Source organism: Colias philodice, chromosome 8 (genome assembly GCF_061535455.1).
Source record: "Colias philodice isolate Cphi_HAF_F1 chromosome 8, ilColPhil1 Martin Lab GWU primary, whole genome shotgun sequence".
NCBI lineage: Eukaryota > Metazoa > Arthropoda > Insecta > Lepidoptera > Pieridae > Colias > Colias philodice.
The window spans coordinates 3454548-3526636 of record NC_143093.1 but is presented as its reverse complement, the minus strand read 5'-3'; the positions used below and the strand labels follow the sequence as shown (position 1 = coordinate 3526636).

At 32.3% G+C, this 72089-nt stretch overlaps 2 long non-coding RNA genes across 2 annotated transcripts; both read left to right on the top strand.

The window, feature by feature from the left end:
• The first annotated feature begins 34076 nt into the window (after window positions 1-34076).
• Window positions 34077-71017, top strand: LOC149486413 (uncharacterized). The gene is made up of 3 exons (XR_016315956.1): window positions 34077-34248; window positions 46787-46927; window positions 70858-71017. It is a non-coding gene; the product is annotated as an uncharacterized LOC149486413 (long non-coding RNA).
• Window positions 59830-61334, top strand: LOC149486414 (uncharacterized). The gene is made up of 3 exons (XR_016315953.1): window positions 59830-60410; window positions 60537-60598; window positions 60673-61334. It is a non-coding gene; the product is annotated as an uncharacterized LOC149486414 (long non-coding RNA).
• Window positions 71018-72089: the final 1072 nt, after the last annotated feature.

Here is a 72089-nt window from a genome sequence, read left to right as displayed (position 1 = left end):
ACGTCTTTTAACTTTGCAAAGTTACAAATTGTTCCGTAAACAAAGCTTTGTTAGACCTACTTTTGTATTGTTACTTCACGATTCATTTAAATTGAGATAAGTTTACAAATGCAATTTTATGTCTATAAACCCATGATCTAAATAGTTACTATAGCTCATTTATGTCCTATTCCAGGTATAGGACTTCGGAGGTGGAACATTATGAAGCGAGTCAATTTATTTCTGATCACCACAACCACATGATCACCACCACCGCTAGAAGAAGAAGGTCATTCATCATACTGGAATTTGATAAACTTCATTGATTTATGACCGACATCTATATATATAAAAGAAAGTCTGTATGTTCCAACACTTATAACTCGAGTTCTACTGAACCAATTTTCATGGTTTTAGATTCGTTGGATTTGTCTCCGTCCAGAATAGAAGAATAAATCATAAAAACAACAAAAACTAGACGAATAAATATTTTCCCAAAATTTTGATTTTCGTACATGTCAATCATTAGTTGTCAATCCTGTCAAATACGGAAAATAATGTTTGACATTCATGCGTTCAAAAATGTATTATGTGTAAAATAATAAAAAAATTAAAAAGGGTGAATAAATATTGTTTGTATTTATTTTAAAATCAATTATTAAAAAGTTCAATAAAAGCAGATACATAAAAATTCCTCAAATGTTTGTGTTTACGCGTGTTTTCAGAAATTAATAAGGTATTTTTGGTGGGGAAACTAACCAAGCAGTTTAGTTCGATTAATTATTAAAAAAAATCTATAAAAATGTAAAAATTCTGACAATTATTTGTTGCGATTTCGTCGACTGCGTCAACAATATTGCTATCAAATTGCTATAAACAAGCTAAATTGCGTTTTGAAGATTACATCCATTTATGCTATGCAATTAGCACAGAAGAAGGTGCAGAAAATGTTGGTCTATTGATTATTTTACCGGCGACATACACAGGTAGCCCAAGTGAATATGCGCAAGATGCAATGACATAATAATATGTTCGTCATTATGGTCGGCCAGATTTATTCATTACATTTATATGTAATCCGAAATGGATGGAAATTATTCAACTGCTGCTTCCCGGTCAAATATCAAGTGATCGGCACGACATCACTACACGTGTTTTCAAGCAAAAAATCCGATCACTGATGAGTTACATTAATGGAACACATCTTTGGGATTATTCAATGATGGATGTATTCAATCGAATGACAACAATCTGGCTTGCAGCATGCACACATTTTAATTTGGTTAGTCGAAAGGATTCGGGCAGATAAAATATATGAGTGTATGGGTGTTTTGATCTAGACCGACATAACGTTGTTATCACGAATATGATTCATGGACCGTGTGACACCATCAACCACCAATCACCATGCATGGTTGACAGTGAGTGTACCAAAAGGTATCCACGAAAATTGATGGCAGAGACCATCACAGGCAACGATGGTTACCCACTGTATCAGCGTCGATCGCCCAATGATAATGGTAAAATTATTATCACAACTAAAGTGAAACGAAACGATGGCGTGGTCGATAACAGTTAAAGAATGAAAAGAATTAATCCATGCTGCACAAATTATTAAAATTCAGTCATTTTTCTCTGAGACGTGTTTGAAGTAATAAAATAAAATACTATTACATTTACATATCAATCCATATAAATATTTATTTTGTATCATTGTATTACGTTCATCAAAGCCTAAATTAGTTCAGCTAAAAGGTAACACAACATTCATTGACAGGGCGGTACAAAGTTCGCCGGGACAGCTAGTACTTATATAAATTAGTCGGAAATGTTTAGAAATATTAATATGTGTTAAGTAAATAAAATGTTATATTGACTCACAAATGTTTCTATTATCAGACATCAACAATGATAGGGTAAAATTTACTTGGCCTTTCACACCAATACGATTAAAAGGGAGGTGTAATTGAATAAGTATATGCAAATGATACTACGAGCGTGACGATGGTAATGAATAAATTGGCTTCATATCGTATGCGAAGTGCGAGCTACAAGTTAATTTTTAAATCGAATGTGAACATACAGTCTTGCACATCGATTAATATCATGCAGACCGAATCAGAAACTCTTTATTTGGGGTTTATATTACCTCAGCAATTACGAGGTATTTTATTTATGAATGGCGATTCATAAATTGATTGATTTAATAAAATTGTTGGATCCGCTATCAAAATAATGTCTCATCAATTTCATAAGAAATAAATGTTTTCAGATCATCACATAAAATTCAATTCATTAGGTACTTCATAAAAAGCAAATTCTACAACATAACAAGGGTTTTAAGTATGACAATTTACCCAAATATACGAGTGTAGCCAACAACAAAACGTCACAAAACTACAATGCAATACAGAATTCCCTGAACATTTCCACCGCAATTAGGAGACCGAGCCATGTGACGTATGTCCCTTATACTAACACTACTAAATTAACACCGCCCGGGCGAATGGACCGTTGTATTATAAAAACTGGAAACAATTTTGGCTCAAATAAAACTATGTGACGTTTTTTTGTTACCTGATAGTTTTCAGAACAAAAATACGCTTGGGATAACTGAAATATGGCTTTAAATTTATTTTCCATGTTACGTACGTATATTGTGCTAAATATTCAATAAGGCCATACTTCGCTAGGTATCTTATTTTTTAACTTCCTGTTGAGAATTTTTATGAAGTACATTATAATATTAGATGTTGTTTACTGTCAAGTTAAGTCCGCTGCTATAAATTGGCCATAGCATATGAAATCTAGCTTAAAATTATTTTTATAGACAAATAGGTATTATTTAATCGAAAACAAAATCTAATTTTTATCAGAAGATAATAGATTATCAAGTGTATAAAATGGTTAACGATAGGAAATATTCGAAATTGCAGAGCAAAGTTGAAACGCCGTCAATAATAAAATAATTGACCGTAGCCCTATTCAAGCATTTATAACTCCAACACTTTGTTTGAAATTCCTTAATTCAAGGAAATTGGGAAGATTCGAAATTTCTTATCAGGGAAGGGAATTATCCCCGTTTGTTAAACAGAATTGTATCGATACTTCTGAAGTATTCTACAAGATCTATTACATAACGTATCCAACGTTAGAGTAGATAGGTATACTATAAAACAAACGAGAGAGAAAACTAATTACAACGCTAAAAATATATTACGGAAACGATCATTTAGTTCCATCCATATTTAATTGACCTAAGAAGTTTTGACCTAAAATAAACAACAACGAGGGTTAACACCTTTTCAACTTTTAAACTTCTAGATAAATAAAACAATATACGCAGGCATACGCATTGCACAAAACATTATGACCACAACGAGGCGAACACAAGTGATGTATATCCCTAAACTCTCTTGATTTACAGGCCTCGTGTTAAATGTGCGAACTGAGCCACGAACGATCCAAAAATGGATACAATTTCTGAATGTAAAACGCAATTATCCGAGCCCAGATGTATTCCAGCACTTACCATAACGTTGAATCTTAACCTCTTGGAACGCCTTTGCTACGTGACTCGTTAAAAATGTGCCTGTAACTTGTCGAGTAATTTATAAAAATGTATATTCATTCTGGATTAAGTCTTTGCGTTTTATACATTTACATTTGCTCTCAGTCATCCATGTGAAATGAATTTAAAAGCAAATTAAAAATTAAAAGCTGTAACATGTTTTTAACGGTCAAGGCAAGAGTGGAGAGGGAAGTAATATATGTGACTACGCTGTCTTTAAATGTTAAGTACATAGTTTCACTTCGAATATTTTAAAGATAGTTGATGACTAAAAACGTTTTTATAATATTGCAATTTTTAAATTTGAGCCTAGGTAATAGCTCTATAGCTCGATAGCTTGATAGCTCTATATATTTTAACAAGAGCATCTATTTATGTCTAGGCATTTATTAATCTTTCTTCATTTACAGTTGTAAATCGAATAATTCTTAAATTAAATGAAGATTGACTTTGCAACTTTTACAACATTTTAATTAAAACATGTTTCAAATACATACAGAAATTACAACAATATAACATCGAACATTACATTTCGGATTTTCCACAACGCCTATACTTATAGTCCTATACTGCCTATTGATAATCCAAGTTTCCAACAACTATTTAGTTAATATTCCGCTCATTATAAATGAACAAAGGGGTTTGAAATATACCTCCAATTTATATACAATGGACTGTTTTCGTTGCAAACTAAAAACATGTCTGATTCGGACGTCTATTGTTGTATTGAACCAATTGTCTTGAATTTTGATCAGACTCCGGGAAGCGATTGAAACTCACTTTTCTGGAAAACGAAAGATTTGTTTGTTTATTGTGAACTGTTTTATCATCTGTATACTATTTTATTTTGTAAAAATATGTATTACATGTTTATAATAACTGTATGATTGTATTTTAAAATAAAATGTAGTTCCTAATTAGCTTTGGCATCACAGATTACAAATTAATAGCTTGTTATTTTTTGGCATAGTATTGTAATTACTATTACATAGTTTCTTATGGCAAATGTAGATAACTTTTTACTACTTAGTTCATACTATCGATTATATTTTTATAAGAACACCTGACCCTTTCATCATCATCTCAGGTTTACTACCTAATTATTTATAATGCTTCGTACTCCATAACTGTGGGTTGGTAAATGTCACATGTCCTTGAACTTTTGCTTCTTGAACATTACGTGGGTTTCCTTGTTATGTTTTCTTTCACAAATTTGAACAATCTATAGTTAAATTGGTAGACACTGAACATCTATTGCTCTATTCTTGATTATTGTGTAACTTAGAGATTTATTGTAGTGCTCCCTTTTATATTATTAATACGCAAGATTGAGCAGTGAGCAACTGACGATCGATTCTCTATTTTTGTATCTATATTATTTATTACCTTGTAACTATAGTACAGAAACAAAGCCTTACGCCTACGCTCCATAGTTTAGAGCAATCTATAGTCTATGTCTGATTAATTCTAGGTTCGGTAGACTTATCACAAGTCGGCAAACATCATGAATATCATTCAGTCTCGAACTGATTTTAGCACTTCGAATGTTGAGTACCCAACGACCCGAATTAATTAATCTAACCTACAGACGAACGTTTATTACCTTCGTATCTATATTTCGCGTATCGTGCGATTTGTAAGCAGACTAATTAATAATTATTATTAATGGGAATTGTGAAGAAAGAATAGCTGTAACTATAGGTAAGTAAAGCTTCGATATTGAGCTCAGTATGTTTAATAAAATATGTAGTTACTATTTTAACTCCTCCATAATCACCTAGATAATATCTTTCAATACATTTTTCCTCTGAGAATATGAAATGATGAAATGAAAAAAATAAACAAAAGAAACATAGTGTGTGAGCTTTGTTTGTGCTCTATATTTGTAAGTACTTAAGTACTTATAAATTTAAATACCTTTTAAAATTGCTACATCAATCTCCACAATACAATGGCATAGTTATAGTCGCCCATAAGCTATCCAAATCCAATAACTAATCGAAATTGGTATTAACACTTCACGTAAAACAATTCTCAATAAACTTAAGCCCAGCCTAGCAACCTTAACCAATACCAAATCAACACAAAAGGGTATACTAGACTAGTTCATTTGGAACAACTTCAACTATAGAACTATACTTGAACCGGAATATCCTTTGATTCCCAATGAGCAACCATTTCACGATATTCCAACAACTTCTTAACACCTGACTCAGGTCTTGTGGAAATGCAATCTTCACAGTTGAATGCTTTACAAACTAATCGTAAGCACAGAATGATCGATCATACACGTGTGATTAACAATCAAATGCACTGATTAAAGGCTAAACACATTGGTAAACGCAAGCTACTGCTACGCAAGTAGGTACTGCACATCAAAATAATTTTAGTGATTTATAGGTGTAATAAACATTCATCTATCACCACTATCGTTTCACGTTCATAAAAAATATCGTTTCACATTCATAAATAAATAAACTTAACATTACTTGTATATAACGAAATTAGCGCGATCAAACAAACAAACAAACTCTTTAGCTTTATAATATTATAGTCTTAATACATATAAATCTCGTGTCACAATGTTTGTCCTCAATAGACTCCTAAACCACTTAACCGATTATAATATAATTCGCACACCATGTGCAGATCGATCCAACTTGAGAGATAGGATAGTTTAAACATGTAGGTACCACGGGTGAAGCCGGGGCGGACCGCTAGTATTATAGTATAGATCTAAGGTATAGATAATATCGATCTCTTTTATCTGCTCACTGGAAGTTGTAAAACGACTTTGGATTTCAAATAAAACAAGATCACTCATCTTATGAATATTATAATTTACAACCCACTTCAATGTTATCTTTGAGAATACTTCCGAAGTACGACAGCAATTAGAGTTACTGCACCAAGTACTGAATAACTCTTATTTTTTGACGTAATAAATAAGGCTTTGTGAATTTTGTAAGGAATAACTCAAATAAGATACCAGCTTTCGACTTAACAATGTTTTGTTTCGGAAGCTTTGTCCATCTCTGTTATAAGCTTAAGAGGAAAATTGCTGAAAATATGACCATGTTTGATGAACAATTTATTATGTTATTTTGGACCTAGTTTTGTGTTTTCTTAACCAGAATAAGAAAAAAAGAATATGTATATTGTAACGTACAAATTGATCGGTAGATTTGTAGCTTGAAAAAAATATACCTAGGCAAAAAAAGATCGTAAAAATCGTAAAAAATTATAGTATATACTTTGTCTAATTAAAAATTAATAAATCCTCTTCAAAGCAAGCTCATTAGAAAGTAAAATTAATAATTACGAGTTTCACTTCCTCCAAAATTCATAAGTAAAAGAAAATAAGTAATTGATTCCATCTAATTAAAATCTTATAAAAACATGTCACACAGAGCATACTTTATTAGCCAATAAGAAAACAGAACTAGCACAAAGCTACAATCTACCTGATTTTATTTCTATCTTTGATGTCAAATATAATATGTAGTGACCCACTATAAACGGTTTATAGTCAATAAGCTGGCCATATCCGAGATTGTGGAGTTTATGCCACTCATATTATATTTGTATTTATTGGATTACTGCTGTCTTCAATTCTTTATGGGAGTGGTCGAGAAGATGAAGTGGATTAAATATTGCGAACATACACATTACAATAGATTTCACATAAGATCTTGGGCCAATATGATTCTTGTTTATTATGTTTATCTGCTTCATATTATACTTCATACATATTTATTTTTCATTTAAAACTTCCTCGTTTTGCTATAGTAATTAAATTGCATCATTTAACTCTTGATATCGATAACAAATAGGACTGTAAATGCTGCAATTAGTAAATTCCTAAGTCTAGAGGTTTCCACCAAAGTTTTGCTCGCCTGCGCTCATTATCCAGCGCTAGTTGTTCCCATACACACAAATTGGTTCGTTCTTATAGCAAAATCCTTCTCGAAAATTAATTTACTAAATCCGTATGTAATTATATATCTACTAAATACAAACATTATCAGCTCAGGCAGATGCAAAAGAGATTTTGCATTAATTATTTAGAAGCATAGACAACACATTCGCAATTATTTTGTACGTGTAGATAAATATTCCTGCAGTCCAGTCTCATTTTTAAATCATATAAGTTCCACTAAATAACAAAAAAATCCTAGGATTTCTTTAAAGATATTATAAATCAAATTGTGCCAGAACTTCCACTAACAGCATTCGAAAGTAAACAAATCTTAAGTACTGCACAACGATGACATTTAAAAATTATATAACTTCGTTAAACTAAGCGCTAAAAATAATATTATCCAGCGCGATTGCGAGCAAAGTTGACGAGGTTAGTATGAAATTGCAAGTTAAACTTTTAACGACCCGATCGATATACTGAGTCGCTTGAATTAAGTCTCCTATCTGCTATGGACCTTTAATTTATGGTGGAGGTACAGTCAGAAGCATAAATATATTACCATTTGCAGATTAGCAAAAATATCTGTCATAAGAACGGGTTCAATAATATCTGTCTACCCGTATACGGCAAAAATATCTGACATTAGTAGGCAGCATAATAAAGTAGCATCAAAATTATATGACGAAAATGTAGAGCAAATAATTGTGACAACCTCTCGAAGCATAAATATGTGACGTCACCTAGGAGGCAATAATATCTGACACAATTTTATATTTCTGTATTGTAAAATATAATTGATTCCTCACAAAAAGCATAAATATGTGACACTAGCTTTCCGCCCGCGGCTTCGCCTGCGTTTTCACAGAAATACCGCATAGTTCCCGTTCCCGTGGGAATTTTGGGATAAAACCTATCCTATGTGTTAACCCAAGTTACCCTTTATATGTCTGCTAAATTTCATTGTTCAGTAGTATTTGCGTGAAAGAGTAACAAACACACACATACACATCTTCACAAACTTTCGCATTTATAATACGAGATTAGTAGGATAGGAAGTAGGATTATAGTAGGACTAGTAGGATAGGATAGGATAGGATTTTAAAAAGGCCAAACGTTTTTTTATTGAATTAGTGTTTTGTATTTTGCTGGGGTAAGAATATAAACAAAAGACACATTATATTTTGTAAATATTTTTTATTTAAATGAAATTACGATAAAATGATAACTTGCCATAATTTTCGGTACTCAATAAAATAATAGCAATAATAAAGGTAAATGAAAATGAATAACGAAGCAATCGTGTCAAACGCCGCTAACGTCAAAATATATAACAAAACAATTTCTAAATAATACACGAAGGTTACACTGAACCTTCAAATAAAATAGATCTACCCAAGTGAGTATTCATATAAGTATATGAATACTTTAATTTTGTCATGATATGATATCCTTCTAATATTATAAATGCGACAGTTCGTATCATGTAAGGATGTTTGTAACTCTTTCACACAAATAAAAGACAAAACAATGGAATTTGGCACACACATAGAAGGTAACTTGGATTAACGCTTATGAGAGCTTTTATCCTGGAAATCCCACAGGAACGGAAACTATGCGTGTTTTTCTTTGAAAACGCGGGCGAAGCCGCGGGTGTTAAGCTAGTAGGCTATAATATCTAGACATACAATATGTAGTATACAACGACGGCACATATTAATTAATATGGTAATCATGTTTTAAAACAACGTAGTTAAAATAAAATTTATTTATTTTATATTAATTCAATATTAAATTGAAAATAAAATTGTGTCAGATATTATTCCTAGTTGATGTCACATATTTATGCTTTTTGTGTGGAATCAACGCAAAATACAGAAATATAAAATTGTGTCAGATATTATTGCCACCTAGTTGGTGTCACATATTTATGCTTTGTGTGAGGAATCGAAGCAAAATACAGAAATATGAAATTGTGTCAGATATTATTGCTTCCTAGTTGATGTCACATATTTATGCCTTTTGTGAGGAATCGATGCAAAATACAGAATTATGAAATTGTGTCAGATATTATTGCCACCTAGTTGATGTCACATATTTATGCCGTGAACGGGAACTATGCGGTATTTCTGTGAAAACGCAGGCGAAGCCGCGGGCGGAAAGCTAGTGTCACATATTTATGCTTTTTGTGAGGAATCAATTATATTTTACAATACAGAAATATAAAATTGTGTCAGATATTATTGCCTCCTAGGTGACGTCACATATTTATGCTTCAAGAGGTTGTCACAATTATTTGCTCTACATTTTCGTCATATAATTTTGATGCCACTTTATTATGCTGCCTAATAATGTCAGATATTTTTGCTGTATACGGGCAGACAGATATTATTGAATTTGTTCTAGTGACAGATATTTTTGCACATCGCCCCCTAGGCATATATTATTGCTCGTGACTGTACATTAAAGACATTATTTTCATCGTTAAAGTTTTGTAGAGATATGTAATGCGTCAAAAGGAGCAAAACCGTAATTAATCAAAGACTTCTTATTTGAGTAGCAATCTTATACTACACGTGTAACCTCTTTCACCAAAATCCACGATAGTATTATTATTATTTTCTAAAGCTTTTAAAAAAAATTAAAAAGTTGAGTTAATCCCAAGACTACAAAGGTACCAGGCAACCATAAGTCACGCAGAGGAGCGCAGTTGAAACCGCAAATCTCCGTCAGCCTTACCATCTTGCGGCTTAAGCAGATTGCCATGTGAGACATGGAAATTTATTCATTTTACATGGGTATTATGTTTCCCTTCCATCTTCGCGTATCGAGATATGGATTTTTCCTAACAAAATTTCAATTTAAATATGTATATCAATTTAAAATGGGATAACATAGTTTACATTCAAAATAAGAGATTGAGTAAGGTGCTTATAGGGATGGGTATTATGCGGTAATGTATAATTTCATTAGTTTCATTTCTACATGTAGATTTAACTCTATTAACAAATTATTAACAGATTATACCAAACTAATAACAAGAATTAAATAGCTACATTATTTTTGTATCGGCATTTGTTAAGAAGCAATCTTCCATCAATTACATATAATTATGTTTAAATAAATCAATCAACGCAAAATATATCCAAGCCGTTCGACTTATGACATAACTATACTTTAATATTTAATAGTTTCAGTTAACCCATTTAAAATTCATTGTTAGTCTGGAAAACTTTCCGATGAGTTCGGAATTCATGTGCATTTCCGTGCCAAAAGCCAAACTTTCTTGGTCAAAGGGCATTGCACTAAACTTTGATAATAAATATCCGTTCTCGAAGGTTAATTTACAAAGATCCAAGATTTCTTTTAAATATATGGGTGTATGTATTTTATAGTTTGTGCAGTAGACAGATATTTTAATTGAGTAATTTATAAGAATAGAGAAAATAACAGTCACGAGGCGGGATTGGCGACCCAGTCTCTCGGCTATGCGTGATCCCGCCTGAGCAATCGACTGTTTTCTTCTTTTTCGGTTTTAATATACTACATATTAGTATAAAACTAAATATTAGATATTTGAATTATATAATTAAAATAAATATCTATATATCCGTATATACAATAATATTTTTTTTATTTATTTAATCTTAGTTAAATTATTGAGCTATACAACGACGGGATACTAAAAACGGCTTACTTTTAATCCGCGAATTCATAATGGAGTTCAACTTTATTGATAAAAAGAAAATATCATAGAATACTTGGAGATAAATGAAGGAGCCACAAGATTCTCATAATAGAATAACTTGCTACCGCTCACCAACTTTATGATTTAAGAATAAAAGAAATTCAGAGGAAGTTAACAATGAACTAAATTAAACTAGTGTTCCGCGCTATAATTTACTTCCAAGAAATCGTTTAAATTATTGCAAATGTTAAAATACAAAGAAAAGTTACGTAACTATATTTAATTAATAGCATCGTTCTTTTTGTACTAAAACAGCATCTCAAGTTCCTAGTTAATAAAATTATCAAGAAAAGCTTACGTTGATTAAAAGGGTTAACAAAACGGTAAATAATAATAATCAATCTGCCATAATTTTCAATTTTTAATATTGAAAAGGCAGACGTCCATAGTCCTCATAGACCCAATATACCAGTCTATCTAACACCCCCTTCCATAACCCAGATTTATTCATTTCCATTTTTTTGCAATAGTCCTACATTGGCCGCGGACTGCTCAGAGCTGTATCTCTATAGTGCAGTCATGGCCAGGCTCCGGCTGGTGTCCCACAACACATTAAATTCTCTAAAGGGTAAGCCTTCCAACGGACCGGGTACCTTCCTTTTGGTGGTACCCGTGTATTATGGAGAGAGACATAATCAACAATAAACAATATTTTTTTTACGTCTTTGGCTTTTTTCTTTGTATAAAAAGGCATATCTTTGTGACTGAAAAAGTGCTTTCAATGTAATTACTTCACACTTCAACCATCTACCTTATTCTATCTCTGTTTTAGCGAAATAAATTGAAGCAAACGACTATATTTATAATTTTAGAAAAGGTAGATATTTTATGAACAATTATAAATTATAAATTAATAGAATCGTTACTGAATCCATTCAATCAAAGTCAAGGGCAGGAAGAACGTAAAAAATACCAAAACTTCCTTAACAACAAACAAGATAATACCACAATAATACGTAACATTGAAGAGAAAAACTCTTCTATTTTTGGGATTTTACATAGCACGTGTAACGTTGTTAATAAACCAAAAATAAACGAATTAAATCAACGGATGATTGTGAATTCTTGAAATGCTCCAAATCAAAATTGCTCTCATTCAATTACTACCATAACATTTCCACAGTATTTTATATTAGATTCCGTAGGTTCACAATAACATACAGATATTATTGCTGTCGAGATTAGTTTATTGTTACCATTTAACAAAACTGCTTCTAATTAGCTTCTTGTATTTTATCTCGGGAAAATGTTTACTATAATGAGAACGTTGATTGAAAGTTTTGATTAAGGAGTCTTTCTCTCTAATCATTTGAATTGGAAAACTTAGAAAAGGTTTGTATAAAGCTTAGAAAGTCTTTTGTATTATAATGAAGGGATATTAAAGATTTGTTGTAAGTATTTGCTATTTACATAGGTAAGTATATACTTGAAAGATCTATAATTCTATAATATTATACCAGGTACTCTCCTGTAACCTTTTGAAACAAACTTTAATAAAGGATAAGCTACCTCACCTTTGTGACCTCACCTACTTTAGCCTAGGAACAATAATGATAACTAAACGAAAGATATTCCGTTGTAATTTAAACGTATCTCTGTCTCTCTGGTATATAATTCAGTAAGAAATCAAATCAAAAAGTGCACAGAAAGAGCAGCCATCTGAAAAAATGTTGAAAAATCATATTTGCTTATATCTCTGGTATGAATTGGAAAGTAGTCATCGCGGATATGACGTGAACTCGTTCTGGTTGAGGGCAATATTAAAAATGTAGGCGGATATACGGAAAAAGGCATTCGGCACGGTCGAGTACTGCTTTGGGATATGAGCTGTGCATTTCGCTTTGCTCTGCCCTATTCCCTATTCGTGACTTTCAGCTTTTCAGTTAGTTAAAACTTTCTAGATTATTCTCGAATGTGGTATTGCGAGCATTATTTGGGAATTGCTGTGTGGTGTTCTGAATGTATGAATAATTGCTACTTACAATTATTATAAAAGTAGAATGTTGAACTATAGAATTATAATTTAAATAAAAGAAAGTACCAGTGTCCAGTATACTAAAGGGACTGGAACATGCTTCCTGAGTATGTGTTCCCCGACGAGTACAATACGGGGGTCTTCAAGCGTAGAGTGAACAGGTACCTTCTAGGGAAGCGCGTTCCATCTTAGACCACATCTCAGCTTAACATCAGGCGAGATTGTGGTCAAGCGCTTCCCTATTCCCAATAAAAAAAAGTACTAAAGAAATACATTAATTAGCAATGAGTTTCGATACGTCGCGGTGTGACATCCTTATCGTTACAATTTAGGGCTTGATTTGGTTTCAGTAATGTGTCTTACTGCCGCATTAATAAAGATTCATTAATTTAATCCTAATTAACGTAGAACTAATTAACATTAAATCTGCTGACACACTGATACGCAAATTAAACTGTCTCCAAGGATTTATTTGAACCTAGGTACATATTAAAAAATGATATCTCTAGAAATTATTATACAGCTTTGTATATACTACTTAGTACTTACTACCTACTACAATACTACCTACTACTATAAATTATAGAGATCTATTTATATCAATTTGTCCCATAGGTACATGATTCCAGAAGCTAATTTAGTGCAATATTTTGGTGTGAAATACAATACAGCCGTGAATTTACTTTCATTGGAATTTGATTAGTTACCTTTGTCTATTTACCAACTCAATATTTTAGTGCCCGATTGTTGTGAGCTATTTTCCAATAATTCGATATTAATATGGATAAACCTATTCCATTCTACAAAAAAATGGCACTCTAAAAGATATAGGTAGGTAGTTTCGATCATTAAAACATGAACACTTCACGGGACATCCAAAACACAACTTCTTCCCAACATGACCTACCTTCAATATTCCTCTAATATAACCTCAGGCGAAAACAACGTCCAATTTCCATCAAACTATATCATTTAATCTAAAACTTTACACACTTTCGGCTAATCCTGACTGTATAGCCTGTTAATATTGAATTAAGTTTCATTTAACTCCTGTGTAAACCTTGGTATTACTGGCTGTTATTCAAGCACCCTTTTGCATATTGTTTTAAAACAATATGCAAAAGGGAGTACATATAATTACATTTATACCTCTGAATATAAATATTATAATTTATACGTTGTATTGTTACCCATTGTGGAACTGTATTTTATAGTTTTGATTTTTTAAAGAAACACACAATTCACTTGTTCTGCTTTTATTTAGATTTTTTTAAATACTAATATTACTTCAAAATTAGGCAGGTACAGGCTAGGTACAGGCTATGTCTGCTGTAATAACAGACGCTGTGAAATCGCTTTGCATTATACAATCCTAGTCCTAATATTAAAAATGCAAAAGTTTGCGAGGTTATCTCCATTTTTATTCATTTTTCAAACTACAGCCTTAATACAAAACTTCAGGTCGTTGTATAATTTAGCAAGAAAGTTCCAAGGCTATTGTCAAATTATTTTTGAAATTATATATAATATTTTTATAATATTTATATCATCATAATTTGAAGATATTATATTCGTGAAAGCTTTTAAATTTGGCATCGAAACTTAACCACAAAAATTTATTTATTTATTTCATATGTATCCTGAAGTTTACTCTTATAAAATACTAGATTTCCGTCCGCGGCTTCGCCCGCATTTTCAAAGGAAAACCCGCATGTTTTTCCCGTGCCTAATTTATATGTGTGCTAAATTTCATTGTAATCGGTTCAGTAGAATTTGCATGAAAGAGTAACAAACACACACACACACACATCCTCACAAACTTTCGCATTTATAATATTAGCAGGATGAATCTAACGACACATCAAATTTAAAACCTTCATCATCTACACTATAAAGCTTGCTATAGAAATATAAATATAGATGTGCAACGCAACAGCTCTATCCTTCTAACATAGTCGGGTAGAAATATAGGCTTTATTTTGAGAAAGACTTGTGTGTGGGATTTAGTATATGGAGTATAAATCCTTTAGTCTCGCTGGCAACTACCATGCAGGATTAAAACCTAGTAAAGAACGTCAAATACGATATACTCCGTAGTCCGTACTATATAAAGCTTGTAAAAGTGCGACCACAATTTAGTTTATTATCTAGAAAAATTAATAAACTTACAACATTGAGTTAATATGTACGTAGTACATAGTACCTCAATGACTTACAACGCGATTTATACGCGCTTTTAAGAATTATTGTACCCGATATTTTGAACATTTTCATTTACAACCACTGCAGTTATTGCACGCCTCATAAGCGAAGCGCAACTGTCACTTCGCGCAAAACATCTGATTACTACTGATCATCTGATTACTACTGTCACTTCGCGCAAAACATCTGATTTTTCAAACTTAAAATGTCTTTATGTATCATACATTGCACTTGTAAGATAATACATACACACACATATTAAGAAAAAACACTATTTTTAACGTTCATGATATTTTTGATGTCATTTTTGTTATTTAAACTAGTTAAAAAACAGTTTAAAAAAGTTCTGTCTTGGACGTCCGTGTGTCTGTATGTGCGGATCCTTTTTCTTGTTAACACGATAGCGACCAAAATACTTTACTAATCGAGTCTTTTTTTTACTCTTACGCTTGAGTATGCTCAGGAATAGAACCCTTTCATTTTTCAGGGTCTGATTCGATGTGGTTTAATTGTTATTAAATAAACAAAAATACTTAATAATTAATAAATATTTATAAAAAAAAAATTATGAGGCGTGCACTTTTGGATTTTCCAAATTATTTTTACAATATTCGTGACAAAAATCAACAATAAACCCATTCACAAATTAACAATATTAATAAAACTACATGAGAGACATTCTTCAATTCGATATAGCAACCGTTACTGGTCACGTGAGCCACAATATGCGCTAACTAGACTAATTCCCAACCGAGCTTCGAATATCGATGAATTTAGAGCTCATATTGTAAAAGCACTTCACTAGATAATACCTACATACCTAGTATACGTAATATCTAAGTAATAGTCAAGAGTACAAGAGAATCCGCCCCAAGTGGCGGCATTATGCAATTGCACGCAGATTTCAGAGCAATCTTCTTGAATGCACCAATTTCGTACAACTTTTACAACTTAAAAACATTTTAGTTGGGAACACTGATATTGCTCTTCGTATTGTTTAAGTAAATGCTGTAATGCGTGGGGAATTAACCTAAATGCCGGCTGTTATTCAAAACTAATGTACAATGGAACAATTTTAATATAATAGTAACCTGAATAAATAACACAAATGTAGTTGGTATTCATTTAAATGGATTCCTATTTTGCTTCCATATTTACTTCAATTTAAGAATATAGGCATTTGCCTTGACCTAAAAACTTGTAGACGTTTCACGTTTACTAAGGTTTCACCGCGTCTAGTCCTTTTATACTACGATACAAACAGAAGTGAGAAAATTCAGGTACAATTTTACAGTCGGGTAAATTAATCTAATACAGCCATATTTCAGTTTAATCTTTCCACGAAATACGACGGTATGTTTTTAAAATGTAATCTTATTAACGACGATATTTTGTATAACAAAGGCTAGGAATAAAAACCTCCAACATTGTCTAGGGTCCATAAAGATAAAGCTTTAGCCAGCTTGGTAGTGCTTAGTGAGGCAGATAGTGTCTACGTAACCCTCAGGGAAAATTGTGATAGGACAACCTTTTTACATAGAAGTGAGATGGGGGTTTAACAGAGAAAAAGTACTAAATGAATATTATTTTAATAACTTGAGTGCTATATTATATATAGGTAGATGTTAAAATTAAATAAACGATAGGTGTTATCTCAAACAGTTAAAATTTTGAGGAAGATTAACTTAAATTAGTATTATTCTCTTAGTATTATTTTCTATAATTAATGTGATTATTAATTTATTCTGTTCACTTACATATCGACCATCAAAATAATATTATCATAATATAAAACGAAATCGCTCTTCACCGTCTATGTGTATCTATACTTAGATCTTAAAAACTAGGTAGGTACGCAACGGATTTTGATTCGGTTTTTTTTTTCAATAGACGGTGATTCTCGAAAAAGGTTTTAGTACCTACGTATATCATTAGTTGAGTTTTAGATAATGCGGGCGAAGCCGCGGGCGGAAAATATATTAAGATTCTTTTATATATAAACAAAGAAAAACGAATCAAGGTCAATCGAACTAAATAATATTGAATTATACAAGAACATAGCACTCAAAAGATACCTAGAAGTTTTATTCAGACACCAAAGCGATCATTAATTAAACTGAAAACCTTCACTCGCTAATTTAACTTCTGTTTCAGAGTTTCATTATCCCATTATGGCAAGTAAACTCAACGTATTTGTTCCACTGTTTGGAATTAATAATCTAATATATAAAATTCCCGTGTTAATGCTAGTTACCAAACTCCTCGAAAACGGCTGGACCGATTCTCATGAAATTTTCTGTGCATATCGGAATTCTCATGAAATTGTCTGAGAATCGGCCAATAACTATTTTTCATATCCCTAAATAAATAAAATTAAATAAATAAAAAAATAATAAACCCCTAAGTGATAAGAGGGCAGAACAACGTTTGCCGGGACAGCTAGTCTATACATTCAAGGTATAGCAAAATCCGTAACATCTGTGAGTTTTAATTAAATTATAACGAATTAGTATAGATCATTCGAGGGAAAAGAACATCGTGAAAAAGAAATTAATTTTAAAAAATTTTACAAAGAACAAAATCTTAACAGTATCCATATTTCGTTTCATCTCAAGAATAAGATTATTACTAATAAGATTATTAGCTTACGATTATTAATCTCGGTTTAGTCTAATTTTGCTTGATTAATATCTCTCAAGTATTTCAATGTAAGGATTAAATGATAGAACATTAATTACTTGGATTTATAGTGTAACTAAATATTAAATTTAATAACTTCAAATATTGAATTACTCTAGTAATCAGAAAATTACTTTTGCGGTACTAGGGAACCTTAATAGTGTATTAGTCCTAATATAATAATACTTCTAAATAATGTCTAGATAAGAAATAGTTAAATACTATAATTCTTTGTTTTTACTACAACAATTAATTTATTTATTAATTAAGTATGAGAAAACTTTCGCGTTTCAGTTTTTCCTATTGCCAGATTCTATGCCACATACACATAATATTATATGCGCAAAATCCTTATTGAAAAATATGGATTTTGCACCTTGAATTTCTTCCAGCACAGAAAAGTATCTAGTTTATCACGATCTGATTTTACGCGGCAAACACGTACCGAATAATCCTGTCAAATAGAATATTCACTTTGCGAATAGACAGTTCCTGAAATCAATAACCAATAAAATTGGACAGCATTATAGGGTAAACGCACAGAAGTCGCGCCACATAGAACGTGACTGACATTCAATATTCATGAATTCATGACCCTCCACATAATAGACAATTTTTCCTCAATATTCGCATGTCTGCTCTTTTAATGGGCGAAATTGAAATGCAAATGTGTGTCCCTTTTGATATTCCGTACCGAATGTTGAAGTGAATGTTGTTAGTGGCGTAACGTGCGAAATTATGACGTAAATTCATATTATTCAAATGACTGAGTTGCTTCAATTATTGAATATCGAGATGGGCACAAGCATCTCGTTTGTTGCCAATTATTTGTGTCATAATTTTTGTTGTTCTACTTTTTATTAATATTTATTCAATGCCAAGTATAGATAATCTCAGAATATTTATTTTTCTGATACCAGTTTCGTGTATATTTTTATGGCACTGTAAATATAAATTATTTTTCACCAACAAAACAATAGATTTTCCATAAGTCACTCTGACAATCAATAATATACCTGGAAGATATTATAATCAGTACCTAGTAGTGTAATTTGTAGAGCGTAAAATAAAAAGTACCTATACCTACACACCAGTTCCTATACCCAGGATATTAATGGTGCTATACAAAAAATTGTAATGGACACGCCAAATATAGGATTGACACCCGATAACACGGAAGAAAAGGGATATGAGTCAATTGCAATCATCGAATGAAATTGGGGAAATTACTTCTTAGTAATATAACTACCTACTTCCCAAAATGCCTACAAAACTTTAGAATCGTAAGAGTACACTGAGTGGTCAGTTAAAAATCTAAGTTCCAGCAAAGGTGTCATAAATAGCATGATCAGATTGTTTATTTTTTATTTAAAAAATTCGACACGTAAGTAAGTATATTCGTAAGTATGTTAAGACTAGATTGAATAGAGTGATAGCTAAAATGTAAAAAGCACTTCTCTTATTAAAACAAGTTAAGAGAATGTTAAAACATGACGTAAAGAAAATTTTACCAATACAAAGTGAAAATACATGCTTTTAGTTTTAATACATATTTACTTTGAATTGTTTATCAGAGTGTAAAACAGATATACATTTATTATACCAATTAGTGTTTATTAATTTAAATTAACCAACAATTGGAGTCATGTCAATATATGCATTCATTATTCTGAATAGATTGGACACTGAACTGAAGCGTAATTATTATTAGATATCAAATATTGGTATAACAAGCTTAACTGACTTCAATATTATTTTATGTAAATTTTGATGAAGAGACAATTTTGATAATCCATACTAATATTATAAATGCGAAAGTAACTCTGTCTGTCTGTCTGTTACTCAATCACGCCTAAACTACTGAACCAATTTGCATGAAATTTGGTATGGAGATATTTTGATACCCGAGAAAGGACATAGGCTACCTTTTATTGTGAAATATGTACCACGGGCGAAGCCGGGGCGGACTACAAGTTCAAAATACGTAACAAAATTAAATACTAAATACTGACAATTCCATCTACAACTGATATTTTTAGTTTTAACACTAATAAATAAGAAAACTTTTCAAACCTTAGTTATAGTGCAGCAGAATTTCAAAAGCTAAACTTCTACTAGCTGTGCCTCACAGTTTCTCCCGAGAAAAAAAAAATTTGGAAAATCCAAAAGTGCACGCCTCATAATTTTTTTTTAATAAATATTTATTAATTATTATTTTTGTTTATTTAATAACAATTAAACCACATCGAATCAGACCCTGAAAAATGAAAGGGTTCTATTCCTGAGCATACTCAAGCGTAAGAGAAAAAAAAAAGACTCGATTAGTAAAGTATTTCGGTCGCTATCGTGTTAACAAGAAAAAGGATCCGCACATATACAGACACACGGACGTCCAAGACAGAACTTTTTTAAACTGTTTTTTAACTAGTTTAAATAACAAAAATGACATCAAAAATATCATGAACGTTAAAAATAGTGTTTTTTCTTAATATGTGTGTGTATGTATTATCTTACAAGTGCAATGTATGATACATAAAGACATTTTAAGTTTGAAAAATCAGATGTTTTGCGCGAAGTGACAGTAGTACCCACCTCAACGCTTCGCTTATGAGGCGTGCAATATATCTTGATATTTTATATAATTTACTAATGTAAATAAAAATAATTAACATGTACTTCCATTTTCTTACATGATATTTAAGAGAAATGTTCTACGAGTAAAAAACGTTCCTATACATAAGCTAGAAATAATTATCCCGACGTTACTTCAAAAGATTCAGCGTTAAAAGAAATACGATTCAAGCTGTAATTTAAAATTAGAGAATCTTGTATTTCTCATTTTATTAATAAAGAAACTTCGTTTGAAAGTGAGCACGGCTGTGGGTGACGTTGTTAATCTTACCGTACACTAGAAGAACTTTTAATGTACCGAGTGTTATTACTTATTAAAAACAAACTTCGCTTGTTTCTGTTGCAATGCAACCTCATTTTGTTTCATTTCGATGAAAATATCGTAAAATGTGCTTTACTTTTTACTTCTTTCGGCCAAACGAATGGTAGAGTTTTTAAGACTGTTGTATTTGTTTAATTAATGTTATATTTATTATTGTTATATTTCAAATGTACAACTCACAATATAAGATTACTTTCTGTTCTTTTTTAAGCTATTGCATAGCTTCTATCGCGGGCCTTGAGCGCGGGGACCGAATCCAGAAATTCCGTAACGATAAAAACCTCACGCTCCCCACTCCGACGGGCACGGAGGTGTGGCTTGAAGGCATAGCATGCAATAGCTTTACCGCAGCAGTCCCCGAGTGCCTCACGTATTTTTTTCTTTCATGTAGGTAACTCCTAAGAAATAATATGTACCTAGTGTTTGCAACAACAACAGTTCATTGGTTAAATTGTATTTTTCGTTTTATTGGCATGCACAAATTCTCTTAAAGTACGTCATAAATAATTAATCTATTGCATCGGTTCAATTTTTTTTTGGTTTGGTTGGAAAATAAGAACCTAAAACCACGTCTTTTAGTTAAAACTATTCTTGCTCGCAACTAAAGATACTTACTTAAAAAAAAACTTAAAAAGCTAAAAAAATAAACAACTAATTTCACAAATGAAAACAACATATTATTTAGGTATGTATTTTACATGAACACGAACATACAAAGGAAAACCAATGGTTATAATTAAGCATCCGTTATTAAACATTTTCTACGTCACTTGCTAACTGAGTACTGACCCTCCACCATGATTAATGAACACGATAAATTCCCAATTTCATATCTCATAATATTATTATACGAATTTTATTTCACTGTTGGATTTCCTGCCGTATTTATTTCAAATAGAATCTTCTCGAACGCACCAAGAACAACGAAATAATGCTGCACGCCTATTTACACTAAAATAATCTGACATAGTGTGGTTAGAATGAACATTCGCTCGTTTGATGTAAATGCACCGTTACAGTCAAAACTCATCACCAGTCAAAACATCTTTTGACTGCAAAAACAGTCAAAAGCCTTGACTGGGCGACGGTCAAAAACGATTGACTGCAAAGGTGAAGAGATGACACTCGAAATTAAAATTCAAATACCTATTTGCATGCGAAGATACATAATTAAATACTTACTTCTAAAACGCTTTCGACTGACTGTTAATGCTTAGTAAATCCAATCTTCTATTCAAAACGATTGGCTTGTGTTACAAGTACTGTGTATAAATAATGTAACATTACTTACTACTTTCGTAGTTTTGTAAATTTATGTAGTAACAACCTGCCCTTCTGGAAAATTAGAAGAAGACTTCACAGAACAAACTTTGAAACCTCGATTATAAATCTTTGTGACGTTTTTAAACTTTAAAACTAGTTCAAAAAGGTTCTTAAACTTTTTTGCGAGTTTCTTTATTTACTTTTAATATAAATTATTTTTTTTTAATATGCCTATTCCATTGTTTCTGAAATTTATAGCCAAAGGTATGAGCCGATTACCACCACTCTTTTATTGTTGTCTCTTTGAACATAATTAATTCCCTTGATTACCAAAATACCTTTATAAAACACATTTCATATTACATCAATAGCATGAACATCAAATATAACTATTTTCATAACACCCAGTCTATTAGGAATTTCGTATTTTCATAACTTATTCATTAAATTTTCATAACAATTCTAACAAAACTATTTAGCAACTCAATTCGTTATCCGTAAATTCCTACTAACTTTAAATAGAACCACAGTTTCATCAGTATTGACAATCAATAAACATTTTTTATCTTTGACGTAAATATTGGAATAAATATATATTTCTCAATTGTATCTATAAAAAGTATATTTATTACATCGAGATATATTATGTACTACGATGATTTATTAACAAATAAAAATAATACAATTCTTGTTATTAATAATTGTCAGTAACAGTGGATCAATTCTGTGAAAAAAGACGTGTGGCACTCGGGGACGGCCGCGGTAAAGCTATTGCATGCTATGCCTTCAAGCCACACCTCCGTGCCCGTCGGAGTGTGGAGCGTGAGGTTTTTTCGTTACGGAATTTCTGGATTCGGTCCCCGCGCTCAAGGCCCGCGATAGAAGCTATGCAATAGCTTAAAAAAATGGTTAACAAAAACAGTTACATACCCGAAAAGAAAATAGACCAATAATAGAGACAGACATGGCACGTGCACCAAACTTTTAAAATGGAAAGATGTTTTTAGGGTTCCGTACCTCAAAAGGAAAAAACGGAACCCTTATAGGATCACTTTGTTGTCCGTCCGTCCGTCTGTCAAGACCCTTTTTCTCAGGAACGCGTGGAGGTATGAAGCTGACATTTATATCAATTACTCAGGTCTACTGTCCCTTGAAGCTGTAAAAAAATCAAACTTCTAGGCCAACGCAATCAAAAGATACAGCCGTTTATGCCGCAAATTTTCGACACTTGCAAGGGAATCAAAACCTACAGGGTGCTTCCCGTGAACTCAGAATCTTGAAATTTGGTACGAAGCAACGTCTTATAGCATAGATAAAGGAAAAATTACGAAAACCATAAATTTTTAGTTACATCACATAATATATTTTTTTTTAATAATTTTAAACTTACTACCCATTTCCTCATAAACGCGATTGAAATTCATACCAAATACTCAGGTCTATAATACCTTTAAGCTGTAACAAACCTTGCAGGTTTGTACGGAACCCTCGGTGCGCGAGTCCGACTCGCACTTGGCCGGTTTTTTTGTTTAATCTATGTCTGGTTCTTAATGATTTATTACAAGTATAATTCTAAAATAAACACATTAACAAACTGTCAAACACGAAAAAATACTTCCGAATAGCAATTTGAAAAGTCCACGAATTGAATAGAATAACTTTGCGTATAAGAGCGCTTAAAACTTTTAAACGCCATCTTTAACAGCAGCCGGCGTATCTAATGCTCGCAAAGATAATAAATATATAATGCAGCGAGAAAACGGTCATTAAAGTAATGACTGTAATGAACCCTGTACGGAAGAGGGAATATACGCGTGCTGTTTTAATAAGGCAATGTTTACATGGATTTGCTTTAAATTCTAACGTAGAATAACTTAATATAAACGAAATTTTGTCTTTATTTCAAAAGGATTTAATGAAATCTGGAATAATAAAGAAAAAAGTTTAGATTAGTGCCATAAAATGTAATCAAAAAATATTCGATTTTTTTTTTATATTAATAAATGTTTTCAACATCCGTCCGCTTAGGACGGGTTTCCCTGCGGTAAAAGACTTCTTCACAGTAAAGCGAATGACGCAAGTTCCAATGGAGGAGTTGCAGGATTCCAATTTATTCCATTATTTTTTAGAAATTATATTTTTGTATATAAAACTGTTTAAATGTAAAAAACGATAGTCATTACATACGTTTTTTACCCTTTCCTACTGGAAAGGCCACAAAAAGGAAGCAGCAGGCAAGAAAATGATTTAGTTATAAATATTACACTAAGATTTTGCTGTATATTGAATTCTCGTATTCCCTTGTGGCGCATAATATTCAGAGCAATAATTATAACTGAAATTACCAAAATTTACTCAACAATAATAATAATTATTACTCATCTAATCTCTTCTTTGTATTAAATTCTCTTTCCACTTAAATACCGCATTATTAGGTACATAACAATGAAGAAAAGCAACTTACATAATAGAAAACTAAATATAATATTGGACATTTTTTTCTGAATGCGAGCAAACCCTTACTCCTTGTTAGAAGATAAACTTCACTAAAAGCGGGTATCACATTTCCGACTATATTTTTCGTATAAACTACCGCTCTATAGTTAGGATAATGATTTTGAAGAAGACAAAGTTTAATGCGATTTCTAATTTGTATAATAACTAATTTCCCTGCGATTTTAAATGTAATTCATTATATTGTTGAAATCTTTTTTATTTTAATTATTAAAAAGACTTTAATTTCTAAATGTAGGTATAATATTCTCATAAAATCAAACACATGAAAATTGAAAATACTAATTTTCCCATATTATCGGTAAAATCTAAAATATATTCTTTAAAAAAACTGAAAATTTTATCCATCTAAAATCAATTAAACCCCTTTTGACGTCAAAAAACAACATTCACACCACTATATATATAGCATGGAAAAAGCGTAATTAATTCGCGCAATCAATAACACTCAAATGAACAATACCATTTATCATTAGAACTGAATATATTACTGGGCGGGTGTTACGTATCCAATCACCACGGCTCGTAAGTCACATTTAATATTAATCACAAATCCCTTCTCAATTAGATCCGACGCGAAGGGCTTACCACGATTGATTTTTCAAATTGTAATCCTGCAAATACACGCCTAATACATGGTTTTAACGCAATTCTGGTGCGGAGTTAAGGCGTCCAATTTAAAAAGTCGAGGGTTAAACAAATGCGTGAATATTTAATTGTGTTTTCAATTTATTCGCTTTATATTGTGACTGCTGTAATGGGTAAAGGAAAACGCAGCTAGGTCGTAATTACGAGACTTCTAAACGGTGAAGCAAAATCATAGCAGTTAGAAGACATGGTTACATTTAACTCAACTTGGCACAAGCCCTCTTGGAAGCTAGTGTTCATCAAGTTAAAATAAAATAAGCTGATAATAACTATATGATTTTGAATGACTTCATTCTCTTCTATAATGTATTAGGTAAATGTATGAAAAGTTCTTATATTTATATTGGGGTTATATTATGTGTGAAACGACATCGCATATTTCCAGATTTATCCCATGTTTATCTCTACCTAATATTTTATCAGAAAGGATCCCTTACTAGAACCTAGAATATTGGATTTATATTTTTCATATAAAAATAAACACACAACCTTTTTTAATTTTTGATTCCCTGAAAAAAGTTCTGTCATTTGTTTTCTGTTTTACGTATTTTATATTTTCCATCAGACATTTTTTCTATGCAAAAATAATTTATTTACATTTCTATAGAAGCTGAAATATTATGTTATTCAACGAAATTCCGTTTTTGTATTCATAGTAATAGAAGATATAAACACAGAATTGGATAGTATTATTATATTATGCTAAATAATTTAATAAACATAAAAATTTGTTAATACATGATTATCAGAACAAAGAAAACATCGTGAAGAAACACCGTGTTTTAGAAATAGAAAACAAATTAAATTTAGTTAACTATTTGCCTTCTATGTAATTATAGTCAAAAACCCATATACTTAATAACACCACATAATACTACGTCCCTGCAAAGGGAATAAAAATTGCATAAATTTATTGATAATGAATAACTATAACAATAGATACCTACGGCCCAGACGATTTGATCGGAATAATAGGAGGGGAAGCAGAATGTCAATAGAAGATGTAATGTGGAGACCAAACATTGTGGCGTATAAAAATTATTTACTTTATAGTAATACCACTAAGTCGTATCCTACTAATATTATAAATGCGAAAGTTTGTGAGGATGTGTGTGTGTGTGTGTGTGTGTGTGTTTGTTACTCTTTCACGCAAATACTACTCAACCGATTACAAATAAATTTAGCACACATATAGAGGGTAACCTGGATTAACACATAGGATAGGTTTTATCCCAGAAATCCTACCGGAACGGGAAGTATGCGGGTTTTCCTTGGAAAACGCGGGCGGAGCTGCGGGCGGAAAGCTAGTTTATTCATAATATCTACACATTTGAAAACATGTTTACGCATTTTCATATAAGAATAATAAACAAAATATGTGAACACGCATTTATAACGAGTAATATTTCACTTTAACAAAACAAATGAACCCGTCATATTGCGAGAAATGCACTATTGTATTCAAGTACAACGTAAATTAATATAGGTGGTGTAATGTAGAGACCTATTCCCTGAACATGACTAACAAACTCAGATGCTTGTTAGATTTACTGCGACAAGGAATTTGAATTCAGTTAAACGCTCGGTTCAGGATTTCGAGATTAAGATATTAATGTTTTTATCTTGAAATTCAATTAAATTTAAGTAGGTACTTTAATATAGTATTACGTGGTATTACATTATCGTAAGTAACGGCATAGATAGGTTTCAAAATTTGATTGATCTTTTATACCTAATCGCACACACGATTAGACGAAGATTAGACGCCAAAGTAGGATTAGGATTATACAATTATCGTATACATACATAGCTTTATAGGCGAAAAATACACCGAAAAATAGCTAAATTGTGGCTAACTTTTACTTATAATATTAATGTTGAAAAGTACGAATTGTTAGTTTTGCACTCGTTACGCAATATGAATTGTATTTATTTATTTCCAGGTATTATGATATTGGACGTGCAATTTCTAGGAAGTGTATGAGAATGAAATTGTATAGGTACCAATTATTATGAAATGCTCGCATCTATTTTGTGGGACTGAATAGTAAATGTGAACATATTTCACGTGTCTGATTCTTTTTTTATTTATTGGAATTTATCAGAAAAATATTGAAAAAGAACATACTAGTATCGACTCCACATGCCGATACATAATGTCAGTTTACATATTGTTATAATCAACTTATATAATACTTATATACTTTTCTTGACTGATACGTAAATATAAATATAAGGACTTTCAAGATTTCGGCCTTAATATAGGTACGATGTGCCAAAAGGCTATACTTTTATTTTGGTATTTACCTAAAACCTTCACAAAGTTTTGGTATTAGATGTTTTTTTGATAGTTAATAAGAAATGACTATATATTAACCATTGATACCAACATAACTTACTCCAAAATATACGAGTATAACATGTCATCAATATTTTTCAATCATAAAATACGTTTTTCATTTCATCTTTTAACCGCAATCATCGTAAAAATCTAGAACTCGTCAGACTGTATTAAAGTAAACAATGGTTTGAATTCAATATCGCCGCAAACTGTAATAAGATTCTTGTAGCTGCAATCTAAACTTCTCATATTATTTTGATCACTGCGTTTCTTGTCTTTGCGAATTCATTGTTTATATATTCCAGAAAGCAAAAAAAGCAAAGCTTTATAGGTAGCGATTGAGGGCTTTGATTTTTTTATTGCAGTTTGATGGGAGGAGGACGTACAAAAGCAAATTGATTTTTCAACTAGAACTTATGTTCTGGCTTTGATAAACTATTTGTTTGCTTCTATGCTTTTTTAGAGAACAAACAATCGAAGAGTACAGTCACGAGCAATAATATATGCCTAGGGGGCGATGTGCAAAAATATGTGTCACTAGAACTAATTCAATAATATCTGTCTGCCCGTATACAGCAAAAATATCTGACATTAGTTGGCAGCATAATAAAGTGGCATCAAAATTATGTGACGAAAATGTTACAGCAAATAATTGTGACAACCTCTCACGGCATAAATATCTGACATCAACTAGGAAGCAATAATATCTGACACAATTTCATATTTCTGTATTTTGCATCGATTCCTCCCACAAAGCATAAATATGTGACATCAACTAGGTGGCAATAATAATATCTGACACAATTTCATATTTCTATATTTTGCATAGATTCCTCACAAAAAGCATAAATATGTGACATCAACTAGGACGCAATAATATCTGACACAATTTCATATTTCTATATTTTGCATCGATTCCTCACAAAAAGCATAAATATGTGACATCAACTAGGAAGCAATAATATCTGACACAATTTCATAATTCTATATTTTGCATAGATTCCTCACAAAAAACATAAATATGTGACATCAACTAGGACGCAATAATATCTGACACAATTTCATATTTCTATAATTTGCATCGATTCCTCACAAAAAGCATAAATATGTGACATCAACTAGGAAGCAATAATATCTGACACAATTTCATATTTCTATATTTTGCATAGATTCCTCACAAAAAGCATAAATATGTATGTGACACCGACTAGGTGGCAATAATATCTGACACAATTTTATATTTCTGTATTTTGCGTTGATTCCACACAAAAAGCATAAATATGTGACATCAACTAGGAAGCAATAATATCTGACGCAATTTTATTTTCAATTTAATATTGAATTAATACAAAATAAATAAATTTTATTTTGACTACGTTGTTTTAAAACATTATTACCATATTAATTAATATGTGCCGTCGTTGTATACTACATATTGTATGTCTAGATATTATATCCTACTAGCTTAACACCCGCGGCTTCGCCCGCGTTTTCAAAGAAAAACCCGCATAGTTTCCGTTCCTGTGGGATTTCCAAGATAAAAGCTCTCATAAGCGTTAATCCAAGTTACCTTCTATGAGTGTGCTAAATTCCATTTTGTCTTTTATTTGTGTGAAAGAGTAACAAACATCCTTACATGATAAGTACTCACGAACTTTCGCATTTATAATATTAGAAGGATATCATATCATGACAAAATTAAAGTATTCATATACTTATATGAATGACCACTTGGGTAGATCTATTTTATTTGAAGGTTCAGTGTAACCTTCGTGTATTATTTAGAAATTGTTTTGTCACATATTTTGTTATATTTGACGTTAGCGGCGTTTGACACGATTGCTCCGTTATTCATTTTCATTTACCTATAATATTGCTATTATTTAATTGAGTATCGAAAATTATGGCAAGTTATCATAGTATCGTAATTTCATAAAAAAAATATTTACAAAATATAATGTGTCTTTTGTTCATATTCTTACCCCAGCAAAATACAAAACACTAATTCAATAAAAAAACGTTTGGCCTTTTTAAAATCCTATCCTATCTTATCCTACTAGTCCTACTATAATCCTACTTCCTATCCTACTAACCTAGTATTATTAATGCGAAAGTTTGTAAGGATGTGTATGTGTGTGTTTGTTACCCTTTCACGCAAATACTACTGACATCTACTGAACCGATTACAATAAAATTTAGCAGACATATAAAGGGTAACTTGGGTTAATACTTAGGATAGGTTTTATCCCAAAATTCCCACGGGATCGGGAACTATGCGGTATTTCTGTGAAAACGCAGGCGAAGCCACGGGCGGAAAGCTAGTGTCACATATTTATGCTTTTTTGTCAATTTTGAATCAATTATATTTTACAATACAGAATTATAAAATTGTGTCAGATATTATTGCCTCCTAGGTGACGTCACATATTTATGCTTCGAGAGGTTGTCACAATTATTTGCACAATTTTATATTTCTGTATTGTAAAATATAATTGATTCCTCACAAAAAGCATAAATATGTGACACTAGCTTTCCGCCCGCGGCTTCGCCTGCGTTTTCACAGAAATACCGCATAGTTCCCGTTCCCGTGGGAATTTTGGGATAAAACCTATCCTATGTGTTAACCCAAGTTACCCCTTATATGTCTGCTAAATTTCATTGTAATCGGTTCAGTAGTATTTGCGTGAAAGAGTAACAAACACACACATACAATCTTCACAAACTTTCGCATTTATAATACTAGATTAGTAGGATAGGAAGTAGGATTATAGTAGGACTAGTAGGATAAGATAGGATAGGATTTTAAAAAGGCCAAACGTTTTTTTATTGAATTAGTGTTTTGTATTTTGCTGGGGTAAGAATATGAACAAAAGACACATTATATTTTGTAAATATTTTTTATTTAAATGAAATTACGATAATATGATAACTTGCCATAATTTTCGATACTCAATAAAATAATAGCAATATTATAGGTAAATGAAAATGAATAACGGAGCAATCGTGTCAAACGCCGCTAACGTCAAATATAACAAAACAATTTCTAAATAATACACGAAGGTTGCACTGAACCTTCAAATAAAATAGATCTACCCAAGTGGGTATTCAATATTCATATAAGTATATGAATACTTTAATTTTGTCATGATATGATATCCTTCTAATATTATAAATGCGAAAGTTCATATCATGTAAGGATGTTTGGTACTCTTTCACACAAATAAAAGACAAAACAATGGAATTTGGCACACACATAGAAGGTAACTTGGATTAGCGCTTATGAGAGCTTTTATCCTGGAAATCCCACAGGAACGGAAACTATGCGTGTTTTTCTTTGAAAACGCGGGCAAAGCCGTGGGTGTTAAGCTAGTAGGATATAATATCTACATACAATATGTAGTATACAACGACGGCACATATTAATTAATATGGTAATCATGTTTTAAAACAACGTAGTTAAAATAAAATTTATTTATTTTATATTAATTCAATATTAAATTGAAAATAAAATTGTGTCAGATATTATTGCTTCCTAGTTGATGTCACATATTTATGCTTTCTGTGTGGAATCAACGCAAAATACAGAAATATAAAATTGTGTCAGATATTATTGCTTCCTAGTTGATGTCACATATTTATGCTTTTTGTGTGGAATCAACGCAAAATACAGAAATATAAAATTGTGTCAGATATTATTGCCACCTAGTTGGTGTCACATATTTATGCTTTGTGTGAGGAATCGAAGCAAAATACAGAAATATGAAATTGTGTCAGATATTATTGCTTCCTAGTTGATGTCACATATTTATGCTTTTTGTGAGGAATCGATGCAAAATGCAGAAATATGAAATTGTGTCAGATATTATTGCCACCTAGTTGGTGACACATATTTATGCTTTGTGTGAGGAATCGATGCAAAATAAAGAAATATGAAATTGTGTCAGATATTATTGCCACCTAGTTGGTGTCACATATTTATGCTTTGTGTGAGGAATCGATACAAAATACAGAAATATGAAATTGTGTCAGATATTATTGCTTCCTAGTTGATGTCACATATTTATGCTTTTTGTGAGGAATCGATGCAAAATACAGAAATATGAAATCGTGTCAGATATTATTGCCACCTAGTTGATGTCACATATTTATGCCGTGAACGGGAACTATGCGGTATTTCTGTGAAAACGCAGGCGAAGCCGCGGGCGGAAAGCTAGTGTCACATATTTATGCTTTTTTGTGAGGAATCAATTATATTTTACAATACAGAAATATAAAATTGTGTCAGATATTATTGCCTCCTAGGTGACGTCACATATTTATGCTTCGAGAGGTTGTCACAATTATTTGCTCTACATTTTCGTCATATAATTTTGATGCCACTTTATTATGCTGCCTACTAATGTCAGATATTTTTGCTGTATACGGGCAGACAGATATTATTGAATTTGTTCTAGTGACAGATATTTTTGCACATCGCCCCCTAGGCATATATTATTGCTCGTGACTGTACATCAATTTTTTGGAGCTAAGTTTTAAAAATATTTATTATCCGAAACAATGCCTTCGCAGAACGATCATTTAAATACAATAACAACTGTTATATTCTGAATGGTTTAGTTTGTTAATTATTAATTTTAAGTGATATACCAATAACAGATCATTTAATATTAATAAATTATAATTTCGCAGTATACGATTTTATTAATGAGTAAATCTGAAATCATTTATATAATATAAATAAATAAACAATATAAATTAAGTATTATTATTAATTATATAATCTCAACACCTATCTGGTATTTTTTCTTATGAAAATTCTGAATTAATCTATGGCTACATTTTTTGTATCTGTGTATTTTTCTACATATATTTATTTTTTGGAAAAAAATTCATCGCGCGTAAATGTCATTTTGACAGCACAGCCACAGATAAAAAACGCGCGAATACCACGCAACGTTTCGAACACAACAAGACTGTAGTTTTATTTCAGCCATACATCACTCCTGTAAGACACACATTTGTACTGATTCATCTCGCAAAACGTTTCTAAATCCGTTGTATTCGTAAGGCGAGAAGCTAACAAAGCGTGAGTGTTCTGAATTTGACGTGAACATGCACTCGTAATGATTTATTTGCGTACTTTAAAAATGATAAAACGTTTCAGTTCGCGAGTGCTCTTGTTTGTGAAAAGATTAAAAAATAATAAAAGCTAACTAAACGATGGTAAATAACATTTTACATTATAAATTAAAATAATTAAGATTATAATTATAAAATTGATTATAATTTTTGATTAATGTTGTGTAGTCAGTGAGTCAAAACACTAATCAGTGCTTGTTAATCACTAATTGAAAATGTTTTGAGTTGTTATTAAGACGAAATTTAGAATAATATAACAAAAATCGAAAGTGTGCATTTTAAAATCGTGCAATAAAATTTAAGTACGCAACATAGAATCAAAGAAATATACATAAGTAAACTCTAAACACCCTTCTTCTGACGCAGTCAAATAAAAATGTTAAAAATCCCTTTAAAACCATAATACCTAATCACTTTAATCCGCAATAATATCAGCAAGATATTGTTATAATAGCGTCGTAATAAAGATTTTTACGAATGCTATTAACTGACGCTTAAAAGGGGACATAAATGTTTATACAGAGGCTTTATTCGACTCGTATTCGGTAGCATTGTAAGCCACTTTGTACTCTCTGAACTTTTAACTGCAAGCGACGCAATGTTAAGATCGGTGCAGATACGCGTCGGGATAAAATTTCATGTTACATGAAACAGAACGTTATTTAAGATAAAACGTTGATTTTTATTGAATTATTTTTAAAGTATTGTACTTACATTTTCGTTATTTTCGTTATATTGTGATTTGTTAAAAAATATACTTCGATAGGTACTCGGTAAAGTCTTTTCCAATACTTAAAAGTTATCTTCGTCAATTATGTACTTTTCATCTTATTATTTAATTAAGTATTTTGTAACGTTACCATCCCATAGAAGTTACACTAATAATATGCCACATCCTTGTCACTCTTGATTGTTATAGTGAGGGTATTTGGATATTTGTCACGTAGAGGCGGTTAGTCAACATCTTGCTGTCAGAGCGGAAACACGTCGGCATGTGTCGTCTCAAAGATATTAATTGCCGTTCAGTACGAAAAATGTACCAAAGAACTAGTGTGTTCTGTGATCCAATCTAGAGGCATAAACATAAATGGGTAAGTTTGTTTCACCTTTCTTCCTCTACTAACTTGTTTATTGGCACGTGCACAAAAATCCACGTAACAAAAATGTGAACGTATCTTTGCAGCTTGCACTTTGCTGAAATCCGTTTATGAAATTGAAAACACACGCACCAAACTCGCTCCCAGTTTGAGTACAAAATTTCGCTTCGATGACAGAGTTTGTTCAGCGAAGTTGGACTGTGGGCAGCGCTTAGGTCAAGTACGTATTTAATTTATGTAGCTTTAGATTAAATTGTCTGAGCCTTTTGTTAAATGTAGTCGTTGAATTACATTTATCTAGTATTGAGCTGGTAAGTGTTTAGTGCATTTAACGCATATGCTATGTATGTATATAATCCATGAAAAAATTAATCTATACTTAATATTATAAAGCTGAAGAGTTAGTTGGTTTGTTTCTTTGTTTGAACGCGCTAATCTCAGGAGCTACTGCTCCGATTTGAAAAATTCTTTCGGTGTTAGATAGCCCATTCATCGAGGAAGGCTATAGAGTATAGGGCATAGGCTATATATTCACGCTAAGAACAACAGGAGCGGAGACACGCGGGTGAAACCGCGGAACGCAGCTAGTTTGTAATAAATGGTTCTTTTGACGACATTACAAACATTTTAGTATTAGATAACTTTATACAAAAGATAAATATTATATACCATTAAATAATAAGCTTAAACAATGTAAAAATGAATTTCTTCGTCCATTCTTCTGGAGTCACTTTATAGCCAACTTGTAAAATGCATTTTTAATATGACGTGAAGAAAGAGCCAGCCATTATATAATTCAAGATGAAATTTAAAAATGACAATGTAGAAGTGGTTTTTAAATGTAACTTTTTGCATTACGCCGTACACATTTTATATTTTACACTCTTTTACTTTTTCCGTCATTTGAAGCAATATTATTATACCTAATGGGTAATTTTCCTTTGGATAGAAATTGTTATGGACTGAATGTAATGTCGTATTAAGTCGTACATTTTCATAATATAATTTACGTATAAAGTACTATGTTGTCGTATGCAGCACAATTATTACTTTAGTAAAAAGGCCGCCACTCCTTTAGTATGGGGTATTAGGACACATAGTTCATATTATCACCTGTATATAAGTTTAATTATATGAACAAGTTATCTAAGTATATATTATTAATGGTAAATTAAATAAAAAAAAATAACGAAGCTCGATGTCGCTCCTAAACTCAATTCCCAGATTTGTATATAAAAGATAAATCTCAATATTTTCTAAGACAAATTTAAATATCGCAAAGGCCGACGACTATAAACGTCTTACATTACGACTTAACATAAATGAAACTGAATACCTTCTTGATAAATAATTTCGTCAACGAAACGAAAATAAATGCGTCTGTGAAAACCTAATAAATGACGGAGGACGGTTTTTTCGTGTCAAAAAAGTGAACAATTTATTACGACAAAATGGCTGTTAGAAAAATGAGCTTTCAGGCCTCCCACGTACTTAAGATAAATTTCAATACAATATATTAATAACAAATATGTAATATATACCACTTGCAGCAGTTGATGTAATTAATTAAAGTTTTAAATTTAATACAATATTAAGGGAACGTGTTAATTTAATTACCTACAAAATTTACATTTAATATTTCAGCAGTTTCCTCTTACTAAGTTCATGTGAACGTTACATTCAACATACATACAACATTCTGTAATTCGTTATTCCCAGTTTCTCCAAATAAATGTTCCAAAATTAGAGAGTATAAAAATTAAAACTTGATGTATAATAATTGTCGAGCTCTTCGTGTGCAAGTAAAGTGTTTACTTGTAGGTTTCTAATTTTTGTTTGAAAATTTAAAAAAAATCTGCTGAATAGTTTCAGACCTAACAGTTCAAACAAACAAAAAAATCATTTCGTTTTAAAAATATTATGTAGGTAGTATATAATTGTAATTAGGTCTATTCCACTGACTTCGTTTTCTTTTTTTGAAAATGTAAAGCAACAAATTGTTAAAATAAAAAAATAGTTATAACAGTATAAAGCTTTCAATCACAGTTATGTAGTGGAAATAACATCACATAAAACATGGCGGTCTGTCAGTGTTTCTTCAATCTTATTATGTACCGGTCAAATGTGGCTACTTGACCACATTTTTTTACTTTTTCTTAGCTAACTTATTTATATTAAACTTTTATTAACATTTTATGATTTGTTCATGTCATGAATGATTTCATCATTCACTTTTACTAGGTATTTCTTTAAAATATATTGAATCTGACATTATTTACAAATAAACGTAATACAGGTCAAGTTGACACTGATGTGGTATCTTGACCTTGCACATCAGTTTTCATAGGTAGATGCTTAACATTCTTGTTTTAGGCTAAGTTGCTATTACTTTTTAATTCTTCGACTTTTTAAATATTGCAGCCCGAAGCTTTACAATAAACTGTTAGGCTTTGGCTACCTGGTCAAGTTGCCACGGGATTTGTAATGATTTCATACAAAGCATTACATGTCGGATAGGGTTGTCACAAACAAGACACAAATTTTAATGAACTATTTATTTATTAAACTAAATTTAATACATATGTATATGTATATTACTTAATACTTATAGGTATTTATTAATAGGTAAGGAAACATTTATTTTTCATTAGAAATATGCTAAATCGTTGTCATCAAAGAGAGTATAAGTATCTGGATTGTCCGAAATTTGCAGCAAATTTATTGATTTTACTATGCAAAACTCGAAATAGATAAAAAAAGGAAAAAATGCAGTCACGTTATTTTTTGTGTCAACCCTAGGCGTAGGTCAAGTTGCCACGCAGCGGTCAATGGCAACTTGACCTAACCTGAGGCATCAATGCCCAAGCAAATATTTCGACAGATGAGCCTAAAGTTGGATAGTTCCCACTGTAAAATCAATCTCTAGGGTTTATTACACAACATATCAAAACTGTACTCATCTGAGATGTGCAGTTTGAGCTCTACAAACATAATAATACTGACACCGGCAAAAGATCCTTAGTCACAGTCACACTTCGATACGTTATATTGCGAGAACCAACAGCGTTACCGCTTTAAAATTAAAATATGTTGCCAATTAATATTTTAAAAACCTACCAACATCGATACGTTAGGTCAATTTGCTTTCAATTCTACAAAATTTGATATTTTGTTGTTAAACGGAAGGTGTGGTCAAGTTGCCAAGTAAAGGTCAAGTAGCCACATTTGACGGTATGCATTCTCTGTTGGACATTACTATGTAGGAACACCACAACTGTAGTACGAATGGGACTGGATTCACTGGAATTTGAAAAAAAATATTTGGAACATTACGTTGTTTTGATATTGTAAATCACTTGCTATTGAATCTGTTTAATAAACATCAACATTTAAATTCTAATACATATATCTTTTTTGAATAATTTACAGTTTATTAAAACAAATCGTACCAAATAATAATCTATCGCTATCCAAGTGACCAAGACGTATAAAGGTAACACTTTGATTTTAGTTTAAAGTTATTTAATGAAATATTCAAATGTAAATAATTTGAAAGTCAGATATTCTATATTTCACCGAATTAGATAATATTAGTAACTAGCCGCTCCGCGCGGTTTCACCCCCATGGCTCCTCTCCTGTTGGTCGTAGCGTTATGGTATATAGCCTATAGCCTTCCTCGATAAATGAGCTATCTAACACCGAAAGAATTTTTCAAATCGGACCTGTAGTTCCCGAGATTAGCGCGTTCAAACAAACAAACAAACAAACAAACAAACTCTTCAGCTTTATAATATTAGTATAGATATGGGTAGGGATTTTACTTATAATGTAAAGCTTGAAGCAAAAGTTTTTCCGGTCCTTCTAAACAAACTCCTACATAACAATACTCTTTTTTGAAAAAAATCAAATCTTCTTCAATTTATAAATACATACAAAAGTCCAAAGATAATGAACAATCAACGTCACCCTACACCTGACCGATTCCAATTTCCGATGCCATACATCTCGGAGCTAGGTCTATTCAGGCCTCATATAGCCTCTGTCGGGAATTAAGCCCCCATTACGGTTCCTCTGCTCAATGTTCTTGTAATACCTAACTTTGACTCCGGCCATATTATTCTAATATATGCAGCCTGATTCATAACCTGCTTGAAATTGTAACTTGCTGGATAAGCTCTTGATTTAGGATGTGTCATAAATCTGTATTGATGGCATCGATAGACATTTAAGGAAACTAAGTCATCGAAATAATTGAAAAATACGCTGAAAAATTGTTAAATCGAGTTACTATTGGTGTTCTTCTACATCATATTCTTGAATCTGTAGAGTGTTTATTTTTCTCTTGGTTGAACTTTTGTTTCTGAAGCCACTATTTAATGTAGGTCAGTAAAGTTTAAGATCATAAATAAATACAAATAATTTGATGATATTTATGCCGTCTTTCATTTTGTTATAAAAATATGTAAATGATAATGATACCACATAAAAAAATGATATTCCCCACTCTTGTAAACCATCTTTAACGGAAACTGATATTACCAAATGAAATACTAGTAGACTGGGGTAGAAGCCTTTAAAAATAATGAAAAGATAAAAAAAATCGCAGTCGGATGAAACCCATTAGAAAAGGAGGGGAATATGATGAAAATAAAAGGAAAAATAAATTACGGTCAATCCGAGTTCGGGAAGTGGGAGGGGGGAGCTTTTAAGAGAAAAAAATGGTTTCTCTCGATTTCCGACAAAACTACAAGTCCTATAGAAAAAAGTTCAATGGCAAAGTTGTAGGTAATTAAAAGTTCTACAACTTTTGTATTCACAATTTTTTCACATAACCTCAAAATTTAGGTGAAAAATTCAAAAAACCAAGTTTTTGGTCTTTTATTTTTATCTACTTCAAAATTTATTTTTTTTCTACGAAATTTGGTGGAAACTTACTTTATTATGTCCCAAATACACTGTAATTTATTTGATTGAAAATATTTATTTTTTCGCCTTATTTTGAATTAATACCAAAAAAACAATCTAATTTTCAATCGAAAAGTCACCCGTCAAAATATCAGCTTTTTTCAAAAACTTGGGGTGACTTTTATTCATTGAAATCTCTACTTTCATATGGTGTAAAAAAAAATAAACACCACTTTAGTAAATGTTCTCAGGAAATGCATACAAACAGTGTGATAATGAGCTTTTACTAAATCAGGCACACTTCTTGAACTCTATATCTTCTCTTGTATCGGCTCTTCGGTGATATTTCAAGAGAAAAATAATTATCTGTTCTAAGTTTAATATTTTACAGCATATTCAAAAGCAAAATGATGTCGATAAAAACATTTCAGGTAGTTCGAGAAGTGTGCCTGATTTAGTAAAAGCTAATTTTCACACTGTTTGTATGCATTTCCTGAGAACATTTACTATGATGGTGTTTATTTTTTTACACCATATGAAAGTAGAGATTTCAATGAATAAAAGGCACCCCAAGTTTTTGAAAAAAGCTGATATTTTGACGGGTGACTTTTGGATTGAAAATTAGGTTGTTTTTTTGGTATTAATTCAAAATAAGGCGAAAAAATAAATATTTTCAATCAAATAAATTACAGTGTATTTGGGACATAATAAAGTAAGTTTCCACCAAATTTCGTAGAAAAAAAATAAATTTTGAAGTAGATAAAAATAAAAGACCAAAAACTTGGTTTTTTGAATTTTTCACCTAAATTTTGAGGTTATATGAAAAAATTGTGAATAGAAAAGTTGTAGAACTTTTAATTACCTACAACTTTGCCATTGAACTTTTTTCTATAGGACTTGTAGTTTTGTCGGAAATCGAGAGAAACCATTTTTTTCCCTTAAAAGCTCCCCCCTCCCGCTTCCCGAACTCGGATTGACCGTAATTTATTTTTCCTTACATTTTTATCATATTCCCCTCCTTTTCTAATGGGTTTCATCCGACTGCGATTTTTTTTTGTTTCAAAAATTATCTACTCTAGTCTATAGTCACTATAAATACTAATGAAATAAATGAAGACGCACTTGAACTAAAACAATATTACTACCATCAAAATAGCATCGCATCTCAAGCTTTACTAAGCATGAAGTCATCTGAACTCCGAACTGGATTAGAGAGCCAGTTCTGTCAACATCGTATTATTATGTACTATATTATCTGTAGTATTATGCTTCGAATAATTGTTTAATTGTAAAATTAATATAGTTGAATAGTTATAGTCATTTTTAATTGTATCTATAGTTTAAAGGAAATTGATCATTAATCTCAAGAGTTGAAGGAAGAAAGAAAAGATAAAATTTAAGAGATCGCATAACCATTTCACACCATATTTCTAATACTAGCTGCGCGCCGCGGTTTCACCCGCGTGGCTCCGCGCCTGTTTGTCTTAATGGATTTGAATTGGATGATATATGGCCTATAGCCTTCCCTGCTATCTAACACCGAAAGAATTTTTCAAATCGGATCAGCAGTTCCTGAGTATAGCGCATTCAAACAAACAAACAATTAACTCTTCATCTTTATAATATTGGTATAGATTTACATTGTACAATGTCATAAAATTTAAAATTTTCGTAATACAATCCTTAAAAAAGCTACTTTAAAATAAAAATAAACCTAGGTATTTAATCAATACATATAATAAAATTGTAGAAAAGTGATGTCTGTACAATGAAAATATAAAAAAAAACTTAGCAGGTGTTATTATTAAATCGATCCTGAACCCAAAACTGTAGTTAAAAAAATTTTTGTCTGTTTGTCTGTTTGTCTGTTTGTCTGTATGTTCGTGCACGCTAATCTCAGAAACGGCTTATCCGATTTAGATGCGGTTTTCACTAATATATTGTGGTAAGCTTCACTTAACATTTAGTGTTTATTTCATGTCAATCGGTTCATAAATTAAAAAGTTATGACCATTTAAGTAATCACGGCGAACATTTGCTAAGGCATTCATGTATAACTTTATTACATGAATAACTTTATTACGTAAATTATACGCTAAAGTTATTCCTTGACACGTCCAGATGATCATATCGAAAGTACCGTGGGGGGGGGGGGGGGTTAGCTGAGGGGGTAGTAGGGGAATCAAAGGACCTTTATTTAGATTTTTGCTCATAAGTCTAAAACCTGCACAAATAGCATTATGGTTACTTCTAGGTAAATTTTCTACATAAAATGTCTTTTAAATTATGTCGTAGGTATTATATTTTTAACCCCCAACGCAAAAAGAGGGGTGTTACGTCCGCTATGTGTGTTTGCGTGTCCGTCTGTGCAACTGTAGCTCGCTAACAGGTAAAACGAATTAGATGCGTTTTTTTTTGTTACATTAGTTGTTCTTAGATATAGTGTATCAAAATCGGTTCATCCATTTATTATATATAGGGGTAAAAGTGGGAATGGAAAAAATGAATGTTGTCAGTTATACCCAAGTGATATATCAAATGAAAATAGACGACCTGTCAGAAGCAATTAGTCAAATTTTATCAAAATCGGTTCATCCATTTATTTTATATAGGGGTAAAAGTAGGAATAAATAAATGAATTTTATCAAATATACTCAAGTGACGTATCTAATGAAAGACATGACGTGTAAAGTACAATAAGACATATTTTATCAAAATTGGTTCATCCATTTATTGGATACTAGCGGTCCGCCCCGGCTTCGCCCGTGGTACATATTTACGTTTTCTCTACATAAAAACCATCCTCGTACTTCAAGGAATATAATAGAAAAGAATTATCGAAATCGGTTCAGCCGTTCACACGTGATGCCATGACAACGCGAAATGGGTGCAGACCCGCCGCCTTTTTATAGCTCCCGCCGCGAAGCGCGTCGAAAGCGGCAACTGATACACAAAAATAATCCTTATGGCTGCATGATTCTGTATTCACGCGCGATGACTTATAGCGTATTTCATGTATAACTTTGGTGTTTCTACACCGATTTACATGATTCTTTTACTATAACCTGCCCAGGAGTATGAAGAATAATTGTGCCAAATTTGGTTAAAATCCGTCGTGTAGTTTTTGTTTCTATAACGAATATACAGACAGACAGACAGACAGACAGACAGACAGACAAAAATTTTACTGATTGCATTTTTGGCATCAGTAGCGATCCCTTATCACCCCTTCATAGTTTTTTTTTAAATATATTTCATGTACAGAATTGGCCTCTCTACAGATTTATTATAAGTATAGATAGGTATAAAAGTGAGAATAAAAAAATGAATTTTGTCAAATATACCTAAGTGGCATATCAAATGAAAGGGCATGACATGACGTGAGAAGTATAATGAGGCATAGGTATTTAATCAAAATCGGTTCATCCATTTATTGGATTATAGCGGTAAAAGTGGGAATGAATAATCGAATGTGGTCAAATAATATACTCAAGCGGCATATCAATTGACGTCTGAATTACAATTAGTCATGTTTTATCAAAATCGGTTCAATGTTTATTACATATAGGGCACCTTAGGGGTGATATAGTGGGGATAAATAATCCAAATGGAGCACCAAACGAAAGGATATGACGTGTACATATAGGTACAATTAGACATGGTTTACATCAAAATCGGTTCTGCCATTTACTAGGGGTGAAAGGGAAAAGTTGAAAGTCTGTGAAAGTAGAAGGATATGGGAGCGGGAGGATAGCCATACCCTGGAAATTTTGAACTCTTTTGTACCTAAGTTTTTTAGCTCGGTTTAGTAATAAATTTTACTAACAGTTATTTTGTGTTACATATTATTTATTTTATTTCTTAACTTTAAAATAATCTGAAAGTACTTATAATTTAGTTGTTTGTGGTAGTACGTGTTTCAAGACGTGTTTACTCAATAATTGTGTGTTAAGTAGTAACTACTATGCAGTCACTATTCCACGCGGACGAAGTCGCGGGCACAGCTAGTAATGTATAAATCCATAATGTGTCATCTTCTTTACAAGGCATCGCTGTACCTGACAGCGTAAATAATTTATATGTTTTAAGTTTAACATAGTTCCTAGAAGTATAATATTTCTTTGAAAACATCGATCTTATTTTCTGTTTTTCTACTAATTGTAGTAGATAATCCTAGGAGATAGTGGCTAATTTATATCAGTACAAACAAACCCGGTTGGCTGATTGATGGATTACGCACGCAGGTCTTAATCAAGAAAATATTTCCAAAATTAGAAGTTATATTGAAAACACGATGTAAGAAATCAATATAATTATCAATATTCTTTGCGCCATACATCATATTATATGGCGAACTGGTCTTCTTTTTTATCCGATACGTAAGTTCCTAAGAATCGAATGCGACGCGACAATGTACTTCTACTGCCTATAAACTTTTTATAGATCTCCATGAAAGACGTGACAAAATCCTCCCTATAGAAAATATTTGAAAATAACTTTTCTCATACATCACGGCACCAGCTTTAATGATTTTACTTTGAAGGCAAAACCGCAAGTAAAACGCAATGTGAACTAACTTTGTAGTAACGTTTGCGAATTCATCCAAAATTCAACTAAACAATATTCACGTTGTAGGAATATATGTTTATTTTATTATGTATACAACTGGTATAAACTAGCCATTCAATCAGAACTATTCTCAGAAGGGCTCTCAAACAAATACACGAATAATGTGATTGTACCCAGGGTCAAAAAGACCCCACGATAAATTATATCGTTCTCGTCTTTATCGCAACGAGCTACGAATAAATAAGTTAAGGTTTTATGAGTTTCCATATTGCCCTCATATTTCTTTTGTTACCGGGGTGTTTTGTAAATGTTTATTCCAAGCAATTACGACAGATAGCAATGTAGTCTCGTCTTTAGTGGGTTTCCTTATACAAGGAGATACAATTGGGAATACAAATTCTCTTCTACGCTTTGTTGTAATAATTGGTGCTATATATATTTTTTTTTTTTTTTTACATTAGGATAGGTAGACATTTGACCACAGTCCCACCTGATGGAAAGCGGTGACGCGGTCTATGGTGGTAAATCATGTCTACCTAGAAAATGCCTATTTATTCGCCTCTTGAAGGAACCCATATTGTACTTCTCTGGAAAGACAGACGCTGGCAGGGAGTTCCACTCCTTGGCGGTTCGCATTAAGAATGACGACGCAAAGCGAGAAGTGCGAGCAGTCGGCATTTCCACCAAGTAAGGATGGTAGCCTGCAGTGCGCCTGGATGTCCGTTGAAAAAAAGGGGAAGCAGGGATGATGCTGTGCAGTTCAGTGGCGCATTCGCCGAAGTGTAAGCGATAGAATACCGAAAGGCTGGCAACTCTTCGGCGATGAGTAAGACTCTGAAGGCGGTTTTCAGCTAAGTTATCGTCGCCTATAATTCTTTTGGCACGTCTTTCCATCGCTTCCAAAACATCAAGGTGGCATTTGGCAGTGCCTGCCCACAGGTGGCAGCAGTATTCCACACAAGATCTAACTTGCGCTTGGTAAAGATTTAGAAGCTGTTGTGATGTGAAATACTGCCGCACCTTAGATAGTATGCCAAGTTTTTTGGCTGCAAGTTGTGCTTTGGACACTATGAACCGCCCGAAGTTGAGATTTGGCGATAGAGAAACGCCTAGCATCTCCAAGTGGTCCGCAAATTCTATCGCCACTCCTTGGAAACTGGGAGTCAAGGTGAGAGGACTCTTTTTGGCTGAAAAAAGACAAGCCTGGGTTTTTGCAGCATTAAATCTGACTAAATTCGCTTCTCCCCATTGAGATACATTTTGTAGTGTCAGATTCACCCGCTGAATCATGGCCTCCCTTTCCATTCGAACCATGTCTCCTGTAGCACGAGCATTAGATAGGTACCTCTCTACAATGGTGCAATCATCTGCATACCCGAAGATGTTTGATTGCAGTAGATCATTTATGTGAATCAAGAAGAGAGTTGCAGAGAGGACAGACCCCTGAGGTACACCGGCATTAATGGCCAATTGATCAGACGAGCAGCCATCAATAACTACTCGAATGGATCTTTCTCTCAAGAAGTCGGCTATCCAAGCTGTGAGGAGTGGAGGTAAACCGTAAGAAGGAAGCTTGCTTATAAGGGAATTATGCCAAACTTTGTCAAAGGCCTTCGAGATATCCAATGACACTGCTAATGCTTCGCCATGGTTCTCAATAGCCTCTCCCCATAAGTGAGTCGCGTGCACTAGGAGATCCCCAGTTGATCTCTTTGGGCGAAAACCATATTGGCGATCGCTCAAAAGATCATTGGCCTCTAGATATGCAAGCAATTGATTGTTCAATGCACGCTCCATAATCTTACAGATTATGGACGTGATTGAGATCGGACGGTAATTTGTAGGATCAGCACGGCTTCCCTTCTTATATATCTATAAGAAAAAATGATAATTTATTGAATTTTCTCAGCCGATATCTCTATGGTATGCATTCAAAATTCTTCCTGTCTCCAGGAATAAACATATATAATAGGTAACACAGGGTAACACTAAGATTGTAACGATGATGGTCCAGCACCAAATTTTTTGACGTGTTAAGTTTTTGTTTTTTGATTGTATAGGTATATTAATATTACCAAGAAGCTTGTATTTTTTCGCAGAAAATATAAGTAGATAACATGCATAATAGAAGTAATTGCTCTAATACGTATTTAATTGACATCTTATTGTATCGGTTTCACAACGATGCTTTCCTAATCACTTCTCTGCTATACACACGCGACATACAAAATAATCCGACCTTGACATTATTTCTGAGTATTTGAATAACTCTACTACGATCTTTTATACAATGTTCTTTTCATTCTTCATACAGAAACATTCCTCTGTACGTAATTGACAAGATGAGCACACTTTGAATTTAAACGAAAATCACCCATCATATGAAGTGCAGCTCAACCTGTAACATCACTATTCGTATAAGTTTCAGTGAAGCTGAATTTAAAAAGTAAAATAAAGAGAGCAGTGACACAAAGAAATGTTCCTCGTTTTTGTGAACTCCCCTTTGTTTAAGCTGGAAACACAGTAAGGGTCTGTATATAGACATTCGGAAGGAAATGGGTAAAATAAATATTTGGTGCTATAAATATGCCTCTAATTTTATCCTTGTTTAATTTTGTTACTACCGTCAGATTCTATATAATATTATAATTAAATGCTACTTAAAATACATGTAGAATAGATCGTTTGTACCATCATCAGACATAATAACCATCTTTAGGACACATATTATGCACTTATCAAATCTGTATTATAGCAATTTTCTTCTCATTATGCGCCCTACGCTTAAATAATGGACATATGATGACATGAAAGACATACTTCTATAACAAAAAGTATATTATTGCAATAGTTCCCATATTATGTCGATATTTCCGCTATCGCTTCCGCTACTACATAAGCAAGGGCTTAGTTTAACTGACGGCGGTACATGTCACATACAATGCTCAGAAACTGCACGCTTACCGCTCTCGACCTTTGCTTTTTACAAATCGTCTCAACACAGGTTAGTTTGAATTTTGCTCCGTGTTGAAATAACATTTTCGAAATACTTTAGTTTCTCTTTCAAATGTTCTTGACACTTTAAAAACTCCAAAATGTTGTTGGTGTGAAAGGAGAAATTCGCTGTCCATTCTTTATGAAATCATGATAAATGTTAACGTGTTTCAATTAGTTTACGTGTGGAAGTGTTCTCAGCATAGTGCACTGATTGTCTTCTTGATAAAACTGGTGTAAAATAATGCATTACTAAAAATATCTCTCTATATTCCAAATGAATTTTCAGGTCGTCCTTGTGAAGAGTTTCACGCAAACAAGCAAAGTGAACCGCAACGCCGCGTCACACAATGCTAAGGAATTCAAGAGCAATTGAAATCGACAATGGAACCAAAATCCCAGCCAACTTAATTAGATATGCGACCTTGAGGTATAATTTTGTTAGTATGCTGGAATAATCTCTTTGTAGGCTTATGTTTAGCGCTGATTACGAAGACCATTAGACATTGATTAAGCACATATAAGCTCAAACAACCTTTAGAGCGCTAATGCACCATACATTTGAGATAAAGGGGAACCTTTAGTAAGATTAGTAGAAGGAATGCTAAAGTGCATATTGCTTCAGCAATGTGCATTAGTCAAATATATAATTTTGACAACTGTTCGCAAAAAAACGAAGTTAGTTCTATTTCATCTCGATATTAAGTTCTCTACAAGTGCGAAGTTCTTGGAAAGAGAAGAACTGTCTTATTGCTGTGACAGTTTTGCAGATGATTGAATAGGGTTAAATTTGACGTTTTAGCACAGAATACATAATAGTAGCTAAACGCTACAGAACGGACACTCTCCGCCTCCCGCCAAAATTAAACTTACCTCACCCCCGCGCGATCAGACATAAAATGGGCCATATTTTTCTGCAAGGACGATACGCAACGAAGATTGACAACATTAATCAAATTGACTTAAAAGTAATTTTATTATTTTGGATTTGTGATTATCGTTTTTCGTAGAAAATGGTTAGATATTGTGCTGTTTACGGATGTATTTCATCAGAAAAACGCGAATTTTTTTTTACGCTAGTCACAAATGTGCCAACCATAAAGCGTTAACACACACATTTACAGTCTCTACAGTGTGACTGTCAAAACGATCATTTTGTATGGAGTGTCCGGGGTGTGGTTTTAGCTCGAAGCGAAGACTGTTCCTTCCGTGAGTTCTTATATAAGTTATCTTATTTATAACTTGTTTTATTTATAAAACTTCCCATTATTAGGTAAAGGATATTTGTTGGTTATTTTCCTTTCTCGTTAAGATTGGCGTAGAACCTTTGGAAGCTTAGAAAAGTTGGAATTTATATTATAAAAAAGCCATAAATCAATGAATCTGGAATAACTAAATGGCATTTAAGAACACAAAAAAATCGTGCCCTTAAAGATAAAAATTTAAACGCCTTTTAGCTATATAATAGAAGAGATAATCAAAAAGGCAAAAAGGCAAAGATTTTCACCTAATACAACACGCACACACGAGAGGCACAATTTCGACCGATTAACTTCGACCGCCAAATACAGCCAGCATTTTCAAATCATTTGAAATAGGGTTGTCGAACTGTTTATTTCTTACTAGCTTCCGCCCGCGACTCCGTCCGCGCGGATGTCGGTCTTCGCGTGGATGGTTTATTTCTCCATTTTGAGTAACTCTGACAATAACATCTTATAAATATCTATTGGACTCAAATACGGCTAGGCCTATAATAATACCCAACGTGTGTTCGCTGTTCTACAGAACAACGTCTATGGATAAAACTGAAAAATTAAGATTATTTTTTTTCTTCGTATTTTTTCAGGATAAAAAGTATCCTATTTTACGCCCAGGATAATAAGGTATAATTATACCAAGTTTCATCGAAATCGAACCCTTAGTTTTCACGTGATGTCTTCACATACAGACAGACAGACAGACAGACAAAAATTTTTTTAATCACATATTTGGGTTTGGTATCGATCCAGTAACACCCCCTGCTATTTATTTTTTCAATATTTTCAATGTACAGAATTGACCCTTCTACAGATTTATTATATTATCTTCTTATATACAGGGTGTACCAAAAAGTAGTGATGAACGGAAGCTGAGAGGTAGAGGACCTAAAGGGCTATCCGAATCACCCCCATGTATGTTATGCGATTTTTCGTATTTTCGGAGTTATGACGTTTTTTTCAATTTTTCACCTATCGCCGAGTACGATGATATTTTCACTCATGCTGACGTCAATGATTGCGGAAGATGCTTGATTTTTTTTGTGTGCTAAGCTGAAAGATAGGCCAATTCAGTATGGTAACATTTACTATCGTTAGATCTTTGAATGGAATAAAAAAAAGAATTAAATGGCAAGAAAGATAAAATTACCCAATATGTTCACCACTTCAAGGGCCCGTAAAAAAATAAAATCACATAAAAAAAGTTTTCCGTTTGACTTTTAAAAACTTGCTCTATCTATCAGATAGCTACCCTGAAAATTTCATTTAATTATTCAGAAGGCTTCAATCGAAAAATTTAAATCTAAATGTGGTAAGTGCAAAAATTGAATTAACTTGATGATCATTAAAACCAATAAATAGGCGTTTAATTACCAGAAATTTTTAAAATAACCCCGCTGTTGCTCAATGCAAGTGCGACATCACCGTAAAAAGTTGTCTTTTAAATGTCTGAATGCCCTTTTATCATTTTTAATGGTTTCTTCTGCTACTATGAATTTCCGGGTTATTTCGTCCAAATTGTGGCATTTTCTCAAGTAGCCGAGGTCTTTTTAGTATTCCCATTGAAACAAATCAATGGGGTTTAGGTCGAGGGACCGTGGAGGCCAGGCTTTAAGGCAGGCATCACCGGCGCATGCGCAGGCTGCAACGACCAATCCATCTTTCAGGGTATCTTTGCCCTTTAGCCTGGCCTGCACGGTCCCCGGACATAAACCCTATTGATTTTTTTCCTTGGGGATACTACAAAGACGAGAGACTGCCACAATTTGGACGAAATAACCCGGAAATTCATAGTAGCAGAAGAAACCATTAAAAATGATAAAAGGGCATTCAGACATTTAAAAGACAACTTTTTACGGTGATGTCGCACATGCATTGAGCAACAGCGGGGTTATTTTAAAAATTTCTGGTAATTAAACACCTATTTATTGGTTTTAATGATCATCAAGTTAATTCAATTTTTGCACTTACCACATTTTGATTTAAATTTTTCGATTGAAGCTTTCTGAATAATTAAATGAAATTTTCAGGGTAGCTATCTGATAGATAGAGCAAGTTTTTAAAAGTCAAACGGAAAACTTTTTTTATGTGATTTTATTTTTTTACGGGCCCTTGAAGTGGTGAACATACTGGGTAATTTTATCTTTCTTGCCATTTAATTCTTTTTTTTATTCCATTCAAAGATCTAACGATAGTAAATGTTACCATACTGAATTGGCCTATCTTTCAGCTTAGCACACAAAAAAAATCAAGCATCTTCCGCAATCATTGACGTCAGCATGAGTGAAAATATCATCGTACTCGGCGATAGGTGAAAAATTGAAAAAAACGTCATAACTCCGAAAATACGAAAAATCGCATCACATACATGGGGGTGATTCGGATAGCCCTTTAGGTCCTCTACCTCTCAGCTTCCGTTCATCACTACTTTTTGGTACACCCTGTATAAAATTCTCGTGTCACAATGTTAGTCTGCATACTCCTCCGAAACGGGTGGACCGATTCTCATGAAATTTTCTGTGCATATCGGGTAAGTCTGAGAATCGGCCAACATCTATTTTTCATATGTACCACGGGCGAAGCCGGGGCGGGCCGCTAGTTATATGTATAGATTCATAGCAAATAGTAAAAATTAATGAATCGAGCAGACTTTGATAGCATTTTAGCTAGGTCTTTTTATGTCACGTTATATTAATCTTACATTTACTATTATAGATTAGATATATAGACAAGCTAACAGATAGACATACTATTACATCTAGTACCTATAATTACATTTGATATTCTTAGAATGAAATACATAGGAAAATTATGTTCATATCAAAAATTGTACCGAAGCGCCTTATCTTTTATCAATAAATTAACTACGGTACTGTGAATTTGGAACTTAAAAAAATATTAATAAAATAAATATTAATAGGTACTTATCAATATATCATTGATAAGTACCTATTTTAAATACACTGCCAGATTAAAAACTAGTACGTGTCAGTTAGCAAGTAGTACCTGTGTTAAAAGAAAAATCACAAACAAAAAAATCTATGTCATTTCAACCCTGAACGGAATACCCTCAATATAATGACTGCAAACTTTCCCGATCGACGAAAAAATATACCGAACTCCGATCAGGCGGTCCCTAAGTAATTCGGGCGAGCTGAATAGCTGTATTTCGAAGGAAAGTTACCTAAACTTTACTGAATAACGCTGACTTTAAGCGGCTTAAAAGTCAGATGCTATATAACACCGTATGAATAGTTTATTCGTAACCTATACTACTGAGATTTAAGTTCTTGGCGCTTCGTTCTTTCAGTCGTTTTATGAAGAGATGTCTCAGCGACTTTATCTATGTGAAAGAGCGTGAGTTTGCAGAATTTAATTACCTGTTTATATATTAAGTTCAAATCAGTTGAGATAAATGTTGTGATGTGATTTGTACGCGTTTTATAAGCAAGGAATTATTAGTAACAATGGTCTTGAAGCGATTAGGTACTATTGAATAAAAATAAATTCTTCAACGCTTAAATATTTATTGTTACAAGGAGAACGTTCTATACTGCAGTTTTGTTGTCTTAGGCCGCGTTTCCATCTGCAAGAAAACTTCCGCAAGAAATTTCCGACAGTCTGTCTGACAGCAGCTTGCAAGTCTAAGGCCGCGTTTCCACCTGCAAGTAGACTTGCAAGCTGCTATCAGACAGAATGGAAACGCGGCCTTCCTATGTAACGTAGGTAGGTATTAGTATTAAGTTTTAATCAATAATTGATTCTTTTAAACCTACAGTATGTAGTGAATACTCGTAGTCGAACTCAATCACATGTCCCCTGATTATCACAACGTCATCTATGAGGGTATGGTTCCCCATATCTGAACATGACCTAATTCATGTCGAAGCGTACTCCACAACCCAATAGTACTAAAACTTTCTTGACATGTGACATAAATCAACCTAGGAATTATTTAGTATACGAGTACAGAATACCTAATAGTAGGTACTAATGTAATATGAGTATTAAAGTGTATTTACCTAGAGATTGAACTAGTGTATTTTATGTGATAGGAAAATAAAATAACAAGTCACAAGATTTAAGATATGTAGTTAAAATATACCTAACTCGTAATAAAATATTAATAAACCACCTTTACCTTAAGAAATCAATATCAAAAAGCCTTTTCAATCAAAAAGTCATTAATAAATCAGAGATCTGGGAATAATATTATAAAAAATCACTTTATATTTCCAATTAACCAATAGGTACAAACTACAATCAAACCTAGTTCTTCCAAGAAAATATTTATGATTATATTTCTACTTGAATAATTGATTTATTGAACCAAATAAAAATGTCACAGCGTTATTAAACATAATAATTACTCTACTCGATAACTCATTAAAGTGAATATTAATATCATGACATCAATCGTATAAAATTTATATACCATTAATAAAATTCAATATTTCACACAGCTACGTTCCCGGAATAATTATTATTTATAAGTAAAATGAAGCAAATAAACCGCATGTTTAATTGAAACAGAAAATTAATTAGTCGATATTATATCACTTAGAGACAGTCAACTGTAATAAACTAAATACCTACAGATCTTCACACTATTTCACTTGCTTAGGTACTCAAATATTTGCAGATGGCTCAATGGATCCAATTTTACTCTGACATTAGAAAGAAATAAAAAACGTTTATTACATTTTATTTACACTAAGATTAAGCAATTTCACTCTTCATACGTTTCAGTTATCTTCTGTTTTTTAAAACACATTCCCGCGTTTTACCGCTCCATTAATAGATATTTACGACTGCATTAAGTAAATTGCTTGACCGACAAACCTGCAATTACGAGGTACAAACACCACGATCCCAATTTAGACGAAAATTGACTTTATCACGAGCGCAAAGAGCATGAATTTGAAATTCCGTTGCTGGTGCATTTTTCTGCGGCGCTTAGCAAAGCAGAACCGTTTTATTGGAAACGCTGCTTTTTCTACGCTCCAGTTCTGGAAAATTCTGAAACATACGATTTTTCGATTTCGTTCAAAGAGAGCACATATCATACTTAAGTACCGATACAGATTATCAAAGACTGACGAACGAATAGATTTAAAAATTCCTTTCATGCCAACTCATAAGCTTATTTCTGATTTAAAAATGTAATTACCGTTTACCACTGAATAAAAAATGTTTTACAAACAGTATTGTCAATTTTATGACGAACAATTCCATGTCAAAAATTTTATTAAAAAAATGTAGAGACATTATAGACCGGGAGATACTGACACAAAATTTCGAGTCATTTGTAACAGGATGGCGGTTCTACAGGGGTCTTAGTACGCAATGACAAAAAGAAAAATGATGGAGTGAACACTGGTACCGGTGGCTTAGTCGCGTGGGCGTTAGTCGAACTCGTCGTAAAAATAGCGAAAGTCAAACGATTTGTAACACAAAAATTTTAGAATTTACCGATAGCCCATAAAAAGAAGTAGGCGGTAGTGTCATGCCATACTTTTCCGGTGTGACTTACAGCCCGCCATACCGACGCAAATGTGTTGATTTAAAAAAAAACAATTCAACCATTTGTACCAGGCTAACTTTTGCACAGGTAACCATCGTCGTGTAGCCATTTACGAAAATCACCATACCATACTTTTCGGACGATTCCAAATGGTCGCCATACCGCCGAAAATCTGCAAAAATTTTTTTTTTTCGCCAAACTTTTTGTACCAGTATTGCATTTGGATTTTTGGAGAGTATTTGATAAAATGTGACCATTATTATATTTGCCATACTTCTAGTAGGGGGAAAAAGTGCTGCCATACTTCATAAATAAATTTATTATTAATTTATAGAAGTGAAGATTTCTACCACCTAGATCTTTGAAATTTTGTATTTATATTTGTTGAACCTCAAACTTATAGGAAATATTAATGCCATACTGTTACAAATCGTTCAAAATACGAATAAAATCATACAATAAAAAAAAAATCTTATACACATTCGCCACCTCCCACAGGTATGGCATTATCACACTTCTATTTATAATCATTCAGGAGTTGTTGAAAAAAAAATTTAGAGTGTTACAAATGGTTCGGCGAAAAAAAAAAATTGCAGATTTTCGGCGGTATGGCGACCATTTGGAATCGTCCGAAAAGTATGGCATGGCGATTTTCGTAAATGGCTGCACGACGATGGTTACCTGTGCAAAAGTTAGCCTGGTACAAATGGTTGAATTGTTTTTTTTTAAATCAACACATTCGCGTCGGTATGGCGGGCTGTAAGTCACACCGGAAAAGTATGGCATGACACTACCGCCTACTTCTTTTTTATGGGCTATCGGTAAATTCTAAAATTTTTGTGTTACAAATCGTTTGACTTCGCTATTTTTCCGACGAGTTCGACTAACGCCCACGCGACTAAGCCGCCGGTACCAGCGTTCACACCATCGTTTTTCTTTTTGTCATTGCGTACTAAGACCCCTGTAGAACCGCCATCCTGTTACAAATGACTCGAAATTTTGTGTCAGTATCTCCCGGTCTATTAGTAAATGTAAACAGAGATTTATAGTAAGTATTTCATAAAATAATGACCCTGTTCTATCCTCTTCTTTTAATATTTATATTGTACTAGCAGTCCGCCCCGGCTTCGCCCGTGGTACATATTTACGTTTTCTCTACGTAAGAACCATCCTCGTACTTCAAAGAATATAATAAAAAAATAATTATCGAAATCGGTTCAGCCGTTCTCGAGTTATGCGCTTACCAACACATTTTGCGATTCATTTTTATATATAAGAAGATTACATAATAGGATGTGATATCATAAAATGCTTGTAAATTTATTTTACAGCGCACCCATTCTAAACTATGTGACATTCAATAAACAATAAATATGAGATGACTCTGAACGGATTCAATATTTGCTCACATCGACGTAAAACATTCCATGTTTTCCACTAGATATATTGAAAAATTACCTGACAATTTAAAAAAATCTACTCAATTTTTAGCACGCTTTTATTATTTTCATCTGTATATTTGGATGTAACCGAGTCCCTTAGATTTTATTTTGAGACACTTAAAATGGACATATTTAATTCAAAGAATGTACATTTATCAAGGATTAGTGACAATACCATGCATTCATGAGTTCCTCTCATTAACGCGTGTTTTAATAATTAAAAAAAAACTTTTGTTGAAATATAAGCGTCACTTCAATAAGCTAGTTAACCCAACAAACTTGCAGTATCCAAACTTGTAACACTATAAATAAACCCGAACGTTATCCCATAACCTCGCTATACATCTCTGTCACATCCACTTAGACCCATTTAATGTACTTACTACAATGTAATAGAAACCTAACGAGCCTGAACCGGACAAAAGCAATATTGTCGAGCCACCTGAAGTGTGATTCTCTGTACAAAGGGAATTTAATGGCAAAGAATCGTTTGGGACACGCCTTTTGAAATGTTCTCTATAATTCTGGTGTATTGAACGCTGAATTTTGATACTATTAATAGATTTTTCTATTCATTTTTAGTTTAACATTTTATTTTAAACGGAGAAGAGTAAACTCATGAATCAGGACAAAATAATTTTGAGGGCAACACTTTTTTTATACCTATCGTCACTTTTTTTTTTAAATTCCTTCAAGCTGAGTTCACTCAAATATTTTTAGCCTCTTAAATAATATCTCTATATCTTAATACTTACTTATTCACCATGAATATGACTATAATATAAAATAGTGTATAGTTAATAACACTATATTTACAAGCAGCCGTAAACATGTTCTGCTCAACTTTTTGTATACGTTAAACTTTAATCAGGCAAATATGTAACTATATTAACTCAGTGAGAATTTTGATTAGGCCAAGACCCTAAACGGCACTAACGTGATGCATACGCAAAAGTTTTTTAATCTAATTTATATTCATACCCTTGACAGTCTCATGAATACGCCTACATACAAAGGCAATCAATTTACGTCTAGAGTCTAGACCGAGAAAATGCAATGGTATGATAAAATAACTGGTAATAAGGTATAAATTATGCATTGAACGTACCTACTCCTTCCTAATCTATATAATTCTCTGTATATCTATTTAATTTCTCTCCGTACGTCTGGTTGTCTGCAAGAAATCGCTGCATAGCGATAAGACCGCCAATTGTTTGAATGTATTCCTAGGTTAAGTTTTATTGTAACTTTCAATAACAAGCAATAAAGAATTAATAATAAATAAATAAATAATTCTATAGACATCAAGGAACCATCAACGTATGTACATTTAGATGGAGGCATTAATGAAGCCAACAAAGCAAAACAAAATGTTAAAAGCATTGGGGTAGGCAAGGATAAATGTGCGGATTATGTGGGTTGTCGTTAAATAAGTCACATCAAAATTTGTGTGTTTTTCCGCAATCATAATATAACGTTAGCAGTTAGCTTTCCACCCGCAGATTTACCTCCTTCTAGAAATTCACTATTTATTGTTGAAAACATTTTTTGAGTTTTTTAAAACGTCTAGATTTATAATAATTGCTAGCTTTCGTTATTCAAGGTATACTAGCCAAGATTGATATACTATAAGAAAATAAAGAATCACATGCTTCGCAGCAAGCGTGATCACGGGGAGACCACCAGTCTCCGGGTCGAAACGTCGGGTTAAATGAATAAATCGCAATTAAAATCTTAAATTTCTAAATGTATAATAATCACGTAAAATCAAACCCAAAAAAATACTATTTCAAAGACCTTTTAATTTCTAATTTCATCACTTTCTCGTCATTTATATCCGCTCTTTCAGCATTTCTAGAAAGATCTCGAAAGGGTTTACAAGGACTCAACAGTTGATTCGGGCAGTTTATAGCGGGGTATAAAACAAACGAGGGTAGGCCGCAGGTGAAGTGTGCCCCGCGGGAGCGATACTTGTGATTGGCCCGATTGAACCCGATTCAGCATCCGACTTTCATTTACGAGGCTTAGTAAGAGGAATTCAACTTTGTTTATGAGTGGAGATGTAGATTAATTACAAGGAGTTTGGTTAAGGATAAGTTGAAACGAAAAGACAAATGGCAAATGTACCACATTTCACAGCAAAAAAAAACATAATTATTATAAATTGTATTACTTAAGTTAAATATTAAGTTATTAACGACGCAATGAAACAAAAAACGCTGTGACAATTATTTGCGAGGTGGATACAAAATTTATATCATAAATTATATTATCCATGTTATACCTACCCACAAAAAAGGCTCTCCAACGTTTCAAAAACATGTGTTCTGACTTCTGACCACGAATCCTAGAAATACGTAACCATATCCAAGTTCTGATAAACATTTTTGTCTTTATAATCTATTAAGTTCATATAAAAACTAGGATAACATAATAAGTCAAGGTAATACAATAAGTAACTATACAAAATTCCGGAATTTTCCTTAACGCTTCTTGAAAATAAAGTTTATTTTTGATAGTTAAATGTGAGAAGAAATAGACTCGTAAACATGTTTATGCCACCATGCTGTCTTAAGTGACAGCAAATGTGCAAGTCTAATAGCATTTATAGCCCTCTTCACAGTGGCCAGCGTTGGGCAAGTATAGGCAATCACGATAGTGTAGACTGTGTAGAGGGCCTAAACATGCCTAAATGTCTATGTTCGGACGTCATTGTATATATTATGTTTATTCGTAATCGCCGTATTGGCCGCAAAATCGACTATCATTTGTTGGGCCAACGCTGCCCATTGTAAAGAGAGCCCATAACGGATGAAGGGTTATGACGCAGTCATATTATTTAGTTATGCCTGCGTTTCGTCTGATGTGAAATTTCCAGAAAAACAACGATGCAGCGAAATAAGGAGTATTTTATAGGGAATTTTATAGGGACTTTTTAGGGATATATTTGAAGGGAAACAATTTATGTTCGTATTACGTTTATTAGCGAATTAAATTACAATGTTAAGAGTGCAATTTTCATTTTTAGGACGAGAAATAAGCTAAAGTGAATCTTTATGACTTTTATCCTACAATAATGTTTAATGTCTTATAAAATTATGTGTGCATATAAATAGATAAGATGCGGAAAATTTCCTGCAATTTATCAACATATAGGTAGCCTTTAATACAAAAAAAACACATTTCATTTCGTTATTAGGTAATTTTGAATATATTGAATTAATCTTTACCTACTATATTATTATCTAGGTTTACTTAATATAATAACAACGTGAACAAAAATTATATTATTTAACAAGAAAATACAGAGAGATCGTAAAACCTTATGTAGAGACATTTTCCTCATAAATATTATCTACTAATATAAAAAAATCCATTCAATCTACAAACAGCTCGTAATCTCACTCCTAACAATATAACGTTACAAATAATATTTGCAACCATATACAAAGTAGGTACATTAACTCCATTCCCATTGTTATTTACACTAAATAATTTCGCATATAATTTGGAAAATCCAAAAGTGCACGCCTCATAATTTTTTTTTAATAAATATTTATTAATTATTATTTTTGTTTATTTAATAACAATTAAACCACATCGAATCAGACCCTGAAAAATGAAAGGGTTCTATTCCTGAGCATACTCAAGCGTAAGAGAAAAAAAAAGACTCGATTAGTAAAGTATTTCGGTCGCTATCGTGTTAACAAGAAAAAGGATCCGCACATACAGACACACGGACGTCCAAGACAGAACTTTTTTAAACTGTTTTTTAACTAGTTTAAATAACAAAAATGACATCAAAAATATCATGAACGTTAAAAATAGTGTTTTTTCTTAATATGTGTGTGTATGTATTATCTTACAAGTGCAATGTATGATACATAAAGACATTTTAAGTTTGAAAAATCAGATGTTTTGCGCGAAGTGACAGTAGTACCCACCTCAACGCTTCGCTTATGAGGCGTGCAATATAAATAAGACAGAAGAGTTTGTAATCAAAGAACAAACGAACGTCTACAGAGGATATTTACATATTCCACGTTTGATCTCAATAGTGACGCAGAATCGCAAATTTATTCCCTCAATGATTTCTCAGACCTTCGAAATATTGATTATAAAACAACTCAAAGCAAACATCGATCAAATAGAAGTGCAAATACTGATTTGTTTTTTTTATGTTCGATTATTTATGTACATAACTTTAAAACCAGTTGTACTTCAAAACCAAATTCGTAGTTTAAATTGATACCTCTGAGATCGAGTTTCATACTACATCATATTAGCAAATAGTATAAATTCATATCATTACGGTATGAATTAAAGAGTAAATACAAATATACATTGTTCTAAAACCTCGTTTAGAAAAGGGAGATAATTAATGACTTGGGTATGACTTTTCACCATACTGTACAGACGGTAGTTTGAACCAAAAAGTCGGAGGGTTGTTATATAAAATCCTTAACTATTACTATCCTATTACACAAAACTATACGTCAGCTAAATTTTAATAACAAGTCACTAATGATTATGTTGATTTCCATCGTAATTAGATCCATTAATAATATCAACAGTCAAACAATCCTTAAACTTGACAACGAAAACTTCTCCTTACCGACTTACTACTACTACTTACACTACTGAAAAAAATCATAAGCTAGGTATATCACGAGAAACTTCTTGTAGCATCTATAAATTGAATTTTCTTTTAGCTCAGCGCACTACCTGCGCTGTATTTCACTCGAATATAACAATGGAGTGGGAAGACTTATTCCAGACGAGGGGTTTTATTGAAAGAAAGTCTTACAAGATATACCGTTGACGCCTTTATCGTATTTCGGTTTTCATTTTTTATACAGTCATATTCAATACTAATAGTGCTTGCTTTACTTTTTATTGGATTTTGATTATATATAGTAATAACTTGCTTTTAAATTAATCAGAGTCAAGAAATGTAAATTATAATGGTAGAGTCCTCGGATTATATTTTATAATTATTGAACCTCCTTGAATAGTTTAATGATATCTAGTACTTAAACATCTACAAATTCTGATTGGCGTATTTGCGTATTCATATTCTGTATTCATCACGTTTCTATAAGATAGTTTAACGTTAAGGTGATGAATTAATTTTTCTAACATTTACGGCCCTTTTCAAACCTTCCTAATTTTTATATTATTAAAGTTGTCGTGATGAAAATTCTTGACAAGAAAGTTCAATAGTAACACAATACGTCTACCGTTTTAGAAACATGATTCCATGATATTTTCTCGATAGAAAAAAAATACAAAGTTATCATTGTTATTTTTTTTTAATCTCTGGCATCTTCAAAATAACAAACGTAAAGTTACGACTTTTTGGATATTAACTATAAAATATACAACCTATACGTCTACCGTGTTAGAATTTTGAAATATGCGATGGTTTTGAAATAAACAAGAAATACTTGAAATTAGCGCGCGACCAGCCAATATAGCGAGAGCCGCCCTGTACCTTCCTACCCCGATCGCTGCACGAGTCATTCCCGCTACGGCTGTCACACGGGGAACTTGTGTCGCTCGCGCAATCGTAAAAAAGGGTGACAACACGATAAGACAAAATGAGACAAATGGGGACAATAAAGAAAATAAGAAGAAGAAACATAAAGGTTGGAGGAAAAAGAATGCTTACAATTGGAACAAATTAATGAAGTAAGTTGGTTTTATTTTAAATTTGATGATAATTGTATTATAGACGATGTTTGATATGTACCCCTGTTTTAAGTACATAACGAATGTGTAAGGTTTTTTCATTTATAGCATAGATAATCTTTTCAGAAATCCGGAATCCAGAAGGAAAATAAACCCACTGATTGTTCACAATGTGAACCCACTCCTTCGTAAGTACCTTTATTCAGTCAAAAATGTATGTTATCAACGCTCTACTGGTTTTATCGCATGATTCCATTTTTAGCAAAAAGCAACAAAGTGCAAAGAAATAAAAAATCATGGTGAACTTAGTGGAAGTATGGTGGACCTAATATGGAACAGGAGCTCATTGGAGTAGTATTATATTTAAAAAAAATACGAAAATATTTCAAGAATTACATTTCTTAGTAGGTGGTAGATAAGTATGTTGTATAAAGAATTTAATGTTTGATGATACTTACTACACCTGTGCGGGAAATTGCTTAGTACTAAAACAGGTTTATATTCATATTTACATAGTAATGTGAGTTTTCATTTCGAAAAATTTTGTGTAAGTATATTAAATTGAGTTCCTGGGTGATCTGGAAACACAATTGGGCCCGGAAGATGGCGCTGCAGTCACTCCTCCTAATCACATGAACCGATTTGGATGAATATTTGTGTGCACATTTCATTGTTGTGGGATGATTGGTTGATTCGTTTTCACATTAGCTAATATTATGTATTTTTGTTGTTAGAAAGTAAACTTAATTTAATGTTTATAATACATTATTATTGGTATAAATAAGCCAGTGTTCGTCTCACATTGCTGTACCTGCCTACCTACCCTACCAGGGCCTAACTTTGTTCTGGCTATTTGATTTTGATTATTTGTAATGAATAATTACAATTATAATAGAGTGCAAAAAATAAATACATGCGTCAATATATTTTGTGTTTTTTTTAAACAATTTTTTTATTTAAAAAAATATCATTCCGACCGCGGCTTTGCCCGCGTGGAATTGGATTATATCGTGAATCCTGTCTTATCCCACGGAAGTGTTCAGTTCGGATAAAAAGTATCCTTTGTGTAAATCCAGGCAATTAGCTATATTTTATCAAAATTGGTAATGTAGTCTTGACGTGATTAAGTAACAACTGACAAAAAATTATACAAATTAACATCCAAAGTTTCGCATCAGTTTTACTGTATTAGTGATATCTTCCACTCTTGACTTTGACTGAGAAGAATTAGGGTTTATAACTTCTTTCAGAAATATTACCTTTCATTTCTGGGCATGACGTCAGCATCAAATTATATCTAAATCCATTCAGTAGTCCGCGTTATTGAGTACCATTTCATTTTTTCAGAGTAAGAATATTTTTTGTTATTTTAAAGATTATTTATAACCTGTATTATTTTGTAATAAAGTAAACATTACGAAATAATAATAATTATTAATAATGTCTAAGTAGTTGTTAAAAAGAAGATTATTTGTTTATAAGCAAGAAAATAAAACCAATAAATCAACAATTAAATATATGTACCTATAAGAATATTATAACTGTATGACGACTCCATACATGTTTGTCCCGAGTCGGCCAGCGGCAGCGCGGCGAGTTTGCAAGAATGACTTCGCGCACACCCGCGTTCGCGATAGCGAGCTATAGACTCCGCCCGCCAAGCAGTAGATTTTTTTTTGTGTATCGTCTTAAGTACCTTTTCTCAAATGCAAACTAAAATAAAGTAAATACCTTAACAGATATTAAATTTCTGCAAAAATTATACGTCATACCTACAATCACATAATAACACGTACTTAGCCATATAACGCTATTAAGGGGAAGTGTAAATTGTAAAGTTAATGTAGACGCATCTTAATTTAACAAACTACACGCATTTCTACATAATGAAGTTTACGATGAGATCCCCCTGTATAAGGGTGGTTATACGTGAGCGACGAATTACTACGTGACATGACAATGCGGATATTTATGATTAATATATAAACTTGTTAATATTCATTATCAGCCCATTTGTTTCCTATACACACAAGCTTCGTACTATGATGCTTTAAGAAAATCGCTGATACTGCGTCATTTTTAATATAGACATTAAATGTTGTTATAATAGGATATTTAATTTGTGGAATAATGACACTTTTCTATGTTTAACTACATGTTTATGCCTATAAAAATAAATAATTTTCAAATAATTTAACGTACTTATAATGACTTATATTAGCGACACATAAACCGTTAAATTTTCTCATATAGGTATTTAATTTCGCATTAGCCCAACAATATAATTTCTTCCTTCTTTCCTTTTATATTTAGAAGAAAATAGTAAAAACGTACTAAAATTGTTGCAAATAGACTAAGCCCATTTGCGTCACATTTTGTCGTCACATCTAGGGGCAACGGCTAAGAAGGGAGAACATAAACCGTCTATTTTAAAGGGCCATAACTCTGAATTGAGCAATGAGATAAAAGCTTTCTTACAACTTGTCCGTATTATTCGTCGGGTTATCTTTAACCCTAATATATTTTAATATACCCTTCTTGATCTTTGATTTATTTGATTTATTTATTGTTATGACGAAAGATCTGAAAAGATGTCGATTTATTTTTTGATTGTTTTAATATAATATGAATGAACTCTGTGTACAAATAAAATAATAAACTTTTATCAAATAGGAGGAATACTATTTAAAAAATGTTTTTGTATGTTACTTAGCTGTCTTTTATCGGAAAAAAAACTGAGCATGTGGCATTTGCTACTTAAGGGTGCATATAAAGCAAAATTACCAATCTTCTATTAGATGATACGTGTAATATTCAAGACCAAATCTAAAAAATAAAATATATATCAAACTAGATGATATGTTCAACGATTCTGTTCAATCAAAAACATAAAATATTAAAATTGACTCGATAAAAAAAATCACCAAGTTAGCTCTAATTTTCACACTTTTACGTTTTCTACTTGACATGGTAATACTTATTATGATTTTTTTTTCATAAACAATTATATTAAAACATTTGCAAGATATTTGTCAGAGCATTTTGTGTAATTACTTTTAGTTTTGGTTTTATCTGCGATAAACCACTTTTATCGTGACAAAACCAAACGTTTATCTCGAGAAAAAAAGAGCGCCAGTATTACCATGTCAAGTAGAAAACGTAAAAGTGTGAAAATTAGAGCTAACTTGGTGATTTTTTTTTATCGAGTCAATTTTAATATTTTATGTTTTTGATTGAACAGAATCGTTGAACATATCATCTAGTTTGATATATATTTTATTTTTTAGATTTGGTCTTGAATATTACACGTATCATCTAATAGAAGATTGGTAATTTTGCTTTATACGCACCCTTAACTACCTGGCTTTCCTTCCCAAGATTGTATGCTGGACTTATATTCAGAACCTTCTTCAAGCGTATAGAGTGAACAGTTACCTTCTAGGGAAGCGCGTTCCATCTTAGACCACATCTCAGCTTAACATCAGGCGAGATTGTGGTCAAGCGCTTCCCTATTACCAATAAAAAAAATAAAAAAAAACCGGAAAGATATTTAAAGATGCCACAGCCCACAAGACCAGCTAAGTAACTCTTGACCCTTACCAAATTTTTGATGTAATTACACGATAGGCCAAACAATATTATGATAATAGTACAATAATTACATTATTTAATTCCACTACAGAAAAAGCATTCATCAGGGTATACGGAACTTCATTTGCGCCCCAAATTATATGGAAAATAAATGTAATATCTACATATTTTATTCACCCGCTATATTTAATCAGAGTTCATTTTCCGCTATGTAACGTAATAACGTGTTTCACAAAGCATATGTTTAAGTAAATTACCGCGAAATGTGTTATAATACTGGTAATATTAAACTTGTACATTTTCGTTGCAATTTGGAGGTGTATCTGAAAGACTTGTTAAATTGTGTACCTACCAATTAGTTCAATTTGTGAAGGTAAACTTTAATTTGTAGGTAACATTTTGTTAAACCATAGCATCCGTATATGGATTTACATCTCATACTTACACAAGCAATTGTTTTATGTAATATGTTAATATCGGTAAGGATTCAGGGGCGGAAAATCGATCTAGCTAGGATTCATTTTTAGAAAAAAAATATTTTTTCTCTTAAGAAAAGTTCATTCATACAGCTATTAACATGCCCAGTTTAAATATTAATATTAATTCTTATCTTCTTCTTTATATATAAAAATGAATCGCAAAATGTGTTGGTAAGCGCATAACTCGAGAACGGCTGAACCGATTTCGATAATTCTTTTTTTATTATATTTCTTGAAGTACGAGGATGGTTCTTATGTAGAGAAAACGTAAACATGTACCACGGGCGAAGCCGGGGCGGACTGCTAGTAAATTATACCTAATGTTAATGTATCGCAAATGCATTTTCATCACTATTAAAAAACATTAATTCATCTCTAATAGAATATTATCCCATATTGAATTTCCGTCCGGTATTTTCATTTTTTTTATGTATGAATTTCGCTTTAAAACGGAATTCGCAGAACAACTAACAATAGTACTCGTCCATATTCTATTCACAATTTGTTTATTTTTATAAATATCAATAGCATAAAGTACAGTGTGATAGTTGCTATAATCTGTCTAAAAAAAATACTTTTATAGGTACTACATATTTCTGTTAAGTACCTATTTTTATTCTTGAATTACCATTTTTGATCAACACGCTTCCATAGACACGTAAATAAATGTAGAATACCATTTTTATCCCTATGGCGATTCAAATCAACATTTTTATTCTTTCAAAGACCTCGTATTTTAGAGGTAATCTAACAGTTAAGAGCCCTTTGTACTGAAAGTTTAGGCATTTTAGGCACTGAGATGGCTCGCGCCCGCGTTGCGCAGGAGCCGGCGCGGCATGAACTCCGGTGACCTATGAAGGCGGGTGATTATGCCACAGTATAAATAAATCAGTAGTTCGATTTTATTTGCTATCGTAGGAATGTTGTTGATATATAAATTTACTACTTATCCTATACCATTAAACGAGCAATATTTGCATATTTATACAGGGTGTCCCAAAAAGTAGTGATATACTGAAGCTGGGAGGTAGAGGACTTAGAGGGCTATCCGAATCACCCCCATGTGTGTTATGCGATTTTTCGTATTTTCGGAGTTATTACATTTTTTTTCAATTTTTCATCTATCGCCGAGTACGATGAGATTTTTATTTATGGTGACGTGAATTATTGCGCTAGATGCTTGTTTTTTTTTGTGTGCTAAGCTGAAAGATAGGCCAATTCAGTATGGTAACATTTACTATCGTTAGATCTTCGAATGGAATAAAAAAAAGAATTAAATGCTATGAAAGATAAAATTACCCAGTATGTTCATAACTTCAAGGGCCCATAAAAAAATAAAATCACATAAAAAAGGTTTTCCATTTGGCTTTTAAAAACTTGCTCTATCGATCAGGTAGCTACCCTAAAAATTTCATTTTATTATTCTGAAGGCTTCAATCGAAAAATTGAAATCTAAATGTGGTAAGTGCAAAATTTTTATTAACATGATGATTATTAAAACCAATAAATAGGTGTTTAAAAATGAATTTTTTTTAAATAGCCCCGCTGTTGCTCAATGCAAGTGCGACATCACCGTAAAAAGTTGTCTTTTTAATGTCTGAATGCTCTTTTATCATTTTTAATGGTTTCTTCTGCTACTATGAATTTCCGGGTTATTTCGTCCAAATTGTGGCAGTCTCTCGTCTTTGTAGTATCCCCACGGAAAAAATTCAATAGGGTTTATGTCCGGAGACCGTGGAGGCCAGGCTAAAGGGCAAAAATACCCTGAAAGATGGATTGGTCGTTGCAGCCTGCGCATGCGCCGGTGACGCCTGCTTTAAAGCCTGGCCTCCACGGTCCCTCGAATAAACCCCATTGATTTTTTTTCAATGGGGATACTAAAAAGACCTCGGCTACTTGAGAGAATGCCCCAATTTGGACAAAATAACCCGGAAATTCATAGTAGCAGAAGAAACCATTAAAAATGATAAAAAAGCATTCAGACAATTAAAAGACAACTTTTTACGGTGATGTCGCACTTGCACTGAGCAACAGCGGGGCTATTTAAAAAAATTCTGGTAATTAAACACCTATTTATTGGTTTTAATGATCATCATGTTAATAAAAATTTTGCACTTACCACATTTAGATTTCAATTTTTCGATTGAAGCCTTCAGAATAATAAAATGAAATTTTTATGGTGGCTACCTGATCGATAGAGCAAGTTTTTAAAAGCCAAATGGAAAACCTTTTTTATGTGATTTTATTTTTTTATGGGCCCTTGAAGTTATGAACATACTGGGTAATTTTATCTTTCTTGGCATTTAATTCTTTTTTTTATTCCATTCGAAGATCTAACGATAGTAAATGTTACCATACTGAATTGGCCTATCTTTCAGCTTAGCACACAAAAAAAAACAAGCATCTAGCGCAATAATTCACGTCACCATAAATAAAAATCTCATCGTACTCGGCGATAGATGAAAAATTGAAAAAAATGTAATAACTCCGAAAATACGAAAAATCGCATAACACACATGGGGGTGATTCGGATAGCCCTCTTGGTCCTCTACCTCCCAGCTTCCGTTCATCACTACTTTTTGGGACACCCTGTATATTTGTTTGTATATATACAGTGTGGAAATTTTCGATGTGCCCTGAATGGAAAGTACTTAAAATACTAGGGATAGCAAATTTTTCTGAAAAGAAACATTCCTTTTTCAAATTTTATTTTATTATTCAAATCGATAGAAACAATATAAAAGATAATTTATTGTTAATTTCTCGTAAAAATTTTTTGGTCTATTTTATACATACATTTAAAGTTTAAAATGAAACTCTCGTTCTGGATACATTAATTTATTTTCTTCTGAAAATATTGGTAATAATAATTTAAAGTAAAACAAATAAAAAAGGCAAAATAATAATTGAATATAAGTATGTAATAAGTAAGTTAGTGTATTCTAAATTTTTGAAAATCTTTGAATGCAGTTCTATTTCTTTTTAAAAATAAAGGAAATTTGCTATCTCCAGTATTTCTAGTACTTTCACCCAGGGCCCATCGAAAATTTCCACACTGTATTTACAAACAAATATATTAATATGCAAATATTGTTCGTTTAATAGTATAGAATAAGAAGTTAATTTATATTTACAACAATAATCCTAGGATAACTAACAAAATCAAACTACTGATTTATTTATACCGTGACATGCTCGCCGTTTTACTCGCCGCTCGGTTCTAATACGCGAACGGCGACTGCAACGTGGTCGGGAGCAAAACTAGCACAGGTCCTCCCTCGATAACGTCCGGCTGGACTCTGGCTGCACTGACGTGGTGCGCGCGAGTCGCATTTTACGTATTATATTTTATATAGAAAAAAATAAGGGCTAAATTAAAAATCTATCCAAAAACTTCCCTGTAAAACCTGATTAGTAAATGAAATGTCAAATTTTCATAAACATAGCGTTCCCCTAATTCTCATAAAACTGATTATGCTTTTAAAATCGATGTTACTTCTGATTTTTTTTTGATCGAGTCAAATGTTTAATATTGTGTTTTTATCCAAAAAAGTCACTAGATCAAACGTTTATCTGTGCTATATATTTTTTTAGGATTTTAAATATGATGATTTCTATCCAAAAACCATGATTTAGAAACATACATTTCGGAGCAGGGCCCCTTAACCTTTATGTAAATATCGATAAAAGAACGCAAAGACTTCGACGCAATTCATTCTTTCTGACCTATATAATTTGTTGGTAGGTATAATACAATAAAGTTTTCATTGTATTAAACCGCAATAAGCGATAAACAAAATTATTACGATGTCCTTGTAAAGACGTCTACTTTAATCTAACCTGTTTCAATTTGCTAGTCACCACTTCTCAGAGCTTTTTCATTTTAAAAGAGCCTAATCCTTTCAGATTCAAAGAAAAAAATTGCTAACTGTCTGCCCTAAACAGAAACGTATTCTTTGATGTTTTATAAGCTTCACGATAGACAAAATTGCTGGATGAAATAAAGTTAAATCAATTGTTCAGATGTTAATATAAAATTATTATATGGGTACCTAAGCGTTTTGATGGGTCATAAAGATAAAGAATATATGATAAAGAATAAACAATATGTATGATATAAATACGAACCTATATCTAAAGTGTATAAAATACCTATCGTTGTAAAAAAATGTAAATAAAAATATTTGCGAACTGCCAAAAAGCAATATTATAAAGAATTTCTTTGTTCTTTTCCCCGTTACAATATAATGTTATTGTACAATGCCTTTGTAGTTAAATTATACCTGTTTTTATAAGAAAACAAATTTCATGAAATATTTCCATTCTAATTTCTAAGGAAGGCTAAGAACATCTTTTCTGAAGTCGCGGAGATAAAAAGAAGATTACCACAATATACATTAGCGCGATTACATCCCGAAGTCCCGGCCGCTTGTCGAACTATTCCTGAAGATTAGGTTATGCAAATTACGCTATTACGATAGGATTTAGTTGGCGACGTCTATCCAATCTGAGATTTGTTAAATACGACACAGATATACGCTTTGGATTTAGCATTTCAATTCTTATAGTATTGATCTTGCAATCCAATTTATTCGGGGGATATGGAATGCTCTAAATGTTATGTTTGCTTGATGACTGCCGCGACTTCAATTTTGTAAATAAGTTGGATTAGTCAGAAACGCCTTGTTGTCCTTATTTGGTATTGAAAGTCCTGTTGAAATCATTACACTGATTCTTAATACCTATAATATAGATATTTTTTATATTAATACAATATCAATTTTTTTAAAAACGACTCATATTCATATGAGCACAATTTAATAAATCTGATCCAGTATAGTCTATGCTTCCCTAGTACTCGTAATACAGTGTCTGGTCCTAACATTTTCGTTTTACCTACCTAAAACAATCTAAAAATGTGTTTCACAAATATAACTAAAAATAAGTTTATAAATTATACGTTCACTGAAAGTTTGAAAATACAAAAAAGTTGAAAAATAAGAACTTCCATCCTATTTCTAACATCGTTCTGAAGTCCGTGCCAACAAAATCGTACAAACTGTGTCACTACCTACCACTACATAAGTAAAAAGATTGCCCCATTGGATCCGATATGCGAAGTCCAAAATATAGATCCCTTTCAAATTCCAATTAGCAATATACTTATTTGATCCCGTAACAATTTCTCAAATCGTGCTCCTCTTAGGTCCAATTTGTTTAAGTATCAATGACGCTGAAGAAAACCGCAATCAACTGATTGCTATTTCTATATAGATGGAATAAGTACACGCCTGGGTCGGGAATTAATTTGATTGTGACGACAGATGGTACATTCACACCGTCTTTAACTTTCCTATTAGATCGTAGACCTTTGACACACTTTGGAAATTGTATTCTTATTGCGTGCTGAGATACCAGGAAAAGTGTTTTAATTGGGGCATTCTCTCTGAGCTTATACAGCTTTTTAAAAACATTATAGATATAATATTATTATAATGTCAAGTATGAGGAATCAAAAAATAGTAAATATTATAGTTAGTTACTAATATATAAGTTAGTGATTGTCTTTGGTATTATTTAACAACGGAATCGTTTAGAAAATATTAGATTATACAATAAATACAATAGAAACATGATGTAATTTTCGCATACAAAGTCTGTCACCAATGCCGTTCCATTACCTACTCACAAAATTAAAATCATTACACGGTTTGTTTAAATAAATTACATTAAACCTATAAAAGTAATAAAATTTCGATCAGTACCCAATAACATTAACATATCGAATTTACTGTCCCAGACGAGAAAGGGGTGTCTTAATAAACTCCTATTGTCCACTTTATTGAATTGTCAAGCAACATTGGATATCTATCGGTCAGATTGTTTATTTGAATATCATAAAATTGGCATTGTATTAATTATTCCTTCAAAGAAATATGCAAAGATCTTCAATAAATTCGTATAAAATTATTATAAGCTGTCCATAACATAAATTAATCCTTGCTTTCGTGCAGATTGAATTCCTTTCAACAACAATTTCTCTGTGAATTAGCTTTTACTGGGTTACACGTGGCAGGGAATAATGCAAAGGGAACATTGTATTTGTAAACAATTGAATAATATGCTTTAGTAACATAGTTCAGCATTAAACATGAATACATTGAGTAAACCGTTATTAAACACAAAAGAAAATATTATATTCAAAAGGTAAACACAAGTTGTGGCTACGAAGTGATCTCTTCCTGTCTTCTAGACAGCTTTGGGGAAAACAAAATAAAAGAGGGGAATGTGTAATGGTCATTATGATAATATTTCCACGAAGCTATATTTTTTTGTTTATTATTTACATTTATTAACGTATAATTTTATTATTTCAGATAGACGGCCCTTAGATGGATAGACGACGTGATCAACATGCTTGCGAGTCACTGGTGCGAGTCGCTGTCGTTCCTGAAATATTTGCATGAGGACTATGTCCTGGTCAAGCAATGAATCTCCTCAAAAGAGCAGCGTCAAAATACTCTTCGAAGCACAAAATTGTAGACAGTTATAATAAAACATCTATCTACCTTTGGCTTCTCGTCTCATTTTTTATAGTAATTTAATCAACAGTATTTTCCATGAATAAACATCATATAAATACTACAATATCAGTACTGAGATATAAAAATATACCTATAAATATTGTTAACAATCATTTCCATTCATTTTAATATCCAAATAAACAGGAATAATAAATATACGTAATTTAATAAACACATACAGCAAACGGGAGTCAACAATTTAGCGCTTTATTCGTGACATAAAAAGAATGTCCGTTTAAACCATGTAATCTGGCTATTGTCGAATCATAAAAATTTTATCTGCCTAACAAACCATTCTTAATGAGGGTCATGAACCGCTTTATTTGATATGAAGGCAGACGCTTTATACGGCATTAATACGTATATTAATGAAAAAGTTAAAAACAAAGGAATTCGTAGAAATGTTCAGCATGGGTTGGTAAATGCCACTGGGGTTATCTGCTCCAACGAGCGGTGTATTTCAAATATAATTTAACGATACAATGCCTTTGAGACTTGATAATAAGTATGGCTTTATTTTCGTAAACAATATGATTTTACAGCTGTAATAAAAGTAACCTTTCACAATATACTCGCGAATTGTGTAGAACATGTTCTCTCATAACACCAATGTATTACCACTTTTCTTGCGAATAAATTCATTTCATTTCATAATGTACTTAATAACTAGGTTTTCTCATTATCCCGCGGCAAAATTTTAGTTGAACCGCCTTCACCATTTTTTTAAACTCTGCTTCGAAATGTATCCGAAACATGTCAGTGTTAAAAAATATTTCTCAATAAAAATAAATCATCACTATCTCAACAATTTTATAGCTACTAACAAACAAAGAACCTCCATTTTTACCACAATATCACCGAGAAATTACTTGGGAATTATTTTATAAAACAGCGTCCAATAAAGTTTCAGAAACTTTATTTATACACAGTGCCGTCTTTAAGGCAGGGCCCGCAGGGCCCTGGCCCGAGGCCCCGAGGTAGGCAGGGGCCCCACAATTCTGATATACAACAACAAGTATAATTTT